Source organism: Poecilia reticulata, linkage group LG9, assembly GCF_000633615.1.
Source record: "Poecilia reticulata strain Guanapo linkage group LG9, Guppy_female_1.0+MT, whole genome shotgun sequence".
Lineage (NCBI taxonomy): Eukaryota > Metazoa > Chordata > Actinopteri > Cyprinodontiformes > Poeciliidae > Poecilia > Poecilia reticulata.
Genome location: NC_024339.1, coordinates 14,085,918 through 14,154,566, shown reverse-complemented (window position 1 = coordinate 14,154,566; position 68,649 = coordinate 14,085,918). Strand labels below are relative to the sequence as shown.

The 68,649-nt window shown below is 38.4% G+C and overlaps 8 protein-coding genes and 1 long non-coding RNA gene across 16 annotated transcripts in view; 5 read left to right on the top strand and 4 right to left on the bottom strand.

Moving 5' to 3' along the window:
- LOC103469977 (uncharacterized) overlaps positions 1–1,146 on the bottom strand; it is a 13,544-nt gene extending 12,398 nt beyond the window's left edge. The window contains exon 1 of the mRNA XM_008418072.2: positions 1,030–1,146. Coding sequence (XP_008416294.1) covers positions 1,030–1,075 — 46 coding nt within the window. The 5' untranslated portion in view covers positions 1,076–1,146. The remainder of the gene's footprint in view (positions 1–1,029) is intronic.
- A 7,187-nt stretch (positions 1,147–8,333) lies between these two features.
- Positions 8,334–17,092, top strand: LOC103469976 (uncharacterized). 5 transcript variants are annotated; one of them, XM_008418066.1, is made up of 8 exons: positions 8,334–8,701; positions 12,310–13,892; positions 13,973–14,308; positions 14,410–14,570; positions 14,747–14,830; positions 14,998–15,067; positions 15,169–15,325; positions 15,828–17,092. In XM_008418066.1, the coding sequence occupies exon 2, from the start codon at positions 12,318–12,320 to the stop codon at positions 13,437–13,439; it is 1,122 nt and encodes a 373-aa protein (XP_008416288.1). In that variant the 5' UTR covers positions 8,334–8,701; positions 12,310–12,317; the 3' UTR covers positions 13,440–13,892; positions 13,973–14,308; positions 14,410–14,570; positions 14,747–14,830; positions 14,998–15,067; positions 15,169–15,325; positions 15,828–17,092. The 5 variants fall into 5 exon arrangements, with proteins under 5 accessions (XP_008416288.1, XP_008416291.1, XP_008416292.1 ...); XM_008418069.2 differs by lacking the exon at positions 8,334–8,701 and having other exon boundaries at positions 11,146–13,892; positions 13,973–14,057; positions 14,219–14,308; XM_008418070.2 differs by lacking the exon at positions 8,334–8,701 and having other exon boundaries at positions 11,146–13,892; positions 13,973–14,057; positions 14,216–14,308.
- Positions 17,093–19,092: 2,000 nt separating this feature from the next.
- LOC103469975 (uncharacterized) lies at positions 19,093–27,112 on the bottom strand. The gene is made up of 3 exons (XR_534435.2): positions 27,027–27,112; positions 26,776–26,818; positions 19,093–20,837 (listed from the first exon to the last, which is right to left on the bottom strand). It is a non-coding gene; the product is annotated as an uncharacterized LOC103469975 (long non-coding RNA).
- On the top strand, positions 21,224–25,729 carry gpx8 (glutathione peroxidase 8 (putative)). Its single transcript, XM_008418065.2, has 3 exons — positions 21,224–21,466; positions 21,634–21,895; positions 25,207–25,729. Exons 1-3 carry the CDS (start codon positions 21,260–21,262, stop codon positions 25,368–25,370), a joined length of 633 nt encoding a protein of 210 aa, XP_008416287.1. The 5' UTR covers positions 21,224–21,259; the 3' UTR covers positions 25,371–25,729.
- Positions 27,113–29,518: 2,406 nt separating the features above from the next.
- mcidas (multiciliate differentiation and DNA synthesis associated cell cycle protein) lies at positions 29,519–32,260 on the bottom strand. The gene is made up of 7 exons (XM_017306642.1): positions 32,171–32,260; positions 32,024–32,096; positions 31,872–31,951; positions 31,399–31,459; positions 31,089–31,297; positions 30,610–30,720; positions 29,519–30,232 (listed from the first exon to the last, which is right to left on the bottom strand). The coding sequence occupies exons 1-7, from the start codon at positions 32,258–32,260 to the stop codon at positions 29,795–29,797; spliced, it is 1,062 nt and encodes a 353-aa protein (XP_017162131.1). The 3' UTR covers positions 29,519–29,794.
- A 1,654-nt stretch (positions 32,261–33,914) lies between these two features.
- Positions 33,915–36,513, bottom strand: ccno (cyclin O). Of its 2 annotated transcripts, XM_008418064.2 has the most exons (4): positions 36,336–36,513; positions 35,967–36,234; positions 34,913–35,098; positions 33,915–34,830 (listed from the first exon to the last, which is right to left on the bottom strand). In XM_008418064.2, exons 2-4 carry the CDS (start codon positions 36,186–36,188, stop codon positions 34,216–34,218), a joined length of 1,023 nt encoding a protein of 340 aa, XP_008416286.1. In that variant the 5' UTR covers positions 36,189–36,234; positions 36,336–36,513; the 3' UTR covers positions 33,915–34,215. The 2 variants fall into 2 exon arrangements, with proteins under 2 accessions (XP_008416286.1, XP_017162124.1); XM_017306635.1 differs by having other exon boundaries at positions 35,967–36,513.
- Positions 36,514–37,317: 804 nt separating this feature from the next.
- Positions 37,318–53,085, top strand: tut7 (terminal uridylyl transferase 7). 3 transcript variants are annotated; one of them, XR_534434.2, is made up of 29 exons: positions 37,318–37,420; positions 38,464–38,860; positions 39,555–39,709; positions 39,791–39,907; positions 40,040–40,217; positions 40,351–40,439; positions 40,580–40,631; positions 40,761–40,830; positions 41,948–42,074; positions 42,181–42,300; positions 42,421–42,558; positions 42,829–43,006; positions 43,662–44,335; positions 44,415–44,565; positions 45,203–45,289; positions 45,821–45,921; positions 46,071–46,128; positions 46,617–46,720; positions 46,804–46,893; positions 46,979–47,092; positions 47,180–47,257; positions 47,899–48,076; positions 48,150–48,197; positions 48,291–48,382; positions 48,462–48,577; positions 48,673–48,863; positions 49,225–49,294; positions 50,508–50,581; positions 50,663–50,676. XR_534434.2 is itself a non-coding variant. In XM_008418063.2 (29 exons), the coding sequence occupies exons 2-29, from the start codon at positions 38,482–38,484 to the stop codon at positions 51,746–51,748; spliced, it is 3,882 nt and encodes a 1,293-aa protein (XP_008416285.1). In that variant the 5' UTR covers positions 37,318–37,420; positions 38,464–38,481; the 3' UTR covers positions 51,749–53,085. The 3 variants fall into 3 exon arrangements, 1 of the variants encoding a protein (XP_008416285.1); XR_534433.1 differs by having other exon boundaries at positions 49,197–49,294; XM_008418063.2 differs by lacking the exon at positions 49,225–49,294 and adding an exon at positions 51,690–53,085 and having other exon boundaries at positions 50,663–50,726.
- Positions 53,086–54,601: 1,516 nt separating this feature from the next.
- On the top strand, positions 54,602–60,560 carry isca1 (iron-sulfur cluster assembly 1). The gene is made up of 4 exons (XM_008418062.2): positions 54,602–54,755; positions 57,734–57,787; positions 58,322–58,427; positions 59,542–60,560. The coding sequence occupies exons 1-4, from the start codon at positions 54,654–54,656 to the stop codon at positions 59,688–59,690; spliced, it is 411 nt and encodes a 136-aa protein (XP_008416284.1). The 5' UTR covers positions 54,602–54,653; the 3' UTR covers positions 59,691–60,560.
- Positions 60,561–66,145: 5,585 nt separating this feature from the next.
- psat1 (phosphoserine aminotransferase 1) overlaps positions 66,146–68,649 on the top strand; it is a 6,597-nt gene continuing 4,093 nt past the window's right edge. Inside the window, exons 1-2 of the mRNA XM_008418061.2 lie at positions 66,146–66,516; positions 68,594–68,649. The exon at positions 68,594–68,649 is cut by the window's right edge and continues 5 nt beyond it. Of these exons, the coding sequence (XP_008416283.1) occupies positions 66,460–66,516; positions 68,594–68,649 (113 nt within the window). The 5' untranslated portion in view covers positions 66,146–66,459. The remainder of the gene's footprint in view (positions 66,517–68,593) is intronic.

Genomic DNA, 68,649 nt, shown 5'->3' with positions numbered 1-68,649 from the left:
GAGGTCCATTGAGCGGCACTACTACGTTTTACTTTGGTCACTTCTTATGTTTCTTGTGTCTAGTTATTTCGTGTTTCTCTAGTTTTATTTTGTTTTTTAGGTCTAGTTATTCTGTAGTGTTAAGATTTATTTCCTAATCCTCTGTGCACTCTCCTTTGTCTCCCCCTGGATGTTCTTTGGATTTATTATTTTGTCTTTTGCTCTGTTTTGGTAAGTTTTTTCATTAATTTTTTTTTTCTTATATTTTATCATCATCTGTTTGACAGCTCTGCTTCTGCCTTTGGGTTACTCACAAACCACAACCATGATAATTATGCAAGTTTTTCTTTCTGCTTGAGTTACAATCTTTGTTGCCGCTTTTACAGATAATGCACATGTGCAACTGAAGAGCCTATTTTTTAAAAATCTAGACTTCTTTGGTATGGTTGTTTTTTGAACAATCAGTAATGCTAAACAGTCTATAACGTATTCATGGTGGCATGAGTTGCCTTAGTGCCCAAGTGTTTTCTTCTGCATTGATATACTACATTAGAAATAGTCTGTATTTTTCAATGTTCATTTTTGACGTGTTCTGACTCAGTTGCACATCCCTTGGGTCATGAGTAGTCCTATATGCCTATTTCTAAAAACTGCACAGTATTTTCTATGTTAGTTTTTTACAATATGTCATCATTATTATCATTATTATTGATAATCTTTTTTCTTTATTGTTTTTAACACTTTAAGAACTTTTTGTGTGAACCTTCATGTCTGTCTCTGCTGTAACTCTTGAATTTCCCTTTTGAGGGACAACAGAGGCTGTTTCTATTCTATTTTATTCTCAGAAACTGCATTGCAAAAAGCAACACATTTTGAAGTACTATATCAGTCAATGGATGTGGCACAACTTTAGCGGTAATGGTATTCTCACTGCATAAAATAMATTTTAAAGAAAGAAGTTTCTAGTTACACCTGGTAAATACAATGSTAAATAGTCTGTCAGGTGGATTACATTACATTTCTGAACAAAGTAAAGAAAKTTGTTGTTACCCAGAACAGCCAGTTGCTGCAGTATCTGCATCTCATTGGGAAACATACAGGTGTATCCGTATGCTTTCCCACAAGGTGATATGCGCCACTTGCYTCCTAATCCCAACAGCTCCACGCGTGTTGTCTAGTAATCCAATATCAGATCTGCTCCTGCTTTCTCCTCCTCATCTGCCTGAAACTCTCACCTGCTTTGGAATTTTATAAAAGCAGGTTATGTTGGATGGATTACGCAAGAACTATGGCAAAAGAGGGAGTGTCCATGGTTAACATATCACTGCTTCCAGGAGGATTTTTTTTCAATTGCTTTGTTTATGACCTCAATTCAGACTATTATGTTTCCTATTTCCCAAACTAGTCCTACTAACCTGATTTTTACTCCCTTATCACAGTGTTGTCTACAGAAGACTTTGATAGGAGTTATTTGATGGGGCAAGTAAAAAGTTTAGGGTGACATTGGGGTGGAGAACAGTTTACCTCATTGTGATTATTAACCTGAAAACAACAGATTCTCCTCAGAAGGTTGTTAGCAGGGAAAGCTGCCTGAATCGTCTGAACACGCTGGTGTGAATGAACAGGTGGAGGTGTGCTTTTAAGGGAGCTGCTAAAAATACTTTCAGGTAGCTCCACCCAGCAGTCTATTTTGGGAACCGGCAGTGAGAACAAAGGTTAATATGAATGCACTTTGTGAATGTGAAATCCTAATCTGAGCTATCTGAGCACATCAAAAAGCTTGAAAGTTTCACGCAGGAAGAAAAAATGAAATGGAAAAGAAAACGTGTTCTGCAAGTTGACCGAAACTTGGTTCAGCTATGATGAGTTAAAAGGCATGCTACATGCAGTAACAAGCACATTAGGTGTTAGCTTTGCACTATATGAGGTCAACGCTACTGTGCTGTATTTATTACAGATTGTTTTAGTTGACAAAGTCTTAAAGGCGCCAGGGCTGTTGCATCATTTGTAAGGATCTTCACTTCACTTTCTGAAAGTCAACGAGAGGAAACAACTTAATTTTAAAACAAGCCACAGAGCGCAATGCAATTAGTGAACTGGGTTACTAAAACAAATTAACTTTTCGATAACCCAATTTATTGAATATGACAGCAGCAGGGAAAGCAGATAGTTTCATGGTTATGTGTGGTGACAGCAGATTGTTTTCCAGATCTAATTTTGTTGTTAGAAATACAAATACAAGTAAGTGTTTATGAAGCTGTTGACCTTTGACATGTCTTCTCGCCTTTTCAGAACCCGCTTTCCTGTCGATTCGCTGTCAAGTAAAGGCCACTAGAGTAAAAACAAATTTAAAAATCATGATAAGCCCAAAATGTTTCTCATTCTGCATTTATAACACCCTTAAATGAACACCTGTCAGGGGTATTTCTTTGCTATACTACAATTTAATACTATTTTTGTGCCTAAATGTATTATTGGATGTAAAGTCTGTGTTATGCAGAACAGTCCATGAAGGAGGAACCTACTTAATTAGAAGTAGATGTATTAGATGTACAAAGAATTTCAGCTGAGGGTATGCACTCATAAAGCTTTGCATCTTTTAGTTTTTGAAGTAAATTCCTTTACTGAGATGTTCACCCAACAACGATTTTGTGTTTTCGTTACAGCAAGCGCTCTCAAATTACACATCACAAGTTTTCTAACTCTTGGAAGTTTTCCTTTCATTTCTGATGCTTTTTAAGACAAGTATCACCTCACACTCGTCTCCTTGACTATCTTCTTCACCAACAATGACAGAAATTTGGCAAGCAATTTCAGAATGCACATAAAATGCTTTATGACCTTTAGAGAGGAACTTAATTATATCGTTTTTGTCTCTTCAGGATTTCCGTACTTATTGTGTAACATGTTGTTCTCAAAAGATCAACCACAAAAACCACAATAAGTTTCTGATGCCTTAGTGCATCACTAAATGCTCTTCTTTGGTAACAGTTTTTCTTCATCAGTCTTCATCATGCCGTTCACATTATGACACCATTAGACCAAGAGGATCCCCAAAGTTTGATCAACAGCTTCTCACCACTGTGATGCTTCAAAAAGGGTGTCCTCAGAGGGCATCCCACCTCAGCCCCATGTTTCCACTGCATGAGCCAGGAAACCGAGACCTCCCATATGACTGCTATGATCACTAATAGTTTTGTTTTCACTGAAGACCCCCGGCGATAATGAGTCAGTGAAAACCGTCTCAAAGATGAACTATTTCAGTGGGAGATGACAGATGTGCTATATTACTCAGCACTACGATGATGTAATACACATATTCCCATCAAGGTGGTGAAAATGTGTTAAACAGAAATTTGTGACTGCTTCAAAAGTTGAACGTTTAAACGTGTTTCATTAATCTTCTGACATGCGAGTTGGTGGATTCGTCTGAGGGAGGGGCGCTCCCAACTCCAACAGGTGATAAATTCATGAGGAAGCCTGGTGACCAATCATCTTTCCAGGACATCTGAGACAACAGATCTGTAGACGGAGTTATTGGGAGTAAATCATGAAGGGTTTATTCACAGTAAATCTTAATAAATATAATACAATCTAATGGCTTTTAAGGCATCATCACCTGTGAATTTGCGTTGAAGGAAGTCATACAAGTTCCAGATTGTGTGTCCCAGATTCACAGCTGTTCATCTTTTTTAAATAACTCATTTTCTGTTGATGAGAGCTGACCATCCAGTACCTGCTGAGTAACTGCTGTTCCCAGGAAAGCACTGACACTAGAGACAAGTGTGACTGAACACATCACATGCTCTACTTGTGGTCAACAACCCACAACTTAACGTAAAACAGAAACAGTGAGACACCACAAACTGTCACTCTAGTACAAGTAAGTCTCCAATTTCCCCTCATAGAGACCCCCACCATTTTTGTGAAATGGTTTTATAGCTTTTAGCTTACCTGTGTCTCATCATCTGTTCCCTGTGCAGACCATCCCATCTACCATCCCAACTCCAGCTCAGACAGGTTGATTTTAATCTGGACTAGGTTGAAAGTGTTCCAGAGATATCCAAAAATAAACGGCAGAACCCGGTGCAACAGCAATTATATCACAACTACAGTCGAGAAGATAGCCGTCCGAAAAATCAAAGACAAAAGAGTTGGACTTAAAGAGGCTAATGAACTCAGCTCATCAAAAACTGACAAACTTAGTTTTTTTTTATTTATTACAGAAATCCAGAAATCAATTTCCCTTTTCTGTATAAGCAACATACAAAACCAAGAATGTCACTGCACAAAAAGGCAACTTATAACTACAACAATGCTGCTTTATGTCTTTTAATGGGAGCATGTAAAAGAGAGCAGATTACCCCTGTCCTGGCTTACCTTCACTGACTGGCGGTATATTTTACAGTTCACTTTAAAGTCCTTTTTGTGTTTAAGGTTTTAAACAGCATATCACTATATCAATAATGATGATGATGATGATGATGATGATGAACAACATCAATGGACATTTTTCAATTACATAATTTATGCTTTAAATATAAATAAATGTTCTGAATGCCTTGTCATTGCTTCAAGCCTGTGAAACTGCTTCAAGCTATTTTTGAATTAACTTTTAAATAGAGCAACGTAACATTTTTGCAACTGTTCCTTTTTAACTATTATGTTCAGGCTTATATTTTATGTGCAAAGAGTAAAGACCTCTATGGGGATTTATCCAGCAACGAGGAGGAATGATATCCAAGATTGACAAATCCTACCTATATTTTACCAAAGTGGATAAAGACAACTTGTGACAAAATGTGCAACTTAAAAATACATGTAGTAATTTCTGTTGATCCATTAACCAGTGAACTGTTCAGTTTTGCTAAACAATGGTGTCACCAGAAAACGTAATATTATAAACAATAAGAGAATGATTGTGGAAGTTTAACTTTTCTCTATGTTTCACTCATGAGGCTTTAATTGTGCTACAGCAACGTAGCTGTAAAAAGGATATTTTGATGACATCCTCTGTCACACCACTCAAACGATAAGTCAGAGTGAAACCTTTTTTTTTCACATCATTTGGCCCTAGAAGTATTTCTAAGCTAAAGTTACATATAAAGTGAGGGAAGGATGAAATACTGGGATGGCATCTGCAGCCAAATGTTTTCTCTTTCTTCTGCTCAAATAAAGAAACCAATCTAATGCTGCTGCAGCTGATTATTGGTGAAAGAAAGTATTTTCTTTTATGATAACTATAGCTTTTATGAGCATAAAGTTTAACATGTTAGTCTGGTTAAAAGGCACTACTTGCTTCAAGTAGGTGCATTTTTAATTTACTTATAAAGTTGTGACCAAAGGTATAGTGACTATCATTCTAACTATTTTAAATGTTTAAGATCTAAAACACGATGATGCATATTTTTTAAAGCTTTAAAGCTTTGACATGAGAACCTCTTTGAGCAAAACCACCATAAAAACCCATCAGACTGTGGTTAGAGACCACACTAGCAATCATTTGCATATGCTGAAAATATGTTTTGAGCCAATATATATTATGGACCTCGAGAATTCCAACCTTACAAATTTAACATACCATTACGTTTTATGATTAGTATGCACGACTTTCTGTTTCATGCACACAAGGTACTGCACATCTAGGAGTTTTATGGACAATCTGCATCTTGCTGTGCATTAACAAATGACCTATATTGATTTACAGCCACAAACAACTCCAAGTATATATAACAATGCAAGTCGATCTAAAGACAAACGCAGGCACCAGATGTTTCTGTTGCTTTAAGTAAAAAATCTGCAAGAGTTTGTATATTTCATAACTTGACTAGACGAGATGATTTTAGGTATACAAGCTCCAGCAGCTGAGATGAGAGAGACTCTGATATCAAGACCCAACTAGAGTTATCAAAAAGGCATGTTGGAGAAAGTTATGATCAGCCCAAAATTGTACTTTCTGCCTATCTGGCAAGGCACTATTTTTGGTGGACACCATCCTTCCAGTGAAGCAAGGTGGTGGCAGAGTCATGGTGAGGGGATGCTTCATTGCAACAGGCCCTGAAAGCTGGTCAAGGCAGAAGGCAAAATGAATGCACCAAGAGAACTACAGCTTCTGGGAACATTTATTTTAAAGCAAGAAGAATCCAGCTAAAGACTCACATATGGTATTAAGACGATGGCCCAGTCAAATCCCACACCTCAATCCCATAGAGCGTTTGTAGCTGAATTTGAAAATGGCTGTTCACAGTCAATCCTTTCAGAGCTTGAACAGTTTGTAAAGAAAGAATGGAGTAAAAATTGAGAACGATCCACAAAGTCTGTTCTGTGATTGCGACCAAACATGCACTAAGTACTGACTTGAAGCAGGGGAATATTTATGCAGTCAATTAATCTATGTGACACATTTTGTATTTAGTTGCTGTTATTTTGTAGACATCCATTTTCACTTTGATATGAAGGGGTTTTATTTGTAAATGTCTTTGTCAAAAGAAACTAATTACGTTGATCGTGATTGATTTGTAAAATCATCCAAGGGTGTGAATACTTTATTATAGGCACTGTGGGACAGTATTTTTTTTTTCCTGGCACAGTGAAAGAACAAGGTGCTGACATTAGAAGAAATTCTTGAACATTTTCCACCATGAAAGATTTAAACTTGTGCGCCACTTTTACTCAACTTTTACTCAATTCTTTCAGAGTCAAAGACCTCTGAAAGAAATATTTGCACATCTTTATTACCAATCTTATTTGTTGGTGTTTCTGCTTGCGTCCATCTTCTGGATCTCACAGGGCGTTGCTGTGGTGAGTTTAAAGTCACAAATGTCTTCTGCAGTTGCCCACCAGAGATGACTCAGCTTCAAATGCCACAGGAAATCTTAATCATTACAGCAATTTACCAACTTTATGGGCTTGTAAGATATGAGAAACTGTTCATATTCTTATAAACCAAAATGAACTGAAGTGAAACTGCACTCAAACCATATGTCAAGATGAGGTTTTTGACAGCTGTGCAAATGTGTGATTGCAACACGGGTGTGCAGTGGTGTGAGTCTCACATGTTCAGTGGTACCCTCAATGCGGGTAAAAAGAGAGCGTCGCAAGGAAAATGCAAGATGTGCAATGCAATGAAACGTTTATTTTATTTTCATTGCACAGTGCAATGCAACCTTTGTTTTCTCTACAGTGCACATTCATGTTGATGTTTTTTTATTAGTTTGTTTGGGTTTCCGTAATGGTGTTATGCAGAGATAGAGACCAGGTGCAGGGACTAATAAGATGCAAGACATTATTGGGGAAAAAAAACGATCAAGCCACAAATATGGCAAGAGAGATAAAAGATAATTGGTGTAATATCTGGAGTATTAACTGATCTGATCGAGGAAGAGATTAAAGGTAATGTGAAAGGGGCTGAGGTGATTAAAGTGTTTGTTACAAGAGAGGGAGTGAAAAGTCCTAGTAAGTCAGTTATGTTAGTCCTAGAAGAGAATAGATTACCTGAAAAGGTGATGATTGGGTTCGTCATTTACACAATAAGGCAAAACATTCCTCCAAGTTTGATGGTTTTGTCCATATTACAGTGGAATGCAAGAAGCTTCATTGCTAATGGCCAAGAGTTTAAATATTTTATTATTAAATTGTTAATACATTTTATTAATTTATTAACCAAATATAGTCTGTGGTCAAGAAACCTGGTTAAAACCATCACTTGATTTTATACTTAATGGATATATTGCACTATGTAAAGACATAAATCCAAAGTTGAGTTGACCAACAGTTAAAGAAGAAGACCTGCTCCACCTGCTGATCGACTGGTTGTAACATATTGTGGAAAAGATGAGGACATGATGATGACTTGATCAGAAAGTCTCTTTCAATCATCTTTTATTTAGGCAGAGATTAAGGAATGGGTGTCTTATTATGTGATTATTCTCCAGCATAACTGAGACAACAACACTGGGCCAATCAGAAAAGAGAAGACAGAAACGATGGAGGATTCTTCATAAAATTAAGAAAATTGTGGGCAATCTGACCATCTTCATGAGACCATCGTGAAAAAACATAGTATCATCAGTCAGAGACTTCTTCAAATTTTCTGTAATACAGACCGCTACAAAAGATTCCTGCCAACAGCAATCAACCATCTGCAATAACTCGTTGAACAATCTGAATGAATGAGCTACAACAACATTTAATTTTCCTTTTGGATCAATAAAGTATTTTTGAAATTTGATTTTTTTTTTCCAATGCAGGCTTCACGGCAGAGAGAATTTTCCCACCGAAACTGAGTTAGTTAAGAATGAAAGCAGAAATATAATGTTGCACCAGTAGTGTAAGTTTTAAAAATGTCATTGTGAACTTAGGCCAGTAGGTGGCAGCATACGGAGTGATAAACAAGACAACGCGATACTTGTATCATTTCTCTCACGCACCAGTGCGTGCGTTCGTCAATGACAGTCATGGAAACGAGGTTAGCGTTCTCAACTCCATAAATGACGCTGACCTTATGAATTCTTCCCCTTTGCGACGGGACTTTTGAGAGAGACGCCTGAAGAAGCATTTGAAGCCTCGGAAGGTTTGCGCTTGTCGATAAGTCTGCTAGCAAAACTTGTTAAAAAAGAAGCACTTGCTGAAATACGCACTTGCTGAAGAAGCCTGTGATAAACAAACCTGCGGAAGACGGTTCCTGGCCAAGAGAAGCACCAGCAGGGTGATCAGCTGGAAGGTTAAAACCATTCTTCTACTATTTTTAATAAATGAAAGCAAATTATTACTAAGATATTAATGACTTGTTTAGTTTATTTTGTGTTTGTGTGTGTGTTTTAAAGAAATTCTGAATGCTGTACAAAAAAAGACAAATAGCATTTTTTGCTAGCATAGATCTTAACTAATGAGCCTTTTTCTTAACTGACTTTTGCTGGAAATGTCGGAAATGTTAAACTATGGGGTAGTAATTTAAGAAATATATGTATTTTTACTTAATTATAGTCAAATTAGTTAAATTAACGTCGAATTCATGGAAAATTAGCTTTGTTTTTTACCGTTATTTTTTTGAAAAATGCCGTGATAAACACGCAGTTTCCATGGATACGCTAAATGAAATAAGTAAAGTATTTAATATTATTTAAAAAAAATACATTAAAAATAGTATTTACCATTATAATAGCCTATATTTTAATTGTTTAGTTAGTTTCACTATTTTTTCAAGATATGACACCTGGATCTGTTTTTTTTTTGTTTGTTTGTTTTTAGCATAGCCAGGAATGCTAACATTGGTGACTTATGTATTAGCATATTGACATTTATGGATAAATGTCTGGGATATTAATTGTTATGCTGGTTTGAAAAAGCAGTCAGATTTCTGTCCAATTCTTGGTCTTTACTTTTCTTTTTTTTTTTTTTCTTTTTTTTAAATGCCTTGACAAACATATTTGGTTTCCATGGTATTCACATCAGGCTAGCGGTTTATTAGGACACTCAAAGACGCTTTACATAAAATCAGTAATTTTCATTCATGTACACACACTGATGATAATAATAAGCTAATGGGTTGTAGCCACGGATGTTCTATCTTGCCAGCAATAAACTCCAGCTAAAGGTGGGACAAGTGTCTTGCTCAAGGACACAACGACAGAGGCGGGCCATTGCAGGGCAAGCTCCTACCAGTGTCGTAAGAATTCTAAGTGTGTGTACGTTAATGATAGACCATTAATAGGCAATTAATCATGTATAGTCGTAGTGATCATCAATCAAAACTGATTTTCACAAACAAATAATGATTTCTTTGTGAAAATCAGCTTTGACGACTTTGGAGTCCAATTCTTGGTAAACTGGATAGTTTTTTTTCCATTTGTTTTTTTTTAAATGCCCAGACAAGCCTATTTAGTTTCCATAGATACACTGGTGACATTATTTAAAATGACTTCAATAAAAAAATGAAGAAACACTTTTAAAACACGTACCTCCTGTAATATTCCTAAATTATTTACTTTATCTCTTTTAGATCTAATTCTAGAAATGTCACAAATGCTTATGGTGATGATCTTATTTTGTTTTCAGACAATACATTTTTAAAATAATTTATCCAAAACAGATGAACAAAACTAGATTGTCATTGACCTACTTTCAAAATATGCCCTGACAAGCATGTTTGTTTTCCATGGATTCAGTGATCGGAATACAATAAATAAGTCTAATACTTAAAATATACGTAATATTAATTTCTAATGACAGACTATAATATATGTGTTTAGTTTTCCTACATGGGTGAACTGATTTTAAAAGAAAAAAACATGATTTGAGTTGGTTAAAATCAGCTTTGATGACTTTGGTGCTCAGTTTTTGGAAATTCTGACTATGGTTAAGAAGGTATAATTTGCATTTTTGGGATGCAACACATTTGTGAATTAATTGAATTTGTATTGTGACTAAATGCCAGTTATTTAAAATTTTGGAGAATGTCAGTAAGCTGACTAGTTGTTTTGGTTTGAAAGAAGTTTTGGAACCAGCTTTTTGAAAAATGTGGTATATGTAGTCTCCATGGATACATTGAAAATAGTGTTTTTATTCGATTGCATTTCAGTGACGTATCATTTTTAGAAGTTACTTGAATGTTAAAATTCATTAGAAAAATAATGATCTCTGTTCCAGTTGGTCCAGTTGTGATTAATTTGTTAGTTAAAATTTTGAGGGGATTGCGGGGGTTTAACACTACTCATGTGGTTTAAAATGTTATTTCTGGTTTTAGAAGATCTGTTTTGTTTAAATCAGATCTTTGGAATAAGAAATCAATGCCTGTTCCAGGTTTCAAAAAATGCCTCAATAACACATTTGGTCTTCTTGGATACTTTGCTTGAAATAAAACCTTAATACTTGAATTATTATTTCAAAGTAGTTTAGTTTATATTTAAACTTATTGTTGTTTAGTTTGATTTCTCTAAGGAAGAGAAGCTTTGAATAATTAGTTATTTACAAAATACTGTGTTGGTACTTTGCATATTTGGAGCTCTAATATATTTTCATGCTGATTGCATTTTCAGAAAGAGTCAGCAATATTTATAGAGGTGTGGTGATTGGAAAACTTTAGTTTSAGGGAATTACTTTTAGAAAATYAATTTTGTTGATKTTCTTTGTCTCCATGGAGATGGTAATATTGAAAGAAKCATTTGGAGCAATATAATTGTGTTAACATTCATCTGAGTTTATTGCTGGGTTGTGTGCAGCCCTCAGATCTTCAGACTGATGTAATGAATTTCATAACACTACCTTCAGTCATAACTGACCCATTTGGAGTAATATTAACATGTGATAATAAGACTTTGAAGCGTCATGCACATATAAGGGATACAGATTAACACACTGGATATGGATTTCTAAACCAAATAAACAGTTTCATTTTTTGTAGCAGCCCCTGGAAACGGAGGAAAGGCCACTYATGTCGGCCTGTTTATGTAGATCCCTACTTTAAAAGATGTACATCTATAAAACGTTTGATTTTATAGATGTACATTTCAGCTGTTGGCTATATGTGGGAGTATGAAGGTAGTACTGATGGGGTGTCAGAGTAGCTGTGATTGTGAAAAATTGTGGAGATCAAATTAATTTAGTTTGATTAGCTACAATTAAGATTTTGGTAATTTACAAATGCTATTGGAAATCTATTTTTTAAAACTTTAATACTTTTAAAGCATTAAAGTTGTGAAAGCAGTGATTTAAGTATAATAATAATGAATAGATCATTTATCTTATCCCTGACTATTAAGAGTGATAAAATGTACCTGTAGCATGTTATAGAAGGGTAAACTGAATAACTTGTAGGGTTTTATTTTATTCACATTAATGGCACAATCTAAGATTACAGGTGTTTCATTAGGTATTAAAAAATCCTAAACACAGCGTATAATTTATATTCCCAAATGTTTAAGAGTTTATGGCTGGGGTTGAATTAACAATAAGTCTAAATTTTATTTGTTGTCTTCAGTGATTGATTGGTACCAAGATGAAGCTGCAAGTTTGTTTGTCTGAGTGTTGATGGTCTATCATTGATCATTGAGTTTTAGAGTGTGTTCTGGTTTTTATGTAAAATTGAGTTTTTTGTGACTAAAGATAAGCTTTATTTATTTTATCTCTTAATTGCCGTTCTTGTTGTATAATCACATCTGGCATAGCAATAGTATTGTTAATTAAATATATTCAAGAAAAACAAACACATTCATAAACCTGGGTTTTTGTATTGTTGGTATTTCAGTGTTCCCTCTAAACATTGCTTTGGACTTTTGTGAAGGTCAAGATACTGATTTATAGCTTGTTTTGCTTTGTTTTTTTCCTTCACAGCTCATACCATGGTGCTTCCAGCAGATGGATCCCCTACGTTGGAGGGACTTCCAGACAACGGTAAGGAACACGGTAAGGTGTGGTTAAATGAAACTGACATGGTTTCTGAAGACCATAGAGAGGAGTCGAGGTACAGTACACCTCCGCAGTCTGTGGACTGTTCTATCAGCTCCAGTGAAGACGAGGTAGGTCATGACTGTACTATCCACTCCAGTGGTAGCTCTACTACCAGCTCCAATGAAGACGAGGTAGGTAATAAAGACCAGGATGGCATTAAAGCCCAACTTCGGGTTGTCCAGGTCCTTCAACCAAACATTAAATTCCTCTGGGGCATAGAAGTGCTTGAACAGTCATTGAAACTACTGAATTCGACGGTTCATCAGCTGTGCTCCGCTGACAGTAGTCTGACAGTGGCCGATGTTGCGTCACAGCTTCTTGAGATTCTTCCTCCAAATTTTAAATACGTACAAGTCATGGGGGTGGCTCAGAAGCCTCAAGAAGACACGGCTCCCTCTACTTCACTTGAATTCACATCTGGACTTGTCAAACAGGAAGAGCCCATTTTGCGTCCAGAGAAATCCAGACCTGTCAGTACCTTGCAACATCATCAGGTAGGTTTGAAAGAGGACGTGGCTCATGTGACATCTGTGACTGGCATAAACAGAAAGAGGACAAAGGACAGTGATGCTGAAGAGGAGCTCCCCTCCAAGAGGACCAAGTATAGTGATGATGCCAGTGGGGACGAGGTCCTGGAAAGCACCCTCAGAAAGGTGGCATGGAGATGTCTCTCACCATGGACGTCGTGTGAGGATCCTGGACTGTCATCCCCCGTCCTCAGTCCCTCTTGTGAAATGGCGCGTAAACGTCCTGGTTTGTCATCCCCTGTCCTCAGTCCCTCACCATTAACGCCCTCTGAAGATCCCATTTTGTCACCCTGTGTTTTCAGTTCTTCACCTTTAACACTATGTGAAATTCCAATTCCATCCCCTGACTCGTATTTCTGGATGGAGACTGAAGAGGACGCAGAAGAGGAACCAATGCCTTCAACATCTAGTGGAATTACAGCAAGAGCAAGTTCCAGATACGTGTGGTTTAGACCTCGCTACGTCTTGTCAAGTGACTCTGATTAGATATGGATCCGTAAAAACTGAAGACCTATTTGGGAAGTCACATTAGGACATCATCATTTCTCTTTTGTTTTTTATTAAAGCCAATGGCTTTCTAGCAAGCCTGAGGAAGACTTGGGTAGCACCTTGCACCGGGGCTTTTCTTTATCCCGCTGCTAGACTTAGCATTTTAGATGGTAAGGATTCTGGCAGGACTGCGGAAGCCTTAGGTAGCTCCTTGCACCCAGGGTTTTCTTCATCTTTGCGTTTTCTTTTCAACTCCCACATGTTTCAGGATGTAATAGATGTGCTTCCCTATATAGTGCTCTCCAGTATAGTAAATCATTCTATCCTGTTCCTCTACTAATCCACTCTCCCAGTTTTTAATCTTTCAGGTTTTAGCTGCTCGTCGCTGGATCCTTTCGTCGTTGTCCATGTGGTTCCTGCCTTCTGGATCCYTTGTYTTTCACTCTGCTTGTAAGTTTTTRCATTCCACTTTCACATGATACTGCCTGCCTCCTGCTGGTGGCAGATCTCTGATTCTCTGTTCATTCCAGGTTGGATCTCATCAGCCTGTAAACCTCCACCTTCAACACCACCAGCCAGATGGAGGAAGATAAGAGAGCCCATTTGAAAAAACATGTAAGGACATGTACTTTTACACAACAAAAAATGTTCAACATGCAGGAGTTTGGGGTCAATGTTCAAATCTATTTCCTATTTTATGCTGTACTTTCTCCTCACTGACACTTTTGTTTTGTTCTGTGTGTGTTTTCTTTTATTGAGTCCTTTCATAACAGCAGAGCTTTGATGAGCTTTGTACTGATGGAAGGAGGATCAGGAATAGAGCAGAGGACCTGCTGATCTACTGGTTCTAGTAGATTGTATAAATGGTGAGGACATGATTATTACTTGATCAGAACGTCTGATTAAGTGATCTGTTATTTCCACAGAAATTAAGGAATGTGTGTCTGATCATCTGTTGATTCTCCAGCATTAATGAGACGAGAAAACAGCACTGCACCAATCAGGAGAGAGAAGACACAGAGGACTGAGGAGACGCAGACAATCCTGCTGGGAATCCTGAGATGGAGTTTCCTGATGGAACAGGGGGACACCTGAGGACACAGAATAAAGAGACAAAGATCATGTGAAGTAGGTCCTTCAACAACAAACCAAGCTTTGCCATGAAATCTTATGCTGAAATTTCACCTGTTCATCAGTCAGACATTGAATATTAAACAATTTTAGAAACATTGTAGAGAACCCAGCATTTATTTCTGATCCCAGATTCAGATTCTGCAGATCAATAATGTCTCTGATCATCCCAGGTTGGATCTCATCAGCCTGTAAACCTCCACCTTCAACATCACAAGTCAGACGGAGGAAGATAAGAGAACCCAGTTGAAAAAAAGGTAAGAAAACCTATTTTTGTCTGGCTAATAATTTTAAATATGGATGAAATTGAGATCAAATTTCAAACTTTTTCTTTTTTCTGTAGATGTATATTTTCTGGGGGGGTTTAACTGTTGTCTTTTCTCTTTATTTCATTTGTCCGTCAACTTATGTCACATGACTTGAGTTGACCAACAATTAAAACAGAAGACCTACTCCACCTGCTGATATACTGGTTGTAACAGATTGTGGAAAAGGTGAGGACATGATGATGACTTAATCAGAAAGTTTCTTTCAGTCATTTGTTATTTAGACAGAGATTAAGGAATATGTGTCTGATCATGTGTTGATTCTCCAGCATCACTGAGACCAGACAACAGCACTGGACCAATCAGGAGAGAGAAGACACAGAGGACTGAGGAGACACAGACAATTCTGCTGGAAATCCAGAGATGAAGTTTCCTATTGCATCAGGGGGACACCTGAGGACACAGAATAAAGAAGGACCATATGAAGTAGGTCCTTCAATAACAAACCAAGCATGAGTTGACCAACAATTAAAGCAGGTCACTTCGTCCATCTACTGATCTACTGGTTGCAACAGATTATGGTGAGGTTGAGGAGATAATAATTTGATCAGAAACTGGCCTACAACTGTAAAGCAGCAAAAAGGAGCTGCAAACAGGTGAAACGGCCCAGGAAAAGCTAAACTTAAAGATATTTTTACATTTTTTGTTTCATTTCATTGAAACCACAAAAAATGTTTCCACCATAACTTCCAAATGTTCAATATTTTTTCCTATCAAACTTTGAGTAGTGTGCAAGAATTACCCAAACATGCTTTGACTTTATTGATCTCAAAGAGAAATTAATTGTAGTTGTAGCTCATTAATTCAGATTCTTCAAAGAGTTATTGAAGATGGCTGATTGCTGTTGGCAAGAAAGATATTTTGTAGCAGTTTGTATTACAGCAAATCTGAAGAAGCTTCTGACTGACTATCTGTTTTCCCCATACAGACTCATAAAGAGGATGGCCAGAGTTGTCCATAGCTTTCTTGACTCTTATAAAGAATCCTTCTTGGCATCATCATCTCCAGAGGTTCCACAGTCGTCTCCAGAACAGAACCAGAAAAAATCCAGTCTTCTTTATCAGATTGTTGAGCCTTTTGAGGTTCCTAGCTCTGATGCTGCTGCATCAACAGATGAAAGCAGAAGAGACTACGCTCTCAACAGCAGACTTGTAGAAGATTTCCAGCAACTTGCTGTATATCTTGAAGGATCTTGGCTTCCTCCAGATGTGCAGTCTGCTCTGTCTCTTTTTATGGACGGCTTCACTGTTGCGTCTCCAGTCCAGTCTGTGTTCCAGATGAACCCTGAGGTAGTTATATTCCTGAACCACCTCCACATCTTCTCCCATGATGGAAATAGGGTTTTATCCAACCCCGTTTCTCCTGGAATCAACAACTATCTCCTTTATATTGTTTACAGTCAAGATTAGATGATTGTTCCCACACCAGGCCACAAAGCCCTCCACCAGATCTCTGTACTCAGCCTCTTGTCTTTCTCTGACACACACAACAACTGCAGAGTCATCTGAGTATTTCTGTAGATGACAGAAGTCGGACTTGTGCTGGAAGTCTGAAGTGTAGAGAGTGAAAAGGAATGGTGAGAGTACAGAGCCCTGTGGTGTTCCTGTGCTGCTGACCACCTGGTTAGACACACAGTCCTTTAGTCTTACACACTGTGGTCTGTTTGTCAGGTAGTCACAGATGCAGGCGACTGTTGAGGCCTCCACCTGTGTCTTCTGGAGTTTCAGGTTTCACCTGAGAATCAAAGAACCTGATCCTCACTGTGCTGCCTGCTTTGTCCATATGACACTGGGTTTGTTGAAGCAGGTGTCTGATGACATCATCAACTCCACGACAATTAGCAAACTGCAGGGGGTCCTGATATGAGCTCGTCTGCTTACTCAAGTGGGCCACCAGGAGTCTCTCCAGGACCTTCATGATGTGGGTTGTCAGGGCAACAGAGCATTATGTCTGACGGGTAACTTTTCTTCGGTGCCGGAACCAGGCAGAATGTCTTCCACAACAAAAGAACCTCCTCTTGGGTCAGGCTAAGGTTAAAGAGATGCTGCCGAATCCCATAGAGGGACTCTGGGACTGGCACCATCTGGACCTTGGACCTGCAGCCTTGTTCCGGTTCAGCCTCTCCAGCTGCCTCTTCACCTGACTGCTACAGTGGGGAGAACAAGTATTTGATACACTGTTGATTTTTCAGGTTTTCCCACTTGCAAAGCTTTCAGATGACTGTAATGAGTGATGGAATCTAAAACAAAAATCCAGAAAAATACAATGTATGATTTTTTTAAAATAATTAATTTCCATTTTATTGTGTGAAATAAGTATTTGATACACCAGAAAAAAGAAACTTAATATTTGGTACAGAAACCTTTGTTTACAATTACAGAGATCAGACGTTTCCTGTAGTTCTTGACCAGGTTTGCACACACTGCAGCAGGGATTTTGGCCCACTCCTCCATACAGATCTCTTCCATAGCCTTCAGGTTTCTGGGCTGTCGCTGGGCCACACGGACTTTAAGCTCCCTCCAAAGATTTTCTATTGGATTAAGGTCTGGAGACTGGCTAGGCCACTCCAGGACCTTAAGATGTTTCCTACGGAGCCACTCTTTAGTTGCCCTGGCTGTGYGTTTTGGGTCGTTATCATGCTGGAAGACCCAGCCACGACCCATCTTCAGTGCTCTTACTGTGGGAAGGAGGTTGTTGGCCAAAATCTCACGATACATGGCACCATCCATCCTTCCCACAATATGGTGCTGTCGTCCTGTCCCCTTTGCAGAAAAGCATCCCCAAAGAATGATGTTTCCACCRCCATGCTTCACGGTTGGGATGGTGTTCTTGGGGTTGTACTCATCATTCTTCTTCCTCCAAACATGACGAGTGGAGTTTAAACCAAAAAGTTCAATTTTTGTCTCATCAGACCACATGACCTTCTCCCATTCCTCCTCTGGTTCATTCAGATGGTCATTTGCAAACATCAGACGGGCTTTGACATGCGTTGGCTTGAGGAAGGGCACCTTGCGTGCAATGCAGGATTTTAATCCTCGACGGCGTAGAGTGTTACTGATCGTTTTCTTTGAGACTGTGGTCCCAGCTCTATTCAGGTCATTAACCAGGTCCTGCTGTGTAGTTCTGGGCTCATTCCTCACCTTCCTCAAGATCAATGATGCTCCACGAGGTGAGATCTTGCATAGCGCCCATCTTGCTTGTGTTTTCTCTTGCAGACCGAGGGAGATTTTCCGTTATTTTGTATTTCTTCCATTTTCTAATAATTGCACCAACTGTTGTTGCCTTCTCACCAAGCTGCTTGCCTATTGTCCTGTAGCCCACCCCAGCCTTGTGCAGGTCTACAATTTTATCCCTGATGTCCTTACATAGCTCTCTGGTCTTGGGCATTGTGGAGATGCTGGAGTCTGATTGATTGAGTGTGTGGACAGGTGTCTTTTATACAGGTAACGAGTTCAAACAGGTGCAGTTAATACAGGTAATGAGTGGAGAACCGGAGGGCTTCATTAAAGAACTAACATGTCTGTGAGAGCCAAAATTCTTACTGGTTGATAGATGATCAAATACTTATTTCACACAATAAAATGGAAATTAATTACTTAAAAATCATACATTGTTTTTCTGGATTTTTGTTTTAGATTTCATCACTCACAGTTGAAGAGTACCCATTATAAAAATTACAGTCTTCTACATGCTTTGCAAGTGGGAAAACCTGAAAAATCAACAGTGTATCAAATACTTGTTCTCCCCACTGTAGATACAGAAACGGAGGTGGAGGCAAAGGGAGCCGCAGCTCTCCTAATACGGTGGAAGACAAACTTGTGGAAGCAGAAGAATCCATGACTGAGGTGGAAGATGGAACATCAACAAGCTGTGGGTCAGAGGAGGATCAGATATCAGTTTGGCTGGAGACGGGAGAGGATGATGATGATGATCTTGTTCCTGTACTGAACCTGTTGAAGAATGTGTTTAGCTCATTTGCTCTGTCCAGAAAATAATATTGTTAAAAAAAATCATGGTGGCATGTTTTTATGTAATGTTTGGAATGAAGAAGATATGCTGCATAATCTGATGTCATTACAATAGAGTATTGTGGCTCAGTGCAAAAACACACATTTTGTTGGTTTCTGAAGAGTAAACACTGAACAAGTTATATTTCACAGACATCAATGCTAAAGAAAAGTCTCACAAGAGTGAAAATCACAGTGTTTATTTACAAGACAAGAAGCTGGAGGAAGAGATAATTTTTGTACATATTTCACAGTGTCATATTTCTATGTATTATGATGTAATGATGTATTTTTGGGCTTACTGTATTCTGTTTTATACTTGTGTGTAACTCAATTTGTGAAAGCATGAGGAAGATATTTTAAAAAATGTAATATATTTTGCAGTATATTTTTGCAGTGTCATAGTGTCATATTTCTATGTATTATTATGTAATGGTGAATTTTTGGGCTTATTGTATTCCGTTTTATATTTGTGTGTAATTTTCACTTGATTTGTCAATTACCGTTTCTGTGATTTTAAAAATTGTTTTTAGCAATAAAAATTAAATGTTATCCCTCTCAGACCAAAAAGCACACGTCCATATTTGTACTAAACACCCCCCTGGATCTGCATGAAATGGTTCGTTCCTGCTTAGCGTGACGTTTTCAGCAGAAGACAAGAACATCTGTGGCAGCTGCTATGCTGGAGGAGCTGTGCAGCTTGATCGGTTGTCATGCTGGGAGTAGACTTTTTGTTTGTTTTGTTTATGTTTTAAAGTGCTTGTTGGTAAAAGTTAAAGTGACAGAGGTGTAATTTGGAGTTAATTTTACATTAAACAAGGAAGCGAGATGGATGAATGTGAAGAATTAGATTCAGATAATTGTAGTATGAATACCTGATGTTAACTAAACTGTGGGTATCCCAGTTATAAGTATCATAAGCTTGGACAATACAGCCCAAGATATCTGATCATTTCTTTCATAGTCTCCTTAGGATGCTTGGTGCGTTTTTTCCTCTTCGCCTTCCTACAGTTTTTGTATCTATCCAAGTCTGGAAACTGAGGTGGCCACTGAAAGCTAGATTTTTTCTTGATGAAGGGGGTTGCCTCATGAAATACCCAGTGACCATCCTTTTTCAGTTTAACTGCACCAGTAAGCAAGATTTTTAGTTCAATCTGCTGGCATTTCAAGATGGCACGTTCTAACAAGATTCCCATTGCCTGGGGAAGGGAAACAGGCCCGCATCATCATATCCTCCGTACCAAATGCTGTTTTTATTCTATTTTTTTTTCTTAATATTCAAACTTTTTTTTTTTTTGCCTATGCACCAGAGGGTTAAACCCAGTATGAGAGCTTGTTGTTGATGGGTGCAGTTTTAATTAAACTCTAAATTGACTCTAGCAGACTTTAAATCTAAATAAAAATGCTCCAGTAACACTGCTTGGAAGAAGACCTGCAAATAAAAATAAAATCAACTGCTGATACTGGAATAATATTAAGTAAAAACATTAACATGTCTTTAATGTCAGTGAAATAATTAAATATATCTTACAACCCAATGAATAAGAAGAACAGTTTGCAAACTTGTCATGGGGATGTGAGAACAATAAATGTTTTTTTTGCTATACTATTTTCACAAACAGGAATTTTAATCCTAATTTTGGTGACATCTTAGTTTCCTGATCACATTTAAGATTATTTCTTATCTTTATCAGAAGGTGTTGCAGAGGTTTGTGCAGCACCTTGCATGTCTTATTGCAGGACATTGTGTTCTTGCATGTGTTTTCTCCGTGAAAATTCGAGCTCCGACAGAACGTGTAAAATTCAAAGAGGGAGTCACAGCGCCCCCCAGAGGGCAGCGGTGTACTGGCAGCTGGACCTCCTGTGCTGCTCCCATGGATGCTCCGCCTCTTGAAGCGTTTGTATGCGACTTCATCGGCTACGTTGTGTCCCTGTGAAGAAAAATAAAAAAACAGTGGGCATGAGAAATTTTACATTTTATAAATTTTATACTTTGGCAAAAGTAATCGTCACTCCAAAGCTGACAGCAAGTCCTAGAATAAACTTTTGGAGAGCTGTTTCCTCTTGGAAATTTCACAATAAAATGTCCGTGTCTCTGCGAATTTAAAAAGTCTCCCAAGAAATTTTATTAGACATTTCTTCATAACTTTTGACCTGGTATAACATAGTATGACATGTTTAAGAACCGTGACTTTTGAATTTAGCACAGCTTTTAGAAACTTTTGGGTTTTTTTCTAAGGCAATGAGTTTCCTGTTTGTAGGGATTTTTTCCCCTCGTTAACTTCACTTTACTTTCATCCTCGAGTCCGCCCAGACTTTTCTGCAGGATTCCTAACTCCCCCCCGCCTCCAAGATGGAGGCTCTCGGAGGTTATCCCACCAAGTCCTCCAAAGCCAGAATAAAAAGGCTTAGGGTCCTGGTGAGCATGACAGTCGGTGTGGGCTGTTTGTTCCTCCTGCAGACGCACCTGGTGAAGCCCAGAAAACAGAGGGACTTTTATTCGTTTGAGGTGAAAGACGCAAAGGGGAGGACGGTATCCCTGGAGAAGTACCGAGGAAAAGTACGTCCACATCATCACCAGGCGTCTTAAGTTTGGGGATAAATCTCTGCAAATCTTCATTTGGAAACGGAGATTACGTTTTTCGTCTTTATTTCCTACTTTCTTGTCATTACATTCTGTGCAGAGTTTTATTATAACACTTGCTCCATGGTTTTTGTCCTGTTCAGGCATCGCTGGTTGTAAACGTGGCGAGTCACTGCCAGCACACGGAGGCGAGCTACAAGTCTCTGCAGGACCTGCACCGGGAGCTGGGCACGTCTCACTTCAACGTCCTGGCCTTCCCCTGCGGCCAGTTCGGGGACACGGAGCCCGGGTTCAGCCGGGACATTGAGGCCTTCGCCAAGTCCACGTACGGCGTGACGTTCCCCTTCTTCAGCAAGATCAAAATCCTGGGCACGGAGGCTGAGCCTGCCTTCAGGTTCCTCACAGGTCAGCAGGAAAACTTCATGTCAGCAGTTGCTGACTTTAATTGTTTACTTGTCCGTTTTTTTTTCAGGGTGTAATGGTTATATAATTAATATTACGCTTGAATTTAGTGTGGATTTCTTCTTTAACCCACTTAGGATCAAAAAGGATAAAATCAATGCAGACATTGAGGCAGATATTTAAATAATGAAAGAGTTCTGAAGGTTCTTGATCGAGTTTTACCCAGAAAAGACTGGCTGGTTAACTTTTTCTTATGATGGGTAACTTTTAAAACATAAAAAGGATTTAGAAAGATTTAGACAACAACACTAATATTTAGATGCATGTCAGCTTTAAAGTTGAACCCTTTTCTAGACAGCAACAATCTTCCAGCAAAATTCTGCCTGGATGTTTTACCACTGCAAGTCAATTTTATTGACTTGTTTGCTGGCAGAGACTCAGGCTCTTCAGTGAAGTACACACGTTTTAGGGTTGAAACTGAAGTGAATATTTATAGGAAGAAAATCCAAGAAGGCTATTATAAACCTGATAGAATTAGTTCGTTGTTTTGAGATCATTGTCCTGTTAGAACACCATAAAGAAGAAGGTAAGTAAGAAATAAAGCTCTGTTTCAACTAGCTATTCATGTGTTTTTCAAAGAAAAGATTTATGGTGGTAGGAGAACCAGCTATGTCCAAACAATAACAAAGAAGTTATTGTTTGGAGAAGCTAAGATTAGGCTTTCAGACCTAGTCGGCACCGTACAAACTGTTAAACATGGCATTGAAAGCATCATCATGATCTTTTCTGCTGCCAGTGGTAATTGAATGGCATATTGCACAAAATGGATGAAATCATGATGATCCAATATTAAATGAATGACATTCATATCAATGATGAGTGTTCAAAGGTTCTCAGTAAACGTGTGTATTGTTTTACCAGAAAAGCTCAACACACATTTAAAGAGATAAAAAAAGCTACTTACAAATATGGAAATGCTCTTATTTTTGCATAGTTACATTGTTAGGAAATTAAATATTGTTGTTGCGCAACACCTCCCCCCCCTTCTCTCTCACTCTACTTCCTCTTCTCAGAGGAGGGAGATGTGCAGCCAGCTCTCCATCTAACGGGTAATTTGAGTTTTCTAAATCTGATGGGATTTTACCCTGTTCAGAACTGAGTAAACTCTGTTTAAGCTGGCATCGAGAAAGACTAGCCTGGTTTCTAACGACCTCCCCCTCCAGATGTCCCACCCTTTTTCACCCTGTGAATTAGCCAGATTGAGTAGCTTGCAACCAACTAGCTTCACAGAGCACACCTGTTAACGGTCGCTCTTTCTCTTTATTACAACTTGCACTTGTTACTGAACCAGGTTGGTTTTAGTGACTCGGGCGAGTCCCAAGGGTGTTGTTTTAGTTTTGGCTAAAAGCAACCTATAAAACATTTCTACTTTTTCCTCCCAGAATCAAACTTCATAGCTATTTTACAACCATCAAAGAACTTTAAGGTGACTCATTAATTGAATGTCCACAACATCTTTTAGATTTTCTTAATGCTAATTATTTTATTAGTAAGGCAATTTTGCAAGGGTCAGTACAGCTTAATTCACTAGCAGAAATAATCAAATAAGTAAAATCAATACTCTAGCCTATCTTTCCCTAATGCTGACACTGAGAACTAAAAAAGGGAAACTTTGAGAGAGACGGACAGAGTTTGGCATTTTGAACTCCAGAACTGGCCTGATGATGAAGAAGGTGTTGCAGCAGCAGGAGGTTCCCAGTACAGGAAGAGTACTGACTTAGAGCAGCAGGTCTCGGGCATCAGGGTGACTTCCTCATGCGCGTAGCGGTCCTCAGCTTCTTGTCTTGCAGCTCTGTAGCTCCCTTCTCCTCGTCTCACGATCTTTCTGGTCCCACAGAAGGAACACACCAGTTCTTCCTCTTTGCCTTTGTTCTTTGCCTTTGTCTTTATCTTCATCTTTGCCTTGGTCTTTGTCTTTGGGGGTCTAAACCCAGCTGTTGAGAGAAGTGCGATTTGAAGCCACATGTTGCGGGGCTAACGGGTTGGTCCCCATGTGCAGAACAGTCTTCGGTTCTGTGGCCCCGGCTCTTCTTCAGCTGCAGAGTTCTTTGTCCATCTCCGTCTTGGCTCGAAGCTGCCTGAAGGATCCAGCCAAAGATTCCTCTGTTGCACCCACCTTATAAAGGGTTTATCCACCTTTTGGTGCGTTTGCATTGGCTAGCTTTGTTGCTGTGCTTGTCTCATTGGCTGACTGCTTGGACAGATGATCTCATCTCCATCACCTTGGAGACCTTATGACCGGATCTCTGTTCCAATGTCCCCAAGTTGCTCAACAGTTCCTCCTACCTCTGTTTCCTGCCCAACCTTTTCTTAGGCAAGTTGAAGTTTAGCAATAAGGCCTTGTCTTCTCCGCTCTCCTATCAGTTCCCCTTTTCCCCTGACCTTTCACCTACCATCTACCTTCAACACAACATCAGTGACCTTTAATTACAGTTACAACATTTTACATCTTTTCAAGTTCAATGTCAAAATCACATTTATAACCTTTTAGTTTCTGTGATTTAACATTCACTTATAATGTTATAATAACCATAACTTATTAGTTACTCTTATTATAATCATAATGTGAGTTATTACAGACACTTCTGACAAGAAACCAAGAATACTCATTATTCTAATTATCTGATACCATGTTACAGTTTCTTGTTTTACCTTTAAGTACTTCCACAAGTGTAAGAGTAAGTGTAAATATTCTTATAATCAAACCAACATCAACCACTGGTTAAACCAATATTAATTATTGGCATAATTATAAGTCATTATTTTAAATATTTTACTCTGGGTTTTATCCAATCTCTCAAAATGTTTAGATTTTATTCTTTAAAAACCTTTAATGCTTTAAAATAAGGAATGGTCTGAATTATTTTTAGCCTGATGCAAGATAGAAACTTCCCCTTTTCTTCAGAAAACCAGCTCTTCCTGTTTCATGACTCTCTTTCTGCCTGACTATGATTTTTTATGATTAAATAGAAAAAAGTAGAATTAAAGCAAAGTTTGCAGGACACAATAACAACACACACAACCAGATTCATTTTATTACAGTCTGACTCTATTGTTGGGTCTTGATGTCACCTATGTCATTAATTTTAMGGTAATTTTATTTATTATTACTATTAAACTAAAATCTCCAGCATGGGGAAGTGGGATGAGCTCGACTTTTCTCGACAATATAGTTGTTGTATTGCTGTCTAGGGATGTCATTAGAATAAAAAAAATTAATCCACTCAAACTGTACTTTTTTATTTTTTTTCTAGATTCTGTGCAGAAAATACCAAAGTGGAATTTTTGGAAGTTTCTCGTGAATCAGGAAGGAAAAGTGATCCGGTTCTGGAGAACAGACGAATCCATGGAGAGCGTCCGAAAAGAGGTCACAGCACTGGTTCGAGAAATCATCATAAGGAAACGCGGGGAGCTATGATGGCAAATGCTTGGTAGATATGGGACATTTTGCCACTTTATGTCAGATGGAGCCGTCCTGGTCAAGCCTGAAGTGACTGAAGTGTCGGCAGAGGGCGTGCGAGAGACATCTGTTGCTCCAGAAAGAAGTGTTGGTATGGTTTTATTTGAGTGTTGGCCATTCTATCGGACAGTAACGAATCCAGTGTTGGGTTTAAAAAATAAATAAATAAATTTCTCTATGGTGTACTTTTTAAAGTAATTTTCTAAAGTTTACAATCTTGTTTTTAAGATGAAGCCTACCTTTTCACCTTTCAGTGTCTGATTTGAGCCTCTTTACTGTATCTCATCCTTCCAACAATAAAATAATGTACTTCAAGAGCATCAGTTGTTTTCTCCAACGGGCTGCATGGAGATGCCCATGTGACCGTGGTAAATGTTGCGTCTCCAACGACTGTTCAAATCCTCACCTAGGGCTTTTCTACATGGAGTTTGCATGTTCTCATGCTTAATGATCTCTGCAAAAAAGCCCCACCGTGCACAGATAAGTGGGTGGATGAATTGATGTTTTCTCTAGAGGTGATGGTGTGCAATACAGGCAAACATCTCTTTTTTTTCCATAAGTCTTATGGTTCAGATGCTACATTAAGTCTTGGTACCATTTTTATTATATAGAAGCAAACAAACGCCTTTTTCAAACTGTCTTGCAATGACCTTTAGCGAAACAACAACTTAGTCTTTCTACACACAACTTTTACTTTAGCTTTATGTTTATTAAAAATGAGTACTCTGTGGTTTTGTACATTTCAGTGTAGGTATATAGATATGCTTAGAGTACGTACTGTACATCATAATTCTTAGCACCTAAAAACCAATAGCCGAAAGAGGATGAACCTTCATATTCACGGTGGTATTCTTTTTTACATTGCAATGTAAAGGCATTGAGTATTGCACAAGATCAAGCAGCTGTGGATTTCTCAGACAGTTTTGAGGGCAGCAGCAGGTAAGCTGGCACCTGACGACCCAACCAGCTAACGAGACACTGCCTACAAACCAGCCGAAAAGCACCAGAGGTCCTTTACCTAAAGATATTTATATGAAAAGTCCTCCAACATTTGCAAGTTGAGCGTAAATGTAACCGTTATGGTAGCAGAGCACTGTGAGCTGAAAGAGAACTCGTCAGCTAACATTACACTGCCTCCATACCAGTCACAACTGAAAGGTCTTCTGCACCAAACACAACTTGAGACATTTTGCAGCCCAGCTTCAGCAGCAGGTATTTCTAAAGGTTGCCCTGATAGCATCAGTGGGGACGGAGGTGCAGCTGCACGCAACCAAATCTGCTGCCACACTGGCACCTCCACCTCAAATCTGTAATCTAGAAATCGGGGAGATTCTGATACAGAGATGTCCACTTTTCATCTTACCTTGAAAGGGAGAAGGTCTTCTTATCCTCATTAAAGCATCTTCCTAACAAAGAGGAGAAATTAAATAATTGAGCTCATAATTCAAAACAAAACGAGTTTCTGCAAAGTTGATCAGTAAGAACCAAGTAGGGGCTGTGATTTGTTGAAAGTTTGCATGTGTTGCCTAGGAGCAGCAGCAGCAGCAACAGGTTAAAGGAATACAAACAGGTTACAACACCACATATTTTAATTCCATGATTTGATCTACTTACCCACTTTTTTGAATGTCCCTATGTGAATTTTTTTCCCCCCTCTTACAGAGATCACTTTTAACCCCTTCACCCCGCTGAGACCCGGGTCATATACAGTACCTGCGGTCCCTCCTGCTCCAACTCCCCTCCTAAATACTCCTGCAAGGCGGACAGCAGAGCGGGAAGCTGCGACTTCTGCTCTGCCATTGGCGGCCTAATCCTGTTTTTTTTTCTCTCTCTCTCTCCTTTAAGTGGCTTGTCTGGTGATGCCATTTGCGTCCTTGTTTCCAGTGCAACAATTAAGTAGACAAAGTAAAGAAAAACAGCAACGCGGTAAAGCTGTAAAAGAGGAGGCGGCAGCGTGCTGTTGGCCCAACATGAAGAATCTAAACCTGAAAATTAATCACACACCAGAAGCTGGATTTACTATCTTATTTTGATATCAGTTACCAAGAAGGAGCTTGGAATCATTTTATTATTTTCTAATTTAATTTTTTCTTTCTTTCTTTTTTCTTTTTTTTACAAACATACACTGAGTGCGAACAGAGTCGTTAAGTCCAGTTGAATCTGTTAGTGTTTTTCACGTGTAAATTTAGTGGTGAATATGTGTGCGTCAAAATGCTCATTTTTTGTATAAAGACAGAAAAGCCACACATATTTTTAGATTATTCTTATTATTTTAAAAACACTGGCGTAAGACAAGAAATGTAGAGGAAGGAATCTGAAAAATGTTCACAATAAGCAACACCCATCCTTAAATGACTAAATAAATAGCTTTATTGACATAAAACACATCTGAAGTTTTTTTTTGTTGTTTTTTGTAAGAACTACCAAAAATAAATATTTGACTAACTAACTAACTTTTGGGTTTTGCATTAGGATGTAAACAATTAATATTCCTGGCAGAAAATTAAATCTGATTGAAATAAATCTTGCTACATGGCAGGCAGCTATTAGAAAACTGTTGTGTAGTCGCGCGCTTCACACCGCTTGGTAACGAGCCGCTGTTGTGGCGCTAACTGGGCTGAGCGGCGCGAGCGGCGCGCACGTTCTCGCCACCTGCTACCTCCATATGGGCCTTTAAACACCGCGAGCTCGAGCCTGGAAGAGCGCGGCAGGTGCGCGGGGCGGCAGGATGCTGCCTCTGGAGCTCCAGTTTAACACACCTTTGCTTTTTGATTCGGCAACCTGACACTTTAATAAAAGTCAACACTTGTTGTTCTCTAACTATACTTGATTGAAATCGCTGTTCTGTTCTGTTTTTTTTTAATTATTATTTATTTTTTATTAATTTATTTTTTCAGGCATCCTTCCCTAACACTTTTTAAAAGATATTCTTTCATTTTGACCCTGAGTGTTGGTTCCGGACTCTTGACACCTAAGGAACAGGGTTTTTTCCCCCTCCTCCATCCTCTTTCCCGCGACTTTTCGTTTGCAGCCTCCTTCCTTTATTCACCTTAGAAACCCACTGTGTCTCTGTGACTTTATTTTTTTTCTTCTTCTTCAGTTTGGTGGCCGCTTAACTGGTCAAATGTTCCCCAATCGGCCCAAACGATGCTTGCTCTCTGCCTGCCTTTTTACTCGGTGGCAGTCGTTCGTTTCACAGTGAACTTCATGACTGGTGCACTTCAACTCTTTAGAATATCAGTAAAGGTTAATTTAGTCAAGTAATTAGATGCAACAGCCAAACTCATGTTATATCGATTCACACACGCTGAGTGATACATTTGAAACGTCTCCATAGTTAATTTTTATAACTGAAACCCCCAAACTAAATTTAGACTTGACAGTTGTTCAATAACCTGTACTGGGAATTAAGCCCCAACAAGCAATGGCTGTACGATGTGCTCCGTCCAAGCTTATTATTAGAAAGTTGAGTGGAAGGAAAAGGTGTGGTAGAAAGACACCCCATACATGCCTATGCATCTGTCATTTTCCTTATGCTAAGCACCAAACCAAAAACAGTGTCTGGAGCATCTTCCTTAGCTAAGGAAAAAAATGGTTCTGGACTGCTCAAAGTTCTCTTTTCAACTTTACTGGGATGTTGATTTTTTTTATTTATTTATTTTTTCATTTTTCATTGTCATTTTTTTTTTTTTTTTTATAAAAGTTTGAATATAGAAGAAGTTTGGTGACTTCTGCTCCCACAATACAACATTTAGCAAGTTGAAATAACAACCTTATGGATAAACTGTGCAAACAAAGCCTGTTCAAATTTCAAGGCAATAGACAAGGAAGATGGCTGTGAAGAACCAGGATCCAGGGCCTTTTCTCATGCCACACAGACTCAGTCAGACAAAAGTGAAGGAAGCCTCTACATCTTAAGGCAGGTCATGAGGTTACATTTGTTTATTTGCTGAAACAACAGGATTTCGCAATGAAAAGTTTCTTCTAACTGAGTAAACATCTGTTGTATTTTACATGTGTATATATGGTCAAGTGTGGGGGGAAAAAAAGCAAGTTTTTCTCCAAAGTTGAAGCAAAAAGAAGTTTATTTCAAGGCTTGTAAAATATATATTTTCCAACAAAAAAAATGCAATGAATTCAAAATTCCTCATATCTCGAGGCGTGTAAACAAAAACCGAATGTAAACAGCAGAGAGGGCAGTCTTATTTCCTTAAAGCGCCACTTTTGACTGATTAGCTCACGAGCTACCTGAGGAAGACATCACTTAATCATTTACAGATCACTATAGATTAGGAGTTAAGCATTAACAGCTGCTGCCCACCCACTTCTCTCTCAGATTTATGGCACCTTCATCACAAGAGCCCCTGTGGCAGTCTGTCACGTCAGCTGTGGCTGGGGACCCAGCGGAAACGGTACCCCCCCTGCAGGGTCCTTGATGTAAACGCATGCCCATGAGGAAACACCTGAGTTCGAATGGTGCCGTGCTCTCTGACGGAGGTCCTGAAGGACGAGGCATCTTCTGCAGCCTCCGGTGCATCAACATTCACAGTGCTGCTGCTGTTAGGAGTGGACATCTGCAAACTTGAGAATGCGCCATACATGCGTATCGTCTCGGACTCCTGTGGTGATCCTGCAGCGTTGCTGAGCAGCACAGCGTTGCAGCGTGTGCTGATGTCCCTCAGAATGTCCTCCACCGAGTCAGAGGACTCTGTTTCATAGCCTTCATCCAGGCGCTGCCTCTTGCAGGGACTCAGAGAGGTGGTTTCAGAGCTTGGTACCTCCGGATCTTCAGCACGAGAATTTCTGACTGTCATGAGTCTCTAAAAGATTCAAAATAATCAGAAGTTCACACTCGTCAACTATATAAATATGTTTTTCTTTTTTCTATAAAACTTTACATTCTGTATAAACACGGCTGAGACAAAATGCTGTAACTATTCAACTAATATGAAATGTTTGAGACCCTTATAAAGCTCCACCTCTTCCTCGGGGTCAATCCAAAAGGTCGTTGCTCCCTACTAGGATTGTTTTTTAGGACAGATTTTTACCTGCATTTATCTCATTCATTGTTGGTTCCTGCAGTGGAAATGCTGGGGGAGGAAAATGATCCCTAAAAACGACCCTGGTTCCTGAAAAGGTTCCCGCAGTAGAAAAAACCCACCTAAAGAAATGGGTTTTGAGCTTGAATTTTACTCACTTCAAGGACTGAGGCAAGGTGTTTTGCTCTAGTCGCCAGTTGCTTGAGGTGCAGGTTTCTTTCCTGAAGGGAGTCCAGTTCTTGTTGTCGCTTGTGAAGACTCTCCTGGAGCTGCAGACGTTACAAGATATTTTCGGTTATGCTGTCCGCTTTTGTTTGTCCTCTCTGCTGTGTTTTCTTGCATGTTTTCTAACATGCAAGAAAAATATAATATTTAAAACTGTATGCAGCAATTTTAAATGTTGATCTGATTCACTTGTCTTTGGAACAACCAGTATTCAGAGCTGGCCCAAGGCATAAGTGAAATAAGCGGCTGCTTTTAAAAAAATATATACATTGTTGAAATATTTATTCAATATTTTGCCTCGCTAAATGATATGATGGACACAAATTTTGCTTTGTCATTTGCATCACAGAAAGTTGAGTGAAAGAAAATCAAATCTCCATTCACACAAATAATCCTAAGATTATGTTTTTACCTGTTTGTTGATGGCCATTGAGTCTCCAAGAGCCCTCCCCTGGCACTCTGCAACACTCCTCCATGAAACTCCATCCTCTGTTTTTTCTGTGGAGGTTTGAACCATGCTGACCTCTGGAGAGAAATCCCTCTGAGGGGTTAGAGGGGGTATTACACACCCCTGAAATGGGAGAAGTTCAGACAGACAGCTATCTCCTGCAGCAGTGGAATCTGAGAGAAGAGAAAGATCACCAAGAAAACAATGAGCAGGAGTTTGGAGGAAGGATGACCAGAGCAGAAATCATCCCATTGCCAGAACTTAGCTCCCTCACCTGTGATGAAAGACATCGCATAATCTCCATAATGCTGCTCGTCTGGGTCAGACTCATTCACCTGTGAGGAAATAAAGCTGATTATTAACATAATGTGTTTTGGTAACTAAAACCCACAAAGAAACCATGACAACTGTACCTGGTAATTCCACCAAGTCAAAGCAGAGCTCCAGGAGTGAATCTTGGTGGTCATTTCAGATGTGTAATGTTGTGCAGAGGTTGCAGTGTGTGGAAAGGAACTTCAGGTGAGGTGCTAGTGTTTAGTAGCCTGCCTGTCATGTGTAAACTACAATCCCATTTGGGCAGGATTGCCGAAGTCAAACATTAACAGAGGGGGGCTCAGACTGTCTTACCTAATAAATATCGGTGTTGGTTTTGTATCAATTGTAAAACTAAACCACGAGTCAGCAAGTATTGTAACCAGATCAAATAAATTCCTGTGGTTTTATTGTGTAAGATGATTTTATTCTCACCTGAGAGATGAATGAGTTTCTCTCCTGTTCCACAGCAGATGCACAGCCCTCCAAGTCCCCCCATTCAATTGTTGCAAAACCTAAAAGATAACCATAGTGTTAAAAAAAGGACCTAAAAATAGTATCTGGAGTTCACAGTATTTGTGGTTTACCTTTGCAAGCAATGCGAGGAAATTCAACATAAACACTGACAGGACTGCTGCTTCTTGGCACCGGGAATTTATCCTGCAGGAATAGCGCCTGTCATCAAAGTTTTCATTCATTTGCACGTTTTTCTAAAGAGAGAGAACTTTGCTTACAATTGCTTTCCCCCTACGCTGTCCCAGTCTGTTGGGCCAAGCAGCACCGAAAGCGTTCCCTTCTTTTTGCGTCTCCATCATCAGCTCCATCCATCAGAAACTGACAAGGACATGATTTAGACTTGTAGCTGATATAGTCGACTTTCTCCCGGCTCGTGTCTCTGTGTGCCGCGGTTTCCCTCTTCTGGCCCAATCAAATCCACTAGTTCGGTCTCTAGGGAGTGTCGGCGTCCTCGGAGATGAAATTAGTGCAGTATGGGGTTTTCTGTTTAAAACTGGGAAACGGTGCCGCGCAGAACGGCGCCATCACAGCGCCAGCAGGTGCGCACCGCAGCGCTCCCTCAATCTGCGGCCAACATCCCCAAGCAATCAGGTCTCATTGTAATCATGCAAATTACAAGTATACTGAATATTTACTGTAAGAGTCGATTAATATTATAGAGATTGTGTATAGGCTGAGCAAAAGATGAATACGTGACGTCCGCACATATTTATTTTATAACATGCTCATATACCGCCTTGTTTTTTCTTGCGTAATTTCAATCCATTTGCGTAAAACATCTTATAAGAAAGCTCGCTGCCCTCGAAAAGAAAAGTGGAAAAGGAAAAAAACAACAACAAAAAAACTCTAAGAGCAGACAGTTCAGTAAACACTTGTGACAAATGACTCAATTAGTAAACAAACACGGGGATGTCAACTGGTCTTTATGGAGCTGAATGCGCCTGTGTGGCCGAGCTGCCACGCGTAATGGATTAGCAGATAAAGCCGCGAAATTGCCTGGCCTGTGTTGGCACAGTTTGTCTCTAAATACTGCTGCTAACAAAAACGACGAAGTGCTGACCTCCAGGCAACAATAGCCGCAGGAATCACTACTTTTGGAAAAGTGTTTATTTTCTGTGTTGGTCACTCCAGCCATCCATTTATTGCGTGATCTTAAGTGGTTTCTAAGATTTGTGTTAGTCTTGTGATGCGCAATCTGGTTTAAAGAGATGATTATGGTCCTTTTCACTAGTTTTGATTTTATTTCAATAGTTTCGTTCAACTCCAATATATATATATTTTAATGTTTTGATTCCTTGCAACCCGAATTTTATCAGCAAAATCACATAGAGGGTCATATGGTGTGGTTCTCTTCTGGCAGTGCGTGCCATGCTATTGAGGTGGAAAGGTCCCCTGTCTCATGTTCATTGGCTTTCAGGCGACTTGTGCCCGTGTTGAATAGATTAATAATTTTATTCTGTATCAGATTGACACATTTTAATTGATCTGTGGTGTTTTCCTTACATGTTATTCACTCGCTGTGATTTGACACATTGGATTTCTGCTTTCTTTCAGCGCAGTGGCCAGTGGAAATGGCAGCGTTGGGCAGATGTCTTATATGTGTGTGTGTGACAAGTATGAGATTATTTATGTAAAGTGCGCAGGATAAATATATGAATAACTCCATTAGCCTTTTCAAATGTTACAATCAACTTTAATGTATTTAATGGTGAATTTATGAGCTAACTAGAAATGATAGAACTGAAGGAGTTTTCCTTTATTTCTTTTTTAAATGTGCAGTTTTTATATTTTCAGCAACTCTGAATCAATACTTTATAGAACCACATTTCATTACAATTTCAGATGTGTCTTTTGGTGTATTTCTATAACAATTTTGCACAAGTAGGAATTTTTATTACATCAGTCATTCTGTGTACAGTTTGCACAACCTGAGCTTTGGATTGCTGCATCGCACTACCAAAGTAAAAGCCAGCATTTTTTTTTCATACACTTTATTACTTAAAACAATTAATAAATAAGATACAATGGTTCAAAAATCCTTCATTAAAGAGATTACAGAAATGTGTAAGTAGAAACACAAATAAATAAAATATAATACCAAGTAAACCTTTAGTGGTTGCAAACGTATGACTGTCCATGAGGGCTGCATGCAGCTCACATCTACGAAAACAAATCATCATCACGCATTGCTTCCCAAACACATCATAATACACTAAGAAAAAACAATTCGAAACCAGCTTTTTTAACCTTCTAAGGTGATGTTTTACATTAATGGCCTCACTTTTAGAGTCTCCTGATTCAGTGACACCAACATCTTTAGGTTGTCTTTGCATTCCTGCACCAGACTGCAGTCCTGATCTGGACTCGCCTCCCCTGTCAAACACTGCCCAGGACTAAAGGTGGAGCTTTCACATGACTGGACACAAACCGGCTGCATACATAGATCTCCTCTGAAACATTCCCATGGGTTTTCCACCAACTCCACGGCTGCCTGCTCTGCAACGCAGTGTTCGGTTCTCAGTAATTCACATGCAAGTCTCAGGGCACAGCAAGCAATCAGAGATGGTGGGTATTTATTGAAAGCATAGTCTGCTAGAGTCAACTCACATACTTTTTGTGCAAGCTCACTGCACTTTCTGATCTTCGCTATCGCTGAACTCACTCCTGAAAACCCGTCACCGCTGTTGTTCTTAATCACAAACTGGGCAGCCTCGACGAGACTGCTGAAGTAATCCAGGAAGAAGGCCAGGGTGGGCGAGGCGAGGCGAAAGTTAAGGCGGAGCAGGACGAGGCACTCCAGGTTGCAGAACTGCTCCTTGGTGAAAGCATCACAGCACAGAGACAAGAGATAGCTGACCGATGGAGAGCGCACCTCCACCTGCAGAGACACAAAAAGAGACGGGGGATATCTGAATGGAGTCAGAGGGATCTGCCTCTGAAAGACTTCACTGAAGACTGACCTGTTTACTGGCTAAGAGGAGCGCAGTGACACCCAGGAGCTGGAAGCAGTCTGTGGCCACTGGAGTGGACGCCAGGAACCTGTCCATGATGTTCACCGTGAGGCAGCAGCACTCAAAGGACAGACGGAAGTGTTTATGGACAGGGATGAGCCAGCTCACCAGCTTACAGCGTGCATCTGCAGTCAGCTGCAGGCAGAGTAAAGAATCATCAGAAAACTGACCCGAGTCATACTGTATGAAAAAGTATTTGCACCTTATGGATTCTTGTTGTTGTTTAGTTTTCACACTCACATGTTTCAGGGGGAAAAAAAATCTAAGTCAATGTGATTCTGTGGACTACAAAGCACTAAATGCCTTTAAAATCTAATAAATGATTGTACCACTCTGATCAGCGTTAAATGCTATTAAGAGTTTGCAATAAATAGAAATGAATCATTTAATTCGGTCTGGGGGAATTTCAAATCACTCTTTTTAGCAGAGAGCAGAATTTTTGATTCCTTATTTTGACAAATTATTCTGATGGACAACATCCACCCGAGACCATCGCACAACCAAATTACCCAGATGTAGCTTTATGCACTCCTAATATGGAAGGTTCCATGTTTTCTCCATCTGTGTATAATGGCTCTCATTGAGGAGCATTGTAGTCCAAAACCTTAAAAACTTCAAGATAGAAAAATGGCAAAGATTTTAGAATTCCTTGAGACTGAGAAAAGCTGTATTTGTTTATAAGATGTTTTAGCTATAAGTTCTATTTGGAAAATTTACATTTCTATTTGGGTGTCAAAAGTTAAATTAAAATCTAAAGACAAAACATAAGAAATCCATGTTCACTTTGAAGCACAGATGCTACTGCCTTTGCAGCAGTACATATTCCGTGAGCGTCTCCAAGAAATTGTCTTGACAAAAACTAAAAGATGATGTCAAATTGCAGTTTGACATTAAAAAGCTAATGCATATCACTGCACTTGTTCAATCAAGTCAGAATAAGCCAGTTATGTATTTTTGATTCTCAATCATCTACTGTAAATAGGCTGTATTTCTGCTGGCCTACTTGTGGTTGACGTGCCAAGCTTTGGCAGGGATGAAACTGCGACTCTTTCTCCCTCTGGATCCTGAAACCGACGTCTCCGTACTGAAGGTACCAGTGGGACAGCTGTCCATCAGCGGGCTCTGATTCTTCTGACTCCAGTTGGGATGCATTCGTCCGACAACGGGGCGGAATGGGAGAGGAAACCAGATCGTCCTCGAATCCAGAGTCACCCAGTTTGGACATAAGTCTCTGCTTTCTGTGCCGAGCAGTCTGCCGAGGCGGCGTGAGTCTTCTTTGACAAAATGTACCGCAAACTGAATCATCCTTTCTAAATGACACCATGTCTACATGTCCGTCAGTCTTTAGGGCTTTTGTGTATAAACTTCTCACCGTGCTCGATGCTCCACGGAGAGTGATGCCGCGTAGTGACGTCACTTTTCCCGGGGTAGTCCCCGCTCTTGGGTCTCGGCTTTCTTCCGTTGCTCAGGCAACGGGAGCTCAGTCTCACCATCCCATGTTGGTTTTAATTAACAAACCTTTACCATGTGGCAGTTCTAGCAGCTGTTGCTTTTAGACTTACTCTGCAGGACAAAACAAATAGGCAATAAAAACATATTTTTTCGCAGGTTAAATGAAAAACAAAGTTTATTTCATAAGGTGTAACAGTGTCACCTAAAATTGTCATCGCACGTTTGTTGCTCATTTGAAAAAGTGAAATAATCAACTTTTGAGGAGTGAACAACTGAGTAAAGGCCAAGTAGAATGTAATACAGTTACCAGTTTTAAGATTTTTATTTTTATTTATTTTAATTAATGCCTGGACTAATAGCTGATTCAAAATTTCGGATAGTCGACGGTATATTGCACTGCTGTTGTCATTGTCTTTCATAATTTTTCTGTTATATTTTAATTATTTTTATTTTGTGTGATATCTAATTTCATTATTACAGTAATTCATTTTTCTTTTTATAGTTTTATTTCCTGCAAAAATATATCCTTCTTTAGCACTTCTCTATTTTGTTGTATTTTACTTGTACTATCATTGTACTGTTTCTTTAGTGACTTTCATGTAATTCAGGTTCACTTTTATAAGAATTGATTGTCTTCTGTTATTTTTCTATTACAAGAAATATTTTTTCTTTGACAAAAACCTGTTTTAACTTGTGGCTTATAGGGGTTATTGATCTTATATGTGCTAAAGGTTATGACGATGCACTTCCTTTTCGGTCATGATTTACCTAGTTTATTGTATTTTAGTCAGTGTTATTCCAATTTATTTGCAGCGTTCATCTTTTATTTTATTGTATAATATTGTCGGGGCTTTTTATCTTTCATGATATGCATATTTTATTTGTAACTGTGTGATACTTCACTTTAATGCTCATGATATAAAAAAAAAAAAGAAAAAAAGCCTGCCCTTGTCCTTTACGTCATCTTTCAAACTCAACAGCAAGACAACATGAACAACCCGACAAGTATGTATCATGTCCACGAATATAATGTATTTTAACAACAATGTGTACTCTTGTATGTGTCTCTTAACAAAAGGCTTCATAGACCACAGCTACCGACGAAAAGAAAACGCAACACAAAACGTAACATTAGCATCTGGGCTAACTGTGTAGCTATCCTAAGTAGCAAGCTAAACATTAGCAGCTAACATTAGCTATGTTACGACGCGGCGGTGAGCTGTCTTGGATTTATCCAACATGTATGTTATTTGTTGGTTACGTTCGTAATTATTGTGGTTTAACTCGAGGAAGTGGTAGCGGGAATTCATGCTGCAGACGCTGCTAACTTAAGCTAAAAAACCTTACAGTCATTGGTTAATGACTCACAGTTAGCCACGTATATTGAGCCGTGTTGCCTAATAGAAGTCTATCCGAAAATAGCAGCCTTAATGTTTGTTGCTTGTATGTTTTACTCATATAGTTTTATGTTTCGATTAATTTTATTTTAGACGTTCTTCCCGTCGAATGAAATTTCTACTCTTGTCAGTATCTACCAATAAAAGTTAGAGGTTAAAAGTCAGAAAGCAAGCTGATAAGAACACAAACACCGACTTTAAGTGGATATTTAGTTTTAGTCGAGTGGATTCTGATTAAAGAACTATTAATGCTGTTTGTTTCTTTTTAAATAATTTGTTGTCCTCATAAACGATTTGCATAAAAAAGCTATGTGTCAAAGTTGGAGGCTTTGAAGAATGTCAACTAGACAGATTTTATTTAGTCTTTTTAACAGAAATACTGTTGCAAAACAATGTCTCAAAATGACTAAAATTGCTAAAACAAATTATTACAAGTTTCTATAGTTACTACTACACAATTCATGTGTGTCTTTTGAATTGTCTGTGTTAATTTTGTTCTGTTTATGGTTTTTGCACTGTTTTATTTGAAAATAGTTCCAGAATTGAATTGTATAGCTTTTATTTAAACGCTGTTGTTTATTCTTACATTTTTTTACACCTTGGACAATTCAAAAAAACAATTCTAAATTACAATTACATGTCATCCTGCAGTTATAGCAAAAGTGAATCATGGAAAACTCGAGCAAATCCTATAGGTCTAAACAGAAAAGCAGGGAGAAGGGAGCTACAGCATCTGGCAAGGGAGAAAATTGGAAAATGCAGGACCAGGTTCGTGGACATAACTCACGATCGGAGGGAGGTCAGCACGGCAAGAAGAGCCAGGGTGGTCCCAACAATGCAAGTCCCAAGAAGGGAGGCCTGGGCCCCCTGGGCTACTCGCCTGGTGGATTCAGAGGTGGTCAAAGCCCCTCTCGGAGAGACGATTTCAGTCAAGAGGAAAATTGGAGAGGACATTCGCAGCAGCACGACTGGAGGAGGAGAGCCCAGGAAGAAAGTTCAAATGAGTACGGAATGAGAGAGGACACAGATGACGTCTCTCATAAACCTGGTGAGATCTTTTGGAAAATAGTTGTGTGTGACGACAGAAGAATACAAATTAAAACTAAAATGTGTTCAAATGTGATAATTACGTTGTTCCAATGAAGTTGTGATGTTTGGTAAAGCATAATAAAAACAGAATGATTCTGACAGTGATTCTTTTGACCTACATTCAGTTGAATACACTGCAAACACAAGATGTTCCTAAAACATAATACAACATTATTTAATGTTCAAGCGGAAAACTTAATTTTATTGTGGTTTTGAAAATATTAACTCATTTGGAATTTGATCCCTGCAACATGTTCCTAAAGAGTCAGAACAGAAGCTACACAAGATTTGAAAAGTTGAGGAAAGCTCAAACATTCCAGAGGTGAACAGGTTCATTTAAAACAGGTGAGTGTCATGATGGGGTATAAAGGATGAGGTGGTAAACTTACCTCTGTCCCAACTTTTTGGAATGTGTTGCACTCCAAAAGTGAATTATCTCTTATGTGTTTGAACATTATAAAGCTTATCTTTGTGGTGAAATCAGTTGAATACAGATCAAAAATAATTTGCAAATCTTCTTATTCAGTTTTTGTTTGTTTTACACAACATCCCAACTTTGTTGGAATTGGGGTTGTATCTTAAATCTGTTCGAGTTCCCTGCATACCATTTGTGATATGCCTACACATCACTACTTTAATTTCTTATTCTGAAGGAAGAAGACGTAGAAACAGAAACAAGAAGAAAGCCTTGGCTGAAGAGTGTAAGGGCCTTGAAATGGAGGAAGCCAGAGTCTCAGTTCAAGACCTCCAAACCACACGCCAAGCAGAGAAAAAACTAAAGAGAGATGAAATATACCCACTAAGGAAGGTACTGACTGTCAAATACACAGTATTTAAACTATTTACACCTTGACTTCAAGAACATTGTACTAGTGACTTTTGTTTTTAGAATTCCCATGGCAATCCTGGTGCACTTTACACCTGCGCTTTGTGTGATATTCCCCTGGAATCTATACCTCATGCTTTCAAACACGTCAGAGACAAACGGCACAAGAAGAGGGCTCGGGTAAGCAATTATTTAGAATTATTTTGCGATTTCAATGACGTTTTGGGTTGTAATTTGACAAAAATGTGATAAAGTTGGAGGAGTCTGAATCCTTTGGAAAACCGCTGCATATGTTTTTGTTTGTGTTCACAGGAGAAACAGGAGCAGCTGATGCTAACTGAGATCATGCCTCCTGGTCCAGAGCACATCAGTGCAGTGACTGCAGCTCTGAAGGCGGTTGTCCATGAGCATGGGATGAATGACCAGGATGTTTTGAAGAGAGAGAGTGTTGTTTCCGTCATGCAAGACGTTCTACTGTCCGTCCTGTCAGGTGATTTTTTTAAATTTATTTTATTTTTACCTAATGACCTGGATGTCACAGACTGTCGGGTCACACTATTTAAATCTATTGACTAATTTGTGACAGTTCTATTGGAGTCTTGTTTTATTTTCTCGTCTTGCAGAAATACGGCTCAGGCTTTATGGCTCATCTTGCACAAAGTTTGGATTTAAGGACTCTGATGTCAACATTGACGTTCAGTACCCACCTCACGTAAGTAATGCATGTCTTATCGCTATGCCTGACACGTGGAATAAATCGTTTTTTCATATTGGGTTGTAGATTTTCCCACGCTCATCCCGTTTCTTATTGATGTGTATTGAATTTATTCTTGAATTGGAATTTATTCACAGATGCATCAGCCAGATGTCTTGTTGGTGGTTAAGGAGGCCCTCTCTGAGAGTCGTAAGTCACCTTATTCTTAAAACCATCCTTTAACGAGGAAATCCCACCATAACAATAAAAACTGTCATTGCTGCTAATGTGCATTAAATTATTTCATGTCTTCTGTTTTATTTATTTAATTCTTTTCAGCTTATTTTTATCATGTGGAAGCAGACTTTCATGCCAGGGTGCCTGTGGTCATCTGTAAAGAAAGAAAGAGGTTAGTGCCAATGATCAGATTCAGTGGGTGAAAATATGTTTTAAAATTAGGAGTATTGCTTGATTTAATTGAGCAAACAAGGCAGAAGCCCATGTTGATACCTTGTTGCAGTCTTCTTTATATTTGGCAGTTGCCTTATTTTCTTAATGTGAAAAAGTAGTTGAAACGCCTTTTTTTCTTCACACTTAGCTTCAAAAGAGTTAAAATATTTTCGAGATCTTTTAGAATGATCTTAAGTAATAGCTCTCCCCATCTTTAATGGGTTTTCTTTCATTACATTAGATTTTTTTTCTTTTCAGTGTTTCTTTTTTGTTGTATTTTTTTTACTCTTTTATAAATGTTATTGTTAGGGAGTGCAAAGCTAAATTCCTGCGTCTAGTAGCGTTGCAGTAACGTCCTTGTTGGCCAGACAGGAAGACGGACTGGGACGCCGGTCTGTCTTACGGTTTCTTCAGTCCTATTTTTTAAAGGTTGTCCCACAGTGAAAGTGATGCAGCAAGAGCAGAAGGGTTTCAGTTTTACAGGCACATTTACAGTTGAATAAGGCAACAATTGAAAAACTTTACATAAACATCAAAAACACATGAAAGTAAAGCTTCTAAGCATTTTAACCTTGTTGTATTTGTATTCGAGGCATTTACTTCTAGTCTTCTGCATCCGATTGTTGAATACAAATAGACTATTCCTGTACTGACCTCTTCTCTTTATGAAGAGGACTGCAGTGAGTGTTGTACATCTACAGTGTCATAATAAAACTGTACTGCTTATTTGAAGCAGTAACATACTGGCGTGATGCAAAACAAGTGATTCCATTGCAGTTTTGCAAAAGTACACCAATTTTGTTGTACTCAGCCCAGCTCTGAAACTTTTAATTGAAAAGGGTTATTTATTTTTTTAAGCTGGTGTTTTTCCATCAGGTAAATTTATTTTTGTAATTGGAATTAGCGCAGTTTTATGGCAACTACAGTTTTTATGATCCAGTACATAAATTGTAGATGCATTCAACAAAACTAAAAGAGCCAACTGGGAATAGATAAGTTTGCAATATATTTTATGTATCTGTGGGTACAAAAGTTGTAAAGTTTTCATGACAGGAAAATATAATTTATCCCAACAGTGGCTTAATCTGCAAAGTGAGTGCTGGGAATGAAAACGCTTTCCAGACCACTTCCTACTTGTCTGCTCTTGCCAACATGGAACGTCTTCTCCTCCCTCTGGTCTTGGGCCTCAGACACTGGGCACAGGTATGTCTCCTGTTTATCCCAGGTTAACCAGGCAGTGTGTACAGCTGACAGAGCATGCAGACTTCCATGTTGAAAAAACTTACCTTGATTTTCTGCTTTTATGTAGATCTGTGAAATCGACCGTCCAGAGGAAGGAGGGTTGCCTCCATATGTGTTTGCCCTCATGGTTATCTTCTACTTACAGAAGCGTAAAGAGCCTCTCTTGCCGACTTATCTGAACCAGGGGGTGTGTGTTTTTTTTTTTTTTTTACATTTCTTCTGGGAAATGAATTAAATCTGGAACCGATGTTTAGCTCTGTCCATTTGCTTTCTGTAGGAACTAATCTTGGGATTTGATTGTTTTTAGATTAAGGTGTTTTCACTGAGCAGGCTGTCAGCCTTCAACCTCACACATACTGACGAAGAGTATATTCACTGGACCTACAACGTCCCTTCCTCCAAAGAATCCACTGAGCCAGCAGAGAGCTCCATCATGAAGGGGAAGGTAATCATAAAATTAACAATTAGTCAATTTTAAAATAGTTTTTAAAATGTGTAAGGTTTACCATCATCAGAATAAGATGTTTCATCCATAACAGATTTGCAAAACTTAATGAGAAGAAGCATGGAAACAAAATCAGTGAAACACAATCAAAACATTTAAATAAATATATATTGAGTTTATGTTTAATTGTGGAAAACTGAACATGTTTTGCTTCAAACGAACACTTCAGAGGTATTAATTTAACTCATGCAAGTTGGATGTGACTTCCAGGTACCACTGGTGTTCCAGAGTTCCCATCTACCGGTGGAGGTTGGGCTCCTTTGGATAGAGATGCTCCGCTTCTACTCACTGGAGTTCGTCATGGCCGACAACGTGATCGGTGTGCGAACCAACGCCGTCCTCTCGAGAGAGATGAAAGACTGGCCGAAGAAACGCATCGCTGTCGAGGGTCAGAAGCTCTTTAAAGTTAACTGCTCTCATTTATAAAATATGCCATACAGCGTTCATCCCTCTAGGAGGCTTTTCACTTTAAGAACCGCAAACTTTATTCACTTTATTCTCAACATATCAGGAGGACACAACTCATTCAAATTCTTTGCTGTAAAAAATGTGTTTTATTTCTGCACGTGAATTTAGATTTTTACTCGACTACCTTGATATTTGGTGGCACCTGAAAGCTCTGAAGGCTGAACATATATCTTCAGTCTGTTAACTTTTTAAATTAATTTACATTTTATTTGGAAAGTGATGCACCAACAGGTTAGGGCAGGGGATCAGATTCTTTCATTTTAAATGCCAGTTTACTTGTCCTGCATCTGGACAGTTTTCCATGGCCCTTGCTCATTCCTTGCTCCTCCCCCTTCTCTACGACAACTTCATCATAAAAGACAGGAACCAGAATACCAAAGTGGTCTTGAAGGTTTATAAAACAACAGCAGCTCCTTAATGTATTTTGATAATAAGCTCTTCAGTGATTTTTAAACTAACTAAAGTATTTTAAAGTCTATTCTCTGAGCTGCAGGTAGGCAGTGGAAGGACTTTAAAACTGGGGTGATTACTTGTGAAAACATGCTTTAAAACTGAGAAAATGTGCTGTTTTTCAGACCCGTTTGCTGTAAAGAGAAACGTGGCCCGCACTGTGAACAGCCAGCAAATGTTTGACTACATCCTCCACTGCCTCAAGACTACGTACAAGTACTTTGCTCTTCCGCTCAATAAGTCTGCTGCTAACCACAGAGACGAAGCCAAGCAGGGCCTGAATGAAGGAGCCAGCGGCCTGTCAGTTTTCAGTCAGCTTTCCCTCCAGTCCCCCAGCCAGACTCAGGGTGCAGATGACGGCCCTGATGACTCTGACTGCATCATTGAAGAAGAGGAAGAAGTTGAGGAATGCAGCGACTCCGACGAAGAGCAGGAAAAGGAAAAGGCCGACCTGGGCAAGAGTAGTTTCTCAGAGGATGAGGAGGATGAGGAAGAGCAGGACGAGGATCTTGACGTTGATAGCCAGCCGCATGATCGAGAGCACTTGGACAGCTTAACAACAGAGGACGAGGACATTTTCCCTGTGGATGAGATCTCTGGAGAGGAACTTCTCTCTGACGAGGAGCCTCAGGATTTGGACACACCTGGTTCTCTGGATGAAGAGGAGGAAGAGGAGCTGGCACATGTCAGGCTTTCACCTTCAATGAGAAAAACTAAAAATGAAAGCACCAAAAATCAATACCAACAGCTAAGCCAATATGCTTACGAGTTCACCAAGCAAGCTTTTACCAAAGGAAAGGTAAGTTTGGCACCATTTTTTACTTTTAGCATCTAAAACCTTAATCGTCCAAATTAAGCTCACTATAATACTTTTGTAGTCACACATAGTGGTGTGCAGCTTGTGCAAACGTGATGGACATCTGAAGAAAGACTGCCCGGAGGATTTTAAGAAGGTGGAGCTGGATCCGCTGCCGCCTCTAACGCCGGACTTCCTCTGTGTCCTTAACAGAGTCTGCGAGCAATGCTACAGTAAGTCCTGGCATCATTCAGTTGATTCACTTTGGGGAGCGGTCCTGTTCTTTACTTGCAGCAAACGTGAAGTTGAGAGAACTAATCTCTTTAATAAATTAAAGCATCACTTGAAAACAACTTTCTTCATTGAAAGTCATTTTATTATCTGAAACATTTTAAATCTGACCAAAGAAACCTAAAACAGGCAACACTGTAAGGGGGCAAACACAGTTTTTGTGCCACTCCGTGTGTTTTTCGAAAATTGTCCAGTGTGTGCAACATCTTAAAAGCATTATTGAAGTTTTCTATTCGGTAGTTGAGTTGTTTGATGCCCCATGAGCTGCAAGATTTAACCATAAGCATAAATAATATCCAGAAACACTACAAATCTGCTGTATTTGTTTCAGGCTAGATATTCTTAATATATTCATGTTACATCTACTTACATTGAATTAATTTATTGCTTGTTTCAGTCAAAGAAGGAAACATTGAGGGAGGTGGTGGTTAAATACTTTTTCTTTTTTTGTCCAGTAACTAGGGAGTCCTACGATAACTCCTGAAGTCATCGCTTTTAAATGCGATGACTTCACTGCTAGGTCCAAGTTACCACAAAGTGATTTGTGTTTTCATTTTTATTGGTTTTTTTTTTTTTTAGCTGATTTTGCCCCTGATGACCTGGAAAATGGTGTAAGAGAACTCATCCTTCAAGACTTGGAGAGCTTTGTTAGACGACAGTTTGCTGGTAAAGTGAATCATGTTTTTCATCCTGTTATTTGGTTTAGTTTGTTTTTTGTTTTTAACTGAAACTAGCTTTTTGACCTGTCAGTCAAGGGAAAAAATGTTCCCATAACGTTCAACACTGCTCCAGAACAAACGAAATACTCTCTGCTACTTCCATTGGAATCAAAGGGGGAAGCAGCTACTGACAGTATTTGATCATCAGGAAGTTTAGCAAGTTTGATGAAAACAGAATATTTGTCAGTTTGCTTATCTGGGGCATATATGTGTGATAACCTGAGAAAAGCAGTTGGTGCTGCAGTGACGTTTAGCAGCCAGAGAACCTGAACACTTTGCAGTTAATGAGTCGACCATAAACTCCTCTGCTTACCAAAGTACATAGCAGTATAAAAATCTCTGACTAAGAGAAAGGCTGACTAAGTGGTGCAATGACCAAAGTTTACCTGTGATTGAATGATGATGATGATGTGTCAGTTTTTCACATCACCATACTTATAAGATTGTTGGTTCTTTTTGGTCCATTTTTTCTGCACAGGGGCTCGACTACAATTGTTTGGCTCATCCAAAAATGGTTTTGGCTTCAGGCAGAGTGATCTTGATATCTGCATGGTTTTGGAGGGAAAGGAAACCATGGATGTAAGTTATTTATCCGTTTGTCAGATTTTTGTGCTTCTATTCGATGGCATTTATTGTAAACATTTTACGTTACGCCAATTAAAGTTTGATCACATAATGAACTTCTTTTTCTGGAGAAGGAAGCATAAGAATACACTTTTCTCTGACAGGACGTTGACTGCATTAATATCATTAGAGGCCTGGCAAGACAGCTGAAGAAACACCCAGGTATGACAGAGCAGCAGTGATTAAATAGGCTAGAGCAGAGACCCTTCAATCCAGGCCCCGAGGGCCAGCGGCCTGCAGGTTTTAGATGTGTTTCTGCGTCAACGCACTCTGGAGAGCTCGGCTGCACCGAGGAGGTCATTCAGATATTTGATTGAAATGTGCTGAACCAGAGACACAGCTAAAAAGTTACATTATACAAGGCTTGGAGGCCTGGATTTGAGGACTCCTGGAGATTGATCTATGTTGTTGCACAAGTTATTTTATTTTATTTTTTTTTTAGATTAATTAATTTTGCAGTAAAAATATTCCAGTAATATCTCATTTTTTTGTTTTCCCACCTTAAATTAAGGATTGACTTTTTGTCTAATTTTGTAAAGTTGAATTGTTTGAGGAACATTAGTTAACACTGTTTATGCTAAAATATCATCTGAATTTCCCCATTGTGGGAAAATAAATTATATTTCTATTCTATTCTATTCTGTTGCCAGGTCTTAGGAACATTCTTCCCATCACCACAGCTAAAGTACCCATTGTTAAGTTTTACCATCTTCGCACTGGATTGGAGGGAGACATCAGCCTCTACAACACACTGGTAGGAATCAGCTCCTGTCCTTTGCTTTATTTATCATTATTATTGACAGGCCATTAAAAGCTGTTGTTGTGTTTTTTCCCCAGGCCTTGCATAACACACGCCTGCTAGCATCATATGCTGCAATAGACAGAAGAGTGAAGATACTCTGTTATATTATGAAGGTTTTTGCAAAGGTGAACGCGCAAAATGTACTCAACTAAAGCATCTTTTTTTGGGGTTTGTTTATGCAGTGTCTCATTCTCTGCTTTCCCTCTAAAGATGTGCGACATTGGAGATGCTTCCCGTGGCAGCCTCTCATCCTACGCCTACACTCTCATGGTGCTGTTCTTCCTTCAGCAGAGAAACCCGCCAGTCATCCCTGTTCTGCAAGAGGTACAGCAGACAACATACCGTTGAAATGCCCAACCTGACCTTTCTGAGCTAGAATCCTTCATTTACCCACGTGTTGTTGTTTTGCAGATTTATGGTGGAAAAACGAAGCCGGAAGTTCTTGTTGATGGCTGGAACGTTTATTTCTTTGATGATTTGAAAACACTGGTGAGAATGTTACTTCAAGTGCCTTGCAGAGGAATACATAACCTATTAAGTTTTTCCACAAATAATGGATTTTATTGAGATTTTAGGTCAAATCCACACATAGCCATATATTTAGGAAAATTAAAACTTTTTTTTAGCATTTCTGCTTTTCATCCACACAAAAACTCTATTCAACACCACTAAAATGATTATTTATGAAAAACCTGACCAAAGTGGAGATTTGAAAATGGAGATTTAGGTCCCGCCCGCACATTACAATCTGTGACATTATTATATTAGTTTTTTTTAAGGACCCTGTTATGTGTGTACAAGGCCTTAGGTGATTTACTATAGAAATGCTGTGTCATTGTGAAGAATCTAAATGAAACATGACTTTTACAAATAAAAGTCTGAACAGTGCTGAGGCATTTACATGCCGGTTTGTAAATTGACTATACAAGGCTTTAATGATACAATGGAAAAGGTCTCAAATATATACAATACTTTACAGATTTTTATTTTGAATCATCTTAAAAAACGTATAAATTTTTCCTTCAGTTTCACACAACTTTTGGTGGTTTATCACCATAACTACTTAAGCAAGGCACTGTTAGTGCTCATTCAAATCAATAACATGATTTGTGATTATCTTCCACCTGCAGCCTTGTCACTGGCCCCTGCATGGACAGAACACCGAGTCTGTGGGGGAGCTCTGGCTCGGTCTGCTCCGCTTCTACACAGAGGACTTTGACTTCAGAGAGCATGTTGTTTGTATCCGACAGCATACCCGCCTCACCACGTTCAACAAACAGTGGACGTCCAAGTACATTGTCATTGAAGGTCAGTTTTACTGACACTCACAGTTCAAAGTTTACTGTCAGACGGTTCCCGAAATTCTCTTTTCTCATTCCAGATCCTTTTGACCTGAATCATAATTTGGGTGCTGGTCTCTCCAGGAGAAGTATGATTTCTGTTCCTTTATTTGTAATCTATATATTTATAGTGTCAGTATTGTATATATGTATTCTTATGTGTTACTTTGTCATCTAAACAGTGACAAACTTTATCATGAAGGCGTTCATCAACGGAAGAAGAGTGTTTGGCACACCCATGAAAGGTTTACCACCAGAGTATCCCAGTGAAATGGTGTGTTTCGGAAATCTAGTCTTCATAATTTTATATTTTATTATTTTTTTATTAGTGTTAATCTAATTCTTGTGTGCAGGAGTATTTCTTTGACCCTGAAGTCCTGACCGAGGGAGAAGTTGCGCCAAACGATCGCTGCTGCCGCGTCTGTGGAAAGATCGGACACTTTTTGAAAGACTGCCCGATGCGCAACAAGTGGGTATAACCGCAGCACGTTTTGTTTGAATCCATCCGTGTTTCCGACTCAGATGCTTGGAGCGTTATGTGACACACTGCTTGTTTTGTCGCAGACCGAAGCACAGACGGGAATCGGAAAACAGGTCAGAGCACTTTCACGATTCAACAGAGGAGTTCATGGATCCAGTCAGGTACAGGAATGAACACTGGAAGAAACGAGATGCACTGGACATGCGCTGCTGCTTCCTGTGTGGATCAGGCACCCACATCAAGAAGGACTGTCACCTTTACAGAAGCCCCGCAGGTTCTTGGATGGATTTTTTTTCTCAAAGATATTTATTATTAAATTTCAAAAATAATAATAAACAAAGAGGATGAGATGCACTAAAACATATATAGAAACTTCTCAACATCTCAACTGAAGCTGATCTGTAGTAAAACAATTGAACTGAACGTCTAGCTTACAAATTTCTTTATGTATTTGAACCTAGAGGATGATCTGGTGCCCTGACAAAAATCAAAAATAGCAGCCAGTTTACCCAGTTAGTAGCAGACCTTTGTCTTGAACCATTGAGTATCTGTCTTGCCAGAAGACAAGCAAATGATAATGATTTTTTTTTTGTTGTTGTTTTCTAAGGAGAAATAATTGTTGGTATTTCCTTCAGTACCGAAAAGAGCCACAAGAGGGTAGAATGACAGTTCCACAGCCAGGACAAACATCTAGATTACAGCAAGGTAGAGCAGTGTTGAGCACAAAATGATGAGTTAACTCGTTTAAGTATGAATCTCTGCTTCCTCAAATATACATTGAATAAAAATGATGCTAACCCTCTAGTGTTAGACTCCAAAGGTAAGGGAGACATTTCCTGTGTTTATGTTTGATGCATCAGGGAAATTTGGTAACTGAGATTAAAGGAAGGGACAAACTTGTTGATATATTCATGTGTAATATCACATTTTTCTTAGATTTGAGTAAGAGATCCAAAGGCATTGTTGATAAAAAGGTCATTGAAACATACAAAAGCGTGGGTCAGATAGAGAGGAATGAAATTTTCTAGATTGAAATGTTTTCTTTTCTGAATATACACTCTCGCAGTATAATTAGTTACTGGATTAGGGCAAAAGCTCCACTGGTTCTGGAGTTTTGCGGGCGAGTTTTAGTCGGACAAGAGTGTATAATTTCCACAGTAAGGGGGATATTTATTTTAATGCAGCTGAAACTTTGCACCAAAGATGGAGAGGAGACCACTGAATTAGACTGTTTTTCAATCTTCAATATAGAGAGTAAACTCTTTGAAGAGACCACCATGTTTCTGTGTAATAAGACAAATTAATACATGGTTTTCTATTTTAAATCTTACGTTACCACACCCTCCCAACCTACAGGGATCATCTCGCTATTATGAGTTTGTTCTATAACATGAAAACATATTTAATTTTGGTAATTTCTGTAGAGGTTTTGGAGTATCACATGGGAGTTTCAAACTAGATATTTCATTCCAAGTATTTTTGGAAAATCGTTTTCAGAGAACGGTTGAATTGAGGCCTCAGTGTCTTTGGAAATGGCAGTGAAAGAAAGTAAGGAGTCCTATGTAAAGTGTGATGGGACAGGGGGGAAAAAAGGAGAAGTATCTTTTTTTAGGATGAAGATAGTCCCAGCTGTCAATTCTCAAAGTTAGACAAATTTACTCGCTCATTGTGTTAGAACTGAAAGTAAATGCAGCCAAAAGTTGGATCAGTTGTAGGCTTTTATGCATTAGACAAGATGACTTCATATTGACATCTTCCATGGGTCTTTGAACATATTAGCTTCTTTATTTTCTTCAAACATCATAGTTTATTAAAATATTGGTTTTGTTAAAGTTCTTAACAGAGAAATGTACAACACATTGATGAATAAATTGGAGATGTGCCTTTGCATCCTTTATCTTAGTTTGTCATTTTGCAGGTAATGTGAAAATGGAGAACCTTACGTCCTCCTTATCAAGCCACCTTAAAAATCTGAGAGAGAAGGAGAAACAGGTTTGTTTTCTTGAACTAAATCCAAAGTCATAGTGATTTTTCTCTTATGATCTGCTGTATAACATTGTGGTTGTTTTTCAGGGCTTATCTGCACAAGAAGAGAGGAGAAGAAAGCAACAGAATGTAATTCTAAGTCCGCAAGCAGGTAATTGAGTTTCCAGTGTCTTCCTGTATGCCACACATTTATTCTAATTGCATTGCTAATTTTACATAAGATAAGTCTACATTTATTATTTTGTTTAGCTGTTTTTGGGAGAAATTTATCTGTAGACATTCAGTTTTTCCCATTTGGTTGTAAAGGTATTCTGTTCCCGGCACAATGTATGTCATCTTGCCCACTAACAGCTACTTTCTCTTATGTTGACAAAGACGTAAACTTAGTGAGAAAAGTAAGGACAAATTTGCCAAATCCTCTCTACCAGAGCCAGACAGACAACAACAAAAATCCCTGGGATTTGATATAACAGTTACAGATATTTCTGCTTTACAGATTTTACTTAAAATTACCTGAACTATCCCAGTAAAAAGAATCCTAAATCAGAGGAATCTTAGCACTGTCATTAGATGCTCAGCTGCTTTGACCTTTAGCCGACCTCATAAAGGAGACTGGTCTTGTTTTCAGACACATATAGCAGATAAGATTAATGTGGCATGATGATGTTTCAGCTCTTCCGTTAGAACAACTAACTGTGTGATCCATTCACTTCTGTCAACAATAGATGGCCTTTGAAAAAGCCAATTAACATTGGATTTTTATATTCTGGGTGATTGTCTTTAGGGTTGGTGAGAGGAGAAAATAAGAACGTATCATATTTGCACCATTCCCAGATTCCACCATGTTCCTCTAGACTGTGGAGCACAGTCTTGTTTTTACTTTGGCTAAATTTTTGCGTCTTTGTCCTCCTCCTGTTTGTTTTTATCTTGTTCAGAGAACATGATTTGTTCATTCATTTTTCTTGGATTTAGGAGTAAAAAATAAACCCATTGTGAATCTATTTGAATGGTGTGTGTGTGCATCTGCCTTGTCTTTTTTTTTCCTCATTTAATCTTGTCTGGATAAAATTATATTTGCACAAACCTTAACATCCGCTTTCTGGTGTTGTCTTAGGTAGCTTAGCTCGTCGAAATTTAGGTCGTTCTGGTCCAAGGAAAAACCCAGAGGAGTGAGAAGGGCCACTGGACACTCAGATCACAGGATTTCTGCTGTTGTCGCCGCAGACTGCATCCCAGATTCGGGGGAAATCCTTAAATCTGAATGGTACTACTGGGCCATTGGGTGCCCATTAAAAAGCCAAAGCCTGGACATCAAGACTTGAAGCCAAATAGGGCCTTTTTATGTGTGTTTCCTCCTCAGAGGAGCTTTTAAAGCTTTTGTTTTATCAAGAGAAGCCATTATGCATGTCCAGTATCTCTGTTTGCATTCAGGGTTTTTTTGTTTGTTTTTGTTTACACTGCAGTCCAGTAATAACAATTTCAGATCCCTCTCCCAAATGCCCTCAAAGATGGTGGGTTACGCAAATACTAAAGCATTGTTTCTGCTCAAATTAATATGAAGAATGTTGATGATCTACTCAGCTGGATTCACAAACACAGTTTCAAACTAAAATCATTATGTTATGAAACATTGCTCAGTTTACGTGGTTTTTGCTTTCTAGAGATTAAGATTTTTATTCGGATTTAAGAACTTGATGTACATTTTAATGTTCATTAAGTTAATTTTAATGTTCTTTATTTTTCCATTAGCATTCTTCTTTTTGTTTCCAAACTATATATTTTAAACCTTCTCTGTTTTCTTGTTCTGCACTGAGGCCTTTTCTTTTCTGTCCAAATCCCTCAGAATACTCCATTAAGTCTGATTTGAAGAAAAGGCAAAAATTTATTTTATTGCAAAACTGCAATTTCCTGTCACAATTTCACTACTACGCCGTTTCTCACCTGCCTGCATGTCAGAGCACAGTAGCTGAACATTCTCTGCCGTTTCACCACACATGCTGGAAACACGATGAAGGTGCAGCAACAGTTTGGAGACAATGTTTCACGCCTGCACTGGTTGGGATTTTTTTTTATTTTTTATTTTTAGAAAAAACACACCGACTGTTCCAGTCGTCTGTATTTCCTGCTGCAAACTCCACACACACACATCTACTTGTAAATCGTGTCCTTTTGTTGTTAGTGCCACAGATTGGTAGCTGCACTGTGAAGGTCCACAGCCTTCAGTTTTCTTTTGCTGCTTAGTTTGTCTAAAAGATTTCATTCATTGTTAATTATGGAAATTCTGCATTTATTGTTAAATTTTTCTACAAAAAAAAAGAGATTTTGGTTTCATGGTCAGGTCTAATGTTATAATTGATTTTATTGCCAGCCTTCTTAAATTTATTTTGTTGACTCAAATGATCAAAGCTTTCATATATAATTAAGGAATCCTGATCCAGGCATGAAAGGCTGGCTTTCAATCCATTTTGTCTGGGGGGAAAAAATCCAATTAAACATCAATTTGCAATCCAGTGTGGAGTCTTTCCTTTTTGTTGTTGTCAAATACTGCCTTATATGCACTTCTATGAAACATTTATATAAATTTATCCGCTATCTAAAACTCGCAAACAGTGCTCAGATTTGCCCTAATAAATCTTAAATTGAGACTAAAACCTACTGCTCAAAAAATGTGTGGTAATTCCTTTTGGCACATTAGCAGGGTAGAAAGTACACTCTTTGGAACAATTAATGTTCAAAAGACTCTAGAAATTTTTTTTTTATTGTGCACCATCACCTCTAACATAATGAAATACTAAAGTTATTGTTTCACGGTTGCTATTCACACGTCATTCACTGTGCACATCATTTGTTTCCCCCAATATGCCTGTGCTCCTAGCTCCAATTCAACATTTAATTTCAAGGCAAAAATGAATTACTTTCGAGTTGTATTCTAGGAACTTGGCTAACAGTTCAAATCATCAGCTATACCTTCTTATCCTTGCTTGGTGGCTGGTGCTCATCTCCAGTAATCATTGGGCAAGTGGTCAATATGCAACATGGAAACTGCAGAAAGGGGTTTTGGACTTGAACCTTCTACCTGCTGCTGAGTGCATTACGGTGCAGTCCAGTTCTATAAATGCTATTTGTCGGGTTAGCCTAACAAATTATGTAAGTTATGTATAGTAAAGGATTTTATGCAGGTATAATAAAAGGTACGTTATACTTACAGATTCAGCTTTTAGCTTTAATGTGCAAAGGCAATGGAAATATTCTGGTCCTCATGAGTTAAGATTAGGTAAATGTGACCCCATTAGTAGATTTATTTGTAGGCTTTTCCAAATGGTAGGTAGTCCAATTAACAGCAAATCTGCTACTTTTTTCAGTGACTTTGGTTCGTTAGTCAGAATCTCCAAGTGATCCCAGCCTCTAGGACAAGTACTTGTTGCTATTAATAATACATTTTATTTTAAGCGCCTTTCAAAGCACTCAAGGACACTGCAAAGATAAAACATCATAAACTAACAAACCATCTGCAACTTTCATAAATCAAATATTACAGTTAATTTAAACATTTTATTGTAGAATTTATAATATTAACTAAGATAAAACGTTTTAAAACTGGAGATGTAAAAAAAAAATCGTCGCACTTTCTTTAGGTTCCCCTTGTTGTTAGGACATGGGCGGTGCTGGGACATAATTAGATGGTGACGGGTACACAGCGTTCCCATCTATATGTTTTCGGCACGAAATCCAAAAACAAAAGCTTGGAAAAAATGGCATTCACCGTGGTGTGCTGTTGAAATAATAACCTTATTCTCTATAAGCGCGATAAATTAAATAAAACTTGTTCTAAACACAGTATTGCAGCATAAAATCAAGTAAAATAAAGAAAAGCAGGATGTTACAGAACATATGGGATGTATTAGAAAGAGGTTACATAACTGAAAATTACGCCTACCTTACTGGACCTCACCCCCTTTTCTCATTGGCTATTCGGCCGCCTGTCAAAATCTTAGCCAATCACTTTGTCGGTATGTCTTGCCTCTCCTTCGTTAGGGGCGTTCTCTAACGTGTTTACACGCTTGCGCAAACCAATGTTATGAATTCTAACAGTATCAACATGTCTGCCTCCTTGGTGCGAGCGACCGTCCGAGCGGTCAATAAAAGAAAAATTTTACCCACAAGAGCCGCGTTAACACTGGTGAGTCAAACATTTAGTTTGTAAAATTAAAAGGGAAACGCGTCTTGTGTCCGTTTGGTAAGCGCGGTTCTCGAAAAGTGTAGCGTTCTACCCTAGCGGCCGTTAATGCGGTGTCAGTTGTGTAAGTTGGCTAAGTTAGCAGTAGCTAGCTATCGGTGAATCGCTGTCCTACTGTTGGCTCTGTTACCGAATTGTCACTATTTAAGTTATTGATGAACCGCTTTATCATAGCTGATACATTTATGCGCGTTCATGTTCTATGTTTTTAAAGTGAAACTTAACTTGACAATAAAATCAACTTAGTAGCCGACTGATGATACGTATCTTACACCAAACCTTATGTTAGATTAAGCCAAGGGTCCTCAATTTACATTAATTTACAAATAATTGCGACATACAGAGTAAAGCTATGCATTTAAGTGCTTAAAAATGTTATATTACGTTTGGCTAAAACCCTAATGGACGTTTAGTCCACCTGCTGATATCAATGGCCAAATCTGGTTATTTTAAAGAAAAACAGGAGCTATTGTATGGAAGTCTGCTTTTGCTTTTACCTTTGAGACTCTACTAAGTTTCATCAGTTTTTGTTCGTTTATGTTTTGCTTAGTCTTGCAGAGACAGGATGTCTAACAAGCTAGCAAAAGGAATTGAAAGCATGCACATGCCACAGTAAACAAAACCTCTCTCAAGGGAATGGCCTAATGTTTTTCAAGTTTTAAAAAGTATGGACCACAGATTTCAAAGGATCTGCAAGGCAACTGGGTTACATATTTCTGGCAAGTAGGAACAAAACTGCAGATGTCCATCTTCCACTCCTTATCTGAGACCAGGTCAAACTTTGACGTTCTTCTTCCCAGCTACACCCTGAAGCTCATCAGGGAAAAGTCTGAGGCATTTCCCTTCCTGACCCTGCTGTATAATCTAACGAATCCTGTCTCTACCCCAAGGCATTCTTTTATTTGGACCTGATGGAAAAACGGCATTCTGTCCAATATATTTGGTTAAAATTGTATAGTAGTTTTTCTAATTGGTTTTGAAAGAACATTAATCAACATCTTAAATGATATCAAGATCATGTATTCCTCTCACCTTTTCACAGACTATTAAGCTAATTTCAAAAATGGAAATCACTGAAACTTCAACTTGTAATCTGAAATTAAAAACGGTTCTGATTTTTTATGAATCCAGCAAATGGAGCAAAAATATGATCCACAGTAACATATTTACTATCGAATCCCCAAACCGCCACTACTGACTCTTTCTGATGTGGATGAGCTGCCATTTTTCCTTTGAACCCCTAATCCCTGAAGGCGAGTCCATCCTGTGGAGCAGCTCATTCCAGCAGCTTGGACTCATTCTTTTGGTCATTAGTGGCTGCATGGGACAGAAGGTTAGGAATGGAGGTCATCTGGTAAATTAAAAAGCTTCATCTTTTGGCTCAGCTCTATTCAGCACAACTGACACGGTGCAGTGTCCCACATTGCTGCAAATGCTACACCAAACACACCAATTAGCCGACTGTACTCTATCCACACTTCCAAACAAAACCTTGAGAAGAGTAAAGTGACCAACTTTATAATAGAGTGGAATGTTGGCTCATTTCGCTCTATTCCACTTGAAGAAAGTAAAGTTTTCCATGAACAGTCATTGCAGTAGCTGTTCCGAATGAAAGTAGCTGATCTTTTGTGCTATTATTAGTCATATTGCTGCAACCCAACTTTTTTTAAGCATTGGACTTTGTGTTACTATAAGTATTTGTTAAAGAACAGGCCGCCATCTTTAAAGCATAACTTGTTCATGCATTACAGAAAAAAATAAAACATGTTCATTTCTTAACTGTGATGTTCTTAATACATTTTGTGGCTTCTGTTATTACTTCCCTTAAAATAATTGTCCTAACACAAAAGGATTTAAAAAAATCAGAGTGTCTTATCTAAAGTGTTGTATTGATGTGAATTGTGTGGTTGCGTGGCCAAACAGACCCAGTGTGGTGTTGCACATGAAATGGAGCGAAAAAGCAAGCGGTCGTTGCGAACACGGTTCGTTTGAAATGGGCGGGTGAAGACGTTGCTGATGGAGCCAATCGGCTGAAGGGCTCTGAGTGCTGCAGCAAGATAATGTGTTTGTCCTCCAGAGATAAAGCCTTAAGTAAATGCTGCGTCATGACAGGAGACACAGCCAACAACAGCAGATCTTCAACAGAAAATAGAAGTTACTTTAGCCCACAAGGAATAACTGGGATCTTTATAATTATATGTTGCATATTTGATGAAGATCTATTGAGGCTAACAGTTGCACATAATGGTCTTGGCTTGTTCTGACAAAGCAGACGACCGAATTTCTTTTAAACTGTAAAGTGCTATGAATCAACTGCAGGTTGTGGCACAGTTTGGTCTCTATTACAGCTTCAAAATATAAGATCCCAGCCACTATCATTTTGTTTTAGGTGTGGGCAATAAGAGTTAATACAATGAGCTAAATGCACTATTCATTTGCAGGCAATAAACACAGAAAACCTGAAATGCATAGCTAACCAGTTACTAAGGCCAAGCAATCCTTTGCGTTCTTGCACTTCATGATGTTGCGATCATGACTGTAAATCAGTACACAGCACAGCTGTAGTCTGTGTATTTAAAAACAGCACTACGTACTGATGGTCACACTTTAAGTGCTTTAAGGGATTAGCACCTTCTGGCCCAAGTGTTTCAACTCTGAGTCCCAAATCCCTTCATGTGACGGCTCAGGTTGTTTTGTTCCGCTACAGGTGCAGGCTGGAATTTCAGACGAGCTCTAGTATGTTTGTGTTATCTCAGTCAAATGAAAGGTGTCACATAACAAGAAAAAACTGATGTTGCATATGTTTTTTTGTGTATCCATTGCTTTTTTTTTTTTCTAAGGATGTTCTGTAGAGTTCCAACATGTTCTTTAGCTCTGTGATTCATTCTTTATGTTCTATTTTTTTCTTTTCTTTTCTTCAGACTCCTGCAGCTGTGAGCAAAATCAGATTGTTGCTTCAGGACAAACCAGAATATGTGAGTATACAAAATGATTCACTGTAACGTTTCTTCTTTTCTTTTTTTTTTTTCAGACGGTTTATCTTTTCTGTGCTCTGTCGGGTTGTGTCTGATAAACTGGTTTTGATGAGTATCTTATTTTTATGCTGCTAAAAACAGGTTTCTCTAGTTGACAGAAAATTGTCTTGAAGTTATTTCTGTTTTTTGAAAATGCAGTTCTTTTGAAATGTTGATTTCCTTTAACAAAAATCCTGAGTCGTGTCTTGTGAAGGAGTAGCTCTACAGATTGATTATTGGATTGTAGTTCAGCGTGTTGTTGTGTTTACAGAAGCATTGAGACAAGAAGAGCATCAATTCTTAGCCTTACTGTGTGTAAACTGAGATTCTGAAATGTCCACTTTTTCATTAAGTATCATAATTAAACTTAAAACCAAGATGTTTTGAGTTGACTGTTTTACTAAAGTGTCTGTTGGAAAACACACCTGCACCTGTTTGATTATTAGTTCCTGTATGTTGGTGTGTGTTGATGTGTGTTTGGTGCATCATCAACAGATTGGTTTGAAGGTGGGAGTGAGAACTCGTGGCTGTAATGGCCTGACTTACACTCTGGAATACACAACAGAGAAAGAGAAATCGGATGAGGAAGTGCTCCAGGATGGTGAGCGTTTTTATTCATTGTAAACCAATCAGAGTTCAGCCTACAGAGAGAAACTCAGAAAACATGAGGTTGAATTTTTAATGTTGAAAATAAAGATTTTAAGATGCCCTGGAAACAAGAAGTCTGTATAATCTGTTTTCTGTCCTGCTGCAACAGCAACGCCCCAAACATTTCTTTGTTTATGGACAATGCACAAACATACAAAATTTTGACAGCATAGTATTACATTATTGGCTGTTTGGTCTGTTTTCCTCATTTCTGGTCCTGATCCGTCATTATGAAACTTGAAACTGTGACCTTTAGCAACATAACCGACTGTCAGCTGTAACAGCTGCAGTGAGGCTTCATGTAACAGTTTCAACATGAGATTTATCATGTCTGGAACATAACAGTCAACATATATTAAATTGTAATGTCCACATGGTGCATACTGATATTGCAATAGTGATATATTGTGCAGCCTGATATGGAAAATGTTGCTTCAAATTTTCTTATTACTGAATTTATTGACAGTTATAAGAAAGCAAATACACAAAATATAAAATAATGAAATTAAACTAATATGTGCTTAATGAAATGTTTCAAAGAAACTTTGATTAAATTTTGTCCATTTCTTTTAAAACATTATAAGGTCAATAAGGCTTTGTCCCCAGATTCTTCTACGGAAATATTCCCACTAGAAACTGAGAAGCAGTTCAAAAGGTTTAGATCTTTCACCTTTTAAAGGGAGAAGAGATCTTATCACTGCATTGTAATTTTTTTTAAAGAAAACAACAAAGAAGCTACAACATTTTTCCATCACTGTGTTTAGGTTTTGGACAGTGAAAATCCAGAACGTAATCTGCTGAAACGCGATTCTTTCTTTCCAGTGCACACTCTCATTTACTGCAATAATTGAATGAAAATAAACCAAAAAAGTCAGCATGGGTGCTCCTCCCTTAGGGTTGATCAAAATATGTTAGAAAACACTTACTTACCGTTTCTCTACATGTTAAAAAAAAAACGTTTAAAAAATGTGTATATTTTTAGTTTTTTGAAGAAAACGGCTAACAAAGTTTACAGCTCCAGATTAATTTGGTTTGAATAAAAAGTGTTTCTTTGTGTTTTCCTTCAGGTGTGAGAGTGTTTATTGAGAAGAAGGCTCAGCTCACCCTTTTAGGAACTGAGATGGACTTTGTAGAGTCAAAGCTGTCCAGTGAGTTTATCTTCAACAACCCGAACATCAAGGGCACGTGTGGCTGCGGGGAAAGCTTCAACATCTGAGCGTCGCTGAGCCGCCGCCCCTCCCCGGCTCAGAACCCCGGCTTTTTTCTCTCAAGACCGAGAGACTGCCCACGAGGAAGTTGGGTGTGAGGAAATCAACGCGATGTGGACACCGCTCAGTTCCTGCCGCTGCTCTTCCTGCAAACCATTCACACACCAGATCAATCCAACTATGCATTTTAATTTTCCCTACATAAGGCTTCAAAACAATCTGTAGTCAAAGCCAGAAATGAATTTAGTTTAAAGTTCCTCTTGTGTGTAACTGTTCTCAATTCTCTGTTTGAGAAAACATCGGGACCCCAGAAGCTAGATGTTTTCTTTTAGTCTACAACCTTTTCTTTTTTTTTTTTCTTTTTTTTTTATATTTTCAGTCAGACCTAATGGTAAATGCAGGAGAAAATAGAGCAAGAAGGTGTGTTCATGAAATCGGAGAGCTGGAGAGGTTTTGGTCCTTAAAACTGTTAGGGTTTAGGATGGTAATAAAAATCCCATTTCCACTGAAGTCCAGATGTTAAGGCAAAGCAACATCAGCTCTTTGACAAAAGCACTGCAGTGTCCTGTTCTCCAGCCTAATCTATGGGAAAACTGGAGGAGCTTGAGTGTCTTGAGGCTGTTTTTTTTTCAGCTTGTAACATTGCTACAATGTATTTATCTGTGTGTAAATAGAAGAAAAATATGTCAATTCAACAAATACGCACAAAACAAACAAACGCACAAAACATGTATCCTCATGTAAGAATACACAAGGTTTCTGGTATTTTGTTTTAGCCCGATCAGAGCCAGGATTGTTTGTGTTGACTGTGTGCTCTTAAAATCATTAACCTGTGCAATATGTCTGTGTACATATGAATAATAAAAAAGCTAAATGAAGGGCTCTGTTCTGTTTCATCTACAGTTTGCTTTTATGACTTTTAATAGGTTGTAATGTTAGATCAATTTCATTCAGTTCAATTTAATTGTATACCTCCAATTCTGTTTTTACTAGACTAACAGGTTTGGGAAGAAATCCTCAGGTGTAGTGTCCATGGGAAAGGAAAACAAAAAAAGCACATGTTGCTATGATCATTTAAATTTCAACTTACTGAATTAATAAAATCTAGCTTTCCTCAGCAAGAAGCTGTCTTAGTTGCTGAAGGACAGCCTGATTTTTTTTTTTTTGTTTTTTTTTTTTTTGTTTTGAGATTGTTGAGGTATCATGGATGATCTAAACAAGGATGACGATCCTGAAAGTGGAGAGTTTTATGGGATTAAGGTAACTGAGGTAAAAAAGTGCTATTTAAAAATAAGATGCAATTTTGAGATTGCTCAAATGAATGTTTTTGGCCAAACAAAACCTGAGCTCCTGTCTGTAATGTTTAGCGTTGAAACCTGCAGTTTGTGACTTCTGCTAACTTTTTGCACCCAGGTCCGTTTGAAAGCAACAAAAGCAGTTGTATGAAAGATGTTCAAGTCACTTTTGCTATTTTTTGAGTAATGGTCACATCTTGCAGATTTCAAATTCATATGATGCACTGACAGATAAGGTTTCCTTCTAATAGGTCCTGATAGATCCTGTTTGGGTGTTTTCAGCTTTACAAGGCAACTAGCACAAAAAAAAATGCTCATTTTTGTGTGCTGGTTTTGTGCTGGTCTTTTGTTTTTTAGTCAAAATTGACAGAAAACCTCTGAAAAACCCTCAGAGATCCTTGAGAACTACTGATCAAATATATTTTCAAGATACAAAATGTAACTTCTTTCAAAGAAATGAAAGGATTTCCCATTTCCTACAGATTGAAACACACCTGATTTCCAGTTTATAGTCAAACTTGGTTTCCGTCTTATACTTCTCTTCTCAGGTGTCAGACCTGTTGGTTGCTTTGGCTGAGAGGAGACCGCTACTTTGTGACATCTCACAATCTGACACCAGAAACATCAGCAGCGCCTTGTCCATCCTGAACCAAACGGGGAGAAGCACTGCTCTTCGATCCAGAGCCAATCTGCCTGAGAACATCATACAGCTATCCAACTGCAAGTTTAACAGGACAAATTATCTGGTGGCAACCTTTCCAGATTCAATATCTAATCCCTTCACTGTCAAGGGATTTTCTCAGGAGGAGCAGCTCGTGGCCTGTCCTTTCTGCGGTGCTATAAGAAATGTAAAAACCGCCTGAGCAGATTAAAAAGCAGCAAGAAAAACAGCTACACATCATCAGTGTGAAACGTTGATTTCAGAAGTGAGAATTAGTTAGCCTCTCTTAAACTCCCCCAGTGCTTATTGAAAGCTTATTGAGCATCAGTAAACCCAGAAGATCCATACTGTACTGACTATTACTCTGCCAACAAAAGCAGATCAAAAAGCTTTAGTGTTTAGGGTATTTGAATGAAGGACACACATTTTGCCACACATTTTGCCCCAAGCCTCTTCTTTTTGTCACAAACAACAACAAAAAATAAATCACATTCAATATTAAAACACTGAATGTTTATCCGGATCACGTTAGTAAAATTAGTTAACAAAATTTACTCAAATAATATAATTAACCAACAGGGATGATGCAACAGCAGAACATTAATTTTGAAAGAATTATGTAATTTTGTCTCTATGCATATATATTTTTTTATTTTACAAAAAAAAAACATAAGGAGAAGCACAACAACTCCCCTGCAGTGATGCCAAAGTGAGTTTAAAAGGACATCTATATATCATAACAGCTGAAGGAGATTCCTTGCTGAACATCACCCGGGGCTGGGGGGAGGGGGGGGGGGCTGGAGGGCTGTTTGCCAAAGACATCAGGCTCCACTGCTGAGATGAGACAGCGGTTCTTTGAGTAATTCTGGTGTTTCGAAGAATCCAAGGTGCACAGCTTCACTTACCATCTAAACAAATGTTATGACAGACAAAAGACAAACTGAGCTGCAAACCTGGGAAATATTTGCGGTATGACTGCATATTGTTGCAGTGCTGACAGAGAAAACATGAGCAAGAAGTAAATGTTCCCATCAAGAAGGAGCGACACTTAATTCAGTTTAATCTGACATTTTCTTACTTCCATCCATCAGCCCCATACAAATCGGTAAAACATTTGATTTTTTTAACGTATTGTTGTGTTGAAACCTGAACCTAACAGGCGTTAGATAAGCTCTGTCATTCTTCCTCTGAAATGCCCTTTTACACAACGATGCCTGACAGAGATCAGATTCTGGGTCATTTCACTCCAACTTCTCCAGCTGTTTATGTTTTTAGTGAATAGTTTCAGAAAAGCCTTTAAACACTCCTTTCCTGCCATTGTTCTGTGTTACACGAGGAGCGTCACAACCAGGAACTAAACACTTTGTTGACACTAAAATCACCCAATTCTAAATGAGTGCTTGCATGCAAAATTTAACACTCATATTTAAATGTCCATGAATAAAATGTCATGACAGTCTTTTGTTGAGTGAATTGTGGAAATTCTGTTATTTTTAAAGGATCAAATAAAATAATTGACCAAAATAAATAACAAGCCAAAGGCGCTAGAACCACAAATTTCACATCTCGTTTTTCAAAATGTCAAACTTTTGACACCAATATTTACAGTTGGTAAAGTGCTGTATGTTTGAACAATTCAAACTGCTTCTAGTGAGAAGACAAGATGTACTGTTCCACAAATTCACTTTCCCTCTAAAAGGGAAGGAAAACTCAGCAGGTAGAAAATAATACAGAGGAACAATGCAGCTTGTAGGTGTGTCTGTCTGATGCATATTTCAATTTCAGTCATTCTTCTCATTTATGTGATCAGAGACAAGATGAGAGGCCAAAATTTGTTCTAAGGTAAGTGTTGTGTAACTTCAAAAATAATATTACTCAAGCCAAATACAATTATGATACCATTATAAGAACTTTTTTATTTACTCATGTAGCCATAGCATAACTTATTGCTACCAACCATTGGCAATTACTCTTTTGGTAATAGGGAGAGGATGAACAACTTTAAAATAGCTTATTTTATCTTTTAAAACTTTTTTTATATTTCTTAAAGTTGTTTTTGTCTGATATTGGAATTAGTTTATTTGAAACAACAAATTTGACAACAAAGTAATAACAGAAGCCATCCTTAAGCAGGCAAATACCTACTTATGCACTGCAAAGTTAACTCTGGAGACGAGAACGTTCTTTTCGGTTGCAGGTTTCAACTCAAATGCTCTCAGCGTCTTTGTCATGTGACTGTTCAGAAAGAGTTAATTGCTTTATAGCCTCTCGTGAGAATCACGAGCTGGAGAAATCACTAATGTTTGTCATGCTTCTCTTGCATCGAGACAGGTCCAGCTGGTTTGAAGGATGATGTTTGAGTTGCAATTTCAAAAAAGTCAGACAGATAATTTATATAGTTGCACCAAATTAATATAACATGATTTCTCCAAATAGAACATAGAATGCTTTAACAACCATAGGTCTCTGTCTGAAGACAAGTGTGAGGGAGAATAAAACATTGTTACTCCAGACAGGTGAGTAAAGCATGAACTCACATGAACTCTGCTGATTCTAAGGTTTTGATATAGACTGGAAGTACTTGTATGAAAATTATCGTGCTGAAACTGCTGTGTTTACTTGTGTGTGTAATGCCATTGGAATGTAGAGGCCTATTTCCTGTATCAAGTATAAAAAGTTATGGGTTCAATCGTTCTAACACTTTCTGTCAGTCAAGTCCAGCGGTTTAAATATGTGATATTTGGTAAAATAAGGATTAGAAAGATTTCAGTTTCCACAGTAAGGTGCATACTAAACTCTGAAAGGCCTGACTACCAAGATCTATAGCACTACAACGAGTAACTACTAAATTATACCAATGGCAGTTGTTGTCAAATTTGAAACAAAAATCAAATATGGGATTTTATATTCTATTTGGAGAAATGTTTGACCTTTCAACTTATCTGTGATCATACAACTGAGAGAAGAACTACATAAACTGTTTGACTTATGAAATCGTAAATCAAACATCATCCATCAATCGTCTTCTTCTCTTAAACGTAGTTTTACATTCGAATCACATAGAAAGCAACTTTGACTGTTATTACAGTCACACAGCACTACCTAGTGTCATACAGTGTGCAATACGCTACAGAAATCTGATGGTTTGTCTTTTACACTTTTCAGATTCAGCCGTGTTCACGTAATCTCCCTTTAGAAACCAGGTCAAATCAATAACAAAACATCTTGCACATAGTTTTCTTTTTTTCATCTCAGCAGATCTGAGAGTGAGTCTCAGTTAGAAAACACCTTTAAGTCGTCTGCGTTCAAGTTTCCTAAATTGTAAACATGTTTATGTAAATGTAAACAATTCAAAGTGACACAACCTCCATTTTTGTACAATTCAAATTAACATGTCTGAAAGATTACCATATCTTGTTTTTCACTGTTCAAAGGTCCTCTCCAATAACAAGTCATTGTTATTGTATGGGAATTTTCCATGCTTCCCTTTCCAGGCTTACGCTGATGACATTGTGACAATTTCACATAAGGTATAAAATAAGAAAAAAGCACTTGGCAAGCAGAAAACGTGCATTTCATTCCTTGAACATTATATGACATGGACACCCTCATTTAGAAACTATTTTAATATTTATGTCAGGTACTTTTTCAAAATGTTAGAAGGAAATTTATGTCGAGGTTCAGCATCATTTAATCTGTGAGACAATGAAAAGCCATATATCTAGAGTCAGGAAATCTTGAATTCTTATAACTCAATTATAAGATTGAGAAAGTGTGATTGACTCAAATTATGGAAGTTTCTGAACCTGGACAAATGGGCATAACTGAAGGAACTATGAATTATGTCTCTACCAGAAAATCCTGAAGTAGAAAATCTGGACCTCAGTTTGTAAAATTCACCTGAAGATCACTTAGGACATGCAGCAGGACAATGAACGACAGAATACAAGGAATGGGTCGAAATGAACATTTTTTATCAGGGGTGAATGTATTATGAATAATGAAAAAAAAAATCTAGAAGCAGCACTAGTTTGATTACACAGGTAGTGAAGGGTTTTCCCAGACATCAAAAGATGAAAAAAGGGTCATCCTTACATACCTTTTGTGTAATAACTCCTCTTTGGGCATGCCATTGATCACCATTTTGATACAACTTGTTAATTTCAAGGTGGTCCACTTTCCAGATGAGTTTTGCACAAGACTGGATTTTTGTCTCATAACTTGAATAACTTGATCGTTAAGATTATGTAAAAGATTACAACAAGAAGAACTCGTTTCATTTAACAACAGAAGCTTATCGTACCCGCCACAAATTAAAGGTGTCATCTGATCTTCATTTTACTCAGGAATGTTGAAAGTTCAGAGTGACTCAACAAAAATCAGTCAAGTATATAAATCAGAATTTGTTCGGGTTTTATTTGACCAACTGTACTTCATTAGCGGTTACCTTAAGTAGTAATGTTCCCCCGCCCCCTTTTTTTTTTGTTCTGTTTTTGGTTTTTACTGTTCTTGCGCTTAACTTGCAAACACTTCTGTGAAATTCAGTGCTAGCATGTACAAGATTAAGAAAATATATAATCATAAGTTTAAAGCACGGGTGTGTCTTTGTAAAAACACTGCTACAAACACATCAGGTTTAAATTTCTTACCACTGCTTAAGGTAGCAGATGCAGTTTGGGATTTTACTAGATTCCCCTGAACGCCTCACTTTCCACAAGCATCAAGCGGTGACAGTCAAGCGAAGCTCCTTAACTCACAGCAACCAACCGAAGACCAACTGAAGCAACATCCCGCATCTGCACTAAGGAGCTTCTTTACATCATGGAGGAGAAACAAACCATCAACTTTGGAGCTGGACCTGCCAAACTACCTCAGTCTGTAAGTTTGCAGCTGCTCGTTTTCTTTGCGTGCATGTGTCTCGACAATCTGCCGAAAAACATGACGAGCTAGTTTGCAGAGATATCTGCCTTGTTCGTAAAGATCTTTTTGACTGTCTGTGTTGAAACGTGTTTTTATTTTGCTGATGCATCCTTGCAAATGTTTTTATTTTTTATTTTTATTTTATTATGTTGCAGCGTTTAACCTCGTCTTTAATATCGCGTGTCTTTTAACTCAGGATACTTAATTTTTCCATGTGAAATGGGTCATTTTCCCCGTCGCTTTGTGCAGTTATGCGTGAAAACTGGCTGTTGGTTTTAGTGGCTAACAGATGGTGGCAGCTCATCAGGCTGAAAACTGCTTGCTGAGTTGCATCAGCCTCCATTCATTCATGTGGAAACCTGCTTCTTCTATTGTGTTTCACTGGCAGCTGCAACATCCAACCTCTAGATGGCAGAAAAAAACAGCTTGTTCAGAAGAAGAAATCACAGCACAGACTTGCCCAACAACTGATCAGTTTAAAATATAAAAACATTCATAGAGAGATATATATTGATCTAGATCAGTGGTTCTTAACCTTTTTTGAGGTACCGAACCCACCAGTTTCATATGCGCTTTCACGGTACCCTTCTGTAGTGATAAATAAAATATGATTTTTTTCCCCCAAATTCAAGACTGAATGGTGACCCAACTAGGGTCTAGTTGGGTCACCCCAGGATCACTAAGTCTACTTAAAAGGTAGAGTCTCTGAGAACAGTTCTTCAAAATATAGTCAGTGTTTTCAGCAAAGTTGAGCTGACTGTCCAGGAATGACCCACGATATTTAAAATTTGTCACAGTTTAAACAGGCTGGCCATCGAGAGAAACTGGGACCACCTTAAGGTCTTGTTTAGATTATTTAATTAGCTCTATATTCTTAAGAGAATGAACAATTAATAATAAAGACTTTTCGGTATTCTGGTTTAGTAATGTAATTATATTAGTTGTGTTACCACCCCCACGCCACTAGAGGCAGTACCAACCCCGAAAAGATGCGACTAAGGAGCAGATTTAGAAGTTCACCGAAAGCTACAGAATTTGGTAAAAACTGTGAACTTTGCTGAAGTAATTAAAGACACAAGTTCAAATCCATGCTGAGAGTGGAGCTCCTTCAATCAAGGCTCCTCCGCTGCTCTGATTGGTTAAGCAATGTAACGTGATCCTCTGCAGCAAGTGATGGCAAAGCGGCGCGTCATCACGACTTTACACAAGTGTGTCTTTACCTCCGCGGCAGAGGCTCCGCCGAACCCCTGAGGTTCGATCGAACCCAGGTTAAGAACCACTGATCTAATCTATGAAGACAGATGAATTGATAAATAAAGAAATCTGGATGCTGGGCGTTAATCTTGATGATTAGATATGCAGATGTGTGTCAGGCCTGTCATTTACCTTCATCAGGTTCAGATCTTCCCTCACTCATAAATTTGCAGGTGAACATTTTTTATTCATGCATCATTAAAATCTTTAAATGTTCAATTAATGGAAAGCGGCAAGCAAAGTTTGCAATAAGCTCATTATATTGAATGATTGTAAAGTATAATAGCACCATTAAGATGGTGTCAAAACTATAATTTCAAATTCCACTCCAGTAACTACAAAAATAACCAATACATTATATTTCCTTTAGCTCACCCCCCTGCCCCCGCACAAACAAACAAACAAACAAACAAAAAGCACAATAAGAAACAAGAGTTAATTTTTTTCAGTTAATTTTGTTTTATTTATATGTTGTATATATAAAATCAGTTTTAACATCTGCTTTTAGGTATATTCCTGTTGATTTTTGAAGCTAAGAATATTTTTTTTTTAGCCAAATGGAAATTATTTCCCACAGGTTATTTTTAACCCCCATGGCAAACATTGTTCATTAAAATCAACCTGTCCTGATTGTTTTCTGATAAATACCAAAACCACCTGAGTATAGATTAACGTTTTTGTCCAGCTGTTCAAACGGTATTCTTGCAAAACATTTTTCAGATCTGTAAAACATTGTTCAACATTTGTAATGAAGAGATGCTTCATCTGTGATGTGTTGCAGGTGCTGCTTCAAGCTCAGAAGGAGCTTCTTAACTACAACGGCCTTGGGATCAGTGT

Bases quoted from the DNA above. Each gene is read 5' to 3' on its own strand.
- LOC103469976 (XM_008418066.1), top strand. From the start codon at position 12,318: ATGGTGCTTCCAGCAGATGGATCCCCTACGTTGGAGGGACTTCCAGAC.
- gpx8 (XM_008418065.2), top strand. From the start codon at position 21,260: ATGGAGGCTCTCGGAGGTTATCCCACCAAGTCCTCCAAAGCCAGAATA. The intron at 21,467-21,633 runs GTACGTCCACAT...TGTCCTGTTCAG, and splicing joins TGGAGAAGTACCGAGGAAAA to GCATCGCTGGTTGTAAACGT. The intron at 21,896-25,206 runs GTCAGCAGGAAA...TTTTTTTTCTAG, and splicing joins TGCCTTCAGGTTCCTCACAG to ATTCTGTGCAGAAAATACCA.
- mcidas (XM_017306642.1), bottom strand. From the start codon at position 32,260: ATGGAGCTGATGATGGAGACGCAAAAAGAAGGGAACGCTTTCGGTGCT. The intron at 32,097-32,170 runs GTAAGCAAAGTT...CTATTCCTGCAG, and splicing joins AGCGTAGGGGGAAAGCAATT to GATAAATTCCCGGTGCCAAG. The intron at 31,298-31,398 runs GTGAGGGAGCTA...CTCTTCTCTCAG, and splicing joins TGCGATGTCTTTCATCACAG to ATTCCACTGCTGCAGGAGAT.
- ccno (XM_017306635.1), bottom strand. From the start codon at position 36,287: ATGGTGTCATTTAGAAAGGATGATTCAGTTTGCGGTACATTTTGTCAA. The intron at 35,099-35,966 runs GTAGGCCAGCAG...CTCTGCCTGCAG, and splicing joins GCTTGGCACGTCAACCACAA to CTGACTGCAGATGCACGCTG. The intron at 34,831-34,912 runs GTCAGTCTTCAG...GTGTCTCTGCAG, and splicing joins TCCTCTTAGCCAGTAAACAG to GTGGAGGTGCGCTCTCCATC.
- tut7 (XM_008418063.2), top strand. From the start codon at position 38,482: ATGGAAAACTCGAGCAAATCCTATAGGTCTAAACAGAAAAGCAGGGAG. The intron at 42,301-42,420 runs GTGTGTGTTTTT...GATTGTTTTTAG, and splicing joins CGACTTATCTGAACCAGGGG to ATTAAGGTGTTTTCACTGAG. The intron at 47,258-47,898 runs GTGAGAATGTTA...TTCCACCTGCAG, and splicing joins TTGATGATTTGAAAACACTG to CCTTGTCACTGGCCCCTGCA.
- isca1 (XM_008418062.2), top strand. From the start codon at position 54,654: ATGAATTCTAACAGTATCAACATGTCTGCCTCCTTGGTGCGAGCGACC. The intron at 54,756-57,733 runs GTGAGTCAAACA...TCTTTTCTTCAG, and splicing joins CAAGAGCCGCGTTAACACTG to ACTCCTGCAGCTGTGAGCAA. The intron at 57,788-58,321 runs GTGAGTATACAA...CATCATCAACAG, and splicing joins TTCAGGACAAACCAGAATAT to ATTGGTTTGAAGGTGGGAGT.